Raw genomic sequence first — 72,089 nt, 5'->3', positions numbered from 1 at the left:
TGTTTGGTAGCAAATTTAGAAATTGAATTATAATTTGAACAATGGTTTGATATTATATATTTATAAATCATAAAGCTAGTTGTAGTTATCCACTAATATTTAGTTGACAATAAACTATTATGAATTTATTTTTAATATGATTTATGTTTTAAAAAATTATATAATTATTATTTTGTAATGTTATATAAATTATAATACATTACATCATACATATTATATTTTTAAAATTTGAATTAAATTTATAACCAAACATATTGTGTATATAAATTTTTTTTCTTTATTTAATATAATTTTGCATTAAATTTTAAATTTAAAATCTAGATACAATTAAAACATAAAAATGTTGTTTTCAGAATTTGCACTATTTGGATCAAAGAATCCAAAAACAGTTTTCAAAAACGAAATTCGAGTTGTCTGTCAAACACATATTTGGTGAATTCAGTGAATCTGGATTGATTTTTGCCCTAAATACTACTTCTATAGAAAAACAGAATCTGGATTCTCTACCAAGCAGACCCTTAATTTTTCAATTAAACTTATAAATTGTTATAAGTGAATGAACTTTTATTTGGGTTATATGTGAAAATTGCCAATGCATAAATTTATGTGTGTGTAAACTTCTACAAATATTGATTTAACAAAATTGATGATTATAATTTGAACCAAAAATTTTCTAATGAATCTTAATTGAGAGTTTAAATTGATTTGCTTATATAGTTTAGAAATTTAATTGATAAAATTACAACTCTTAGATGATGTTTGCCCAAATAAAACATAATAGATGGTTTAAATTGATACACTTATAAAAGTTCAAGGTTTAAACTAACACAACTATTAGTTTAAGGTCTAAATTGATACAACTTCTAAAGTTCAGAGTTTAAATTGATACAACCCAAAAGTTCATAAGTATAAATTGATATTTGCCCTAAATACTACTTCTATAGAAAAACAAACATAAATTTCAAAAATAAAAAACGAAAGACGAAAGTGTTATGAAACAAGACGTAAGCTGTCTACTATTCTAATCTATATCTCATACTTATTATAATTCAGTAGTTTTGTTTAGTTTTTAAAATTTAAAAAGTTTTGTTGGTTTTCTTAACATGAATTTTAATTACGATCACTTCAACATGTTTGATAATGATTTTCATCTTTCTTAAGTAAAAGAGTTGAATTCTTATTTAAACTTAAAAAATAAAAATAAATTCTTAAAAGTTATTTTTTTAGTTACAAATATTTTTAAAAGCAATGGTCGAAAGTATATAACAAAGTCGTGGATTTAAAAGTGAAATGAGTGTTAATTGGCTGACCTTTTAAAAATTAAAAAAAAAAAATCAAATGATTACTAAATGAACCTTCAAAATTAAAGCTTAATAAAACCGATGAGAGACACAACCATGACATGAAAAATAAATAAGGAAGCATAAGGCATAATACTTTGATGGGTTTATAACATATTCTCTTACATGGCACATCAAATTATTTCATCAGGTTGCCTTTATTTCCCCTCTTTAATTTTTACCTATAGGCTACCTTTAATAAGCACTTGCTTAATAGGATAACAAACATGTGCCAAAATCATACAATCACCCCTGTGCAATTCTAAAAGTAAAATATTCCTTATTACCTTTTTTGAATGGCTTGTCAAATTAAATAAATAAATAAAATAAAATAAAAAATCATCCACTTGTTTTGAATGGAATATCAATGCCTTATACTCCAACCTCATGTTAAAATGAAAAGATGACATTACGATCGTCACAAGACTTTATATAACAGGAATATTCACTTTACACGGTATGTATTCTAATAATTAATCTAGATAAACCTCAACTTAAACATAATTCAATTAATTAAGATATTATATGATGTAATGAGATAGATATTCATGCCAAATCTATCTCGAAAGAGAGAACTCTCCATAGAAACAAGTTCTATATTAAAAAGATCATCAAAAGAATTTAGAAATATTGTCGTTTTTTTTTTTCCGTATGTCGAGTTTTCAAAACTCAAAGGAAGTCGAGTGTTCAAAACTTGACAAGGGTAAGTCGAGTGTTGAACACTCGACTTTTTTATTCTCTTTCATTTTATTATTTTAATATTCGACCTCCCTTTTTCTTTTTATTATTTATTATATTCGATCTCCTTTTGTTATTATTTTCAACTACCATTTTCGTAATTCTTAATAATAATATATTACCTTCAATCCTTAACTTAACTGTAAGAAATATCATAAAAATTAATATCACATTCACGTTTTCTTCCATAATTTAAAAATATTAAAATATAAATTAAAACATTCATATTAATACAACTATTATCTCATTCATTTAAAAATAATTAAAAAAATCAATGTATCCCACAAGGTGGACGTCGTCGATTTCGAACTTGATGTTGCTCTGGTTCCTCTTGATGTTGCTCTGGTACTTCTGCAGGCGCTTCATAGTATAAATATTCATTATGCTCTCTACGGTCGCGGCCATATCCATGCACGTATGAAGATGATGCACTAGCCCAATCATAATATCCTGAACCAAATGTTGACATCATCATCATCGGACTAACATAATCAGTTTGGCTCTGCGCCTGCATCATAGGGGGTAATTCTTCCACATTGTGGGCAACCTCATAAAACTCATCTTCTTCTTCTCGAACAGGTCCCCTACATCTAGGAACTGGGGAAGGAACAATAGGTATATCGTACATATAATATATCTCCTCCATATAACTCTCGTTGTTACTACATATAGCAAGAACCTAGTTGAGATCATTTGCAATATCATGGAATCTACTGTTGTTCATGTTGGGGATGGTGCCCTAAACTCTCGTGTCTTATAGTTTGTAAGCACAGTTTTGAACAAACGCTTGTGATGTATAATATATGATATTTTTTTCACTTTTGTCTATGAACATTTGATGTTTTATTTACTTTACCACAAACCAATAAACTAAGATCTCTAGTTGTCGTTTGTAACTTAAGCATGTATGTGAAGACATACAGGTGGATCATGTCTTAAGTGATAACTAAAATGGTTTGTAGTATATGGATATATGAGGGAAACCTTATCCTGGTAACGCTACAGATGTGGCCCACTTTGTAGAATAGTTACAAGTGTTGTGACTTGCTACAAATGGTCTGATCCTGATCATTCATGTGGGGACATGCAAGTAGGAACGTCCTATACAAAGAGTTTGTATAAGATCGGACCACGAAGTGTTATAGTCTCGTTATATAACGTCGTTTACGATAGAGACTTCACTTCACTAGGATGACCATAGTTAACATGACCTCAATCCTGAGTGAGTTGGGAACTCCTGCCTTTGAGGGCGATCCTTTGATTTGCATGGGTGCGAGTGGCCAGATCGCTGACTCAAACCTACTACTTTGGGGATTCGTTTGATTTGGGAGCTGGGAACTCAGCTACACAAGATGAAATTCACTCCTTCCCCGAAGTAGGGGGTAAGTAGATAGATTGCTCCCTTAAGGGTTGATTCCGAGGCTTGAACAATGTGCCACCACACACCTTCTCATGGCTCGAGAGGTGTCCACTCATAGTAAGACTATGTTACATTGTTCATTAAAGGAATCAGTGGTACTTAAGGAGTTAGATGTAACTACAGGGGAAAAACGGTAAATTGGCCCAGCTGTACTAACAAGCATCTGTGAAAGGTTATCGTACTGTTGATTGGTTATATCCGATGGACACAGAAATATATCTGTGGTATGAAGAGTACAGCTGTCGGTCTTAAGTGAAATGTCTGGCAGTTAACGGATGGTGGATCTCATGGCTAAAGAGTTTAGTCAGCTATTCACATACCGTTGGAGCTTCGAGCCATAGGTTCATAAGGTCCCCTTGGTAGCTCAATGGATTCAAGTTGAGAATCAGTTTTTGGGTCAGTTTGAAGTGTTCAAATTGACAAGAGGGAGCTCAATTATATATGATATGATTGACATTATGCATGAGATACATTATTTGGAGCAAAATGATATAAATATGATTTATATCTAGTGGAGGAGAAATGACTATGGTTCATATGTTGCATTTGATGTGATATTAAACCATGGGTTATGAATATAATATGATTATATTTATTATTTATGGACAATTATAGGATAATTGTGCCAGCATTTTCTCCGTAACCGTGTGATAGTGGGAGGTTAGATTCAATTTTCATAACTGAAGAATAAAATGAAAATCATTTTCATTTTGCAAAAAGATCAGTCTACTTAGAATTCTTAGCAAAATACCTCAAATAGTTCATTTACTAATGGAACTTTCATAAAAAAAGACAGCATTGCTAGCGAGATAATCATCATGAGTGAATTGATCCTCATGAGTGAGATCTTCCTCATGAGCAAGATCCTCATGAGTGAGATCAAGCTTTTCCTAGCAAACTTTCATTCTAGCGATACTCACCTTACCAGCGAGATTCAGCCCAATTTTGCTCACGTATAGTGTATACTGCCTATCGCATAGCAACCGAGAGCCTATACAATAGCTCAAAGTTTCTACACGATCATATACACGCGTACATTCTTCTAAACGATCACATAGGATTTGCTAAACGATCGCGCGCTCAAGCGTTTACTAAACGATCGTCTATACGATCGTGGCCTATTTACTAAACGATCATGTACCACTTCCTAAATGATCAAGCATCGTCTATACGATAGACATCAGTCTTCTCCCACTTGCTTGGTCATGGTATACGATCTTCTCTTCCTCCTTCACTCTGCCAAATCCAACAGAGCCCACACCTCCTGGATTCTCACACCGAGAATACCGAAGGTTTTAAATGGTGGTGTCCTCCCCGTTATTGTGTTCGTGGAGTTCGTTCGTGGGTAGATGACCAAGTTTTGGTGGACGATTACTTGGACATTCTCAGCGAGAGCGAGAGGAGGAGTCCTTGAAGAGTACGAGATTTTCTGTGAAGAAGGGTTTTTCAACTGGTACGTTACTTGTTCTCTTGTTATTTAAGTTTCAAAGCATGCCGGTAATTTGTTGAATATTGCATATCTATTCTATTTGATTGCGAATGTGTGAATTTTGTCACAATGAGTTTGGAACAATCTCACTTCCGCTCAGAGGTACTCTTTGATAAGAGTTCCTTCAATTGGTATCAGAGTCAGGTTCTGATATTCCAAATTCATTGATGCAAAGAATAACATTTACTTTCTCGGTGGGTAAAAGCATGTTAGCTCTCTGTTTAAGCGTTAAATAGTTTGTGGATGTGGGATTAATGGAGTTTCTAGGATGAAGACTCTGGTTGTTTAAATTCTTTTACAGTTAAAGTTAATTGTAAGGGCCCTTTCGTTTTTTGGCATATTAACTTGCTATCGAGTCTGTAATTTCAAAGTTGTTTGAGTCTGTGAGTCGTTCGTGAAGAAGCTTCAAGGCAAGAGTTGCTATTCTTCAAGGATGAAGACGACCAAACATTGATCGGGTCATGTAAACGATGAGGTAAACGATCCTAGAGTATGGGATACTCGAAAGCAGGTTGACGCGCGCGCACTAGATGATCATGTAGCTCAGCAAGCTTCATCGCTTAGTTACTGACTACACAATCGCGGAGTAATTCGTTTATTTATCACTTGTAAAGTGATCATCTAGACGATCGGGCTTCGCAGCTACGTTGTCGTCTAAACGATCATTTAGAACTCATGTGTTTTTTGTCTTGTGCACTAAACGATCGGGTACCTCAAGCTTCATCGCATAGTTATTGGTACTCAATCGTATCTAAACGATCGTATACCTGGCCGCGTTTACTAAACGATGGGAGCTTCGCCCGGCGGTTTAAGACCCAATTCGCTTGTGAACTGGTTTGCTCGATGTTAATAGATAGAGTTTTTATTTCCGGTTTTGAGGTGATTCATCCCGGTCCATTAATCTTTGTGAATGTACATAGGATGTATGTTTATTTATATGTCATATGGTATGTCATATAGAAGAAATCCCACCTTAGGTTATGCTTTGGTCATGCATCATCTCTTTATTATAAGTGTTATGATTAAGAGAAGCATGATTTAAATTATGTAAGATCATGCTCATGCATCATATAATATAAGAGTTATATTTATGCATGCATAAAATATTGACATGCATCATCTTTATATTATAAGTGTTATAGTATAAGGGTGTATGGAGCATGTTTGCTTGGTCCATTACTTGTATATAAAAGTTATGTATAGTAATGAACAGACATTGCATGAAGCATGACACATAGGTTAAATTTACAAGTATTATAAATACCTAGTTGTGTGGCAATGTGGTTTTAGTTGTTTCTTTTATAAAGGTTATAAGGAAATTAGAACTAAAATCTATAAGAAAGACATGCATGCCAACTTAGGTTTGAATCATGGTTTTAAAAATGTTTTAAAATTTGGTGGCGATAGACCCTAGATCACGATTCTAATGAGATTAGCAACCTTAGGCTTTAATCTTTTAATCAGTTTAATAGGATTAAATTGACTAGTAAAAGATTAAAGCGTAGCAAATCTATCTATAAGGGAACTTTTGTCTAAGGCAGGTTCTGTCTAGGCTGGGATATTTAAGGTGGCGGAAATGGAATACCCCTACCTGGAAACCTACTTGGAAAGGTGAATTAGATAGATTTGATGCATGCATGCAAGGTTAAGGACAGCCCATTAAAGAGTTTAATGTGACTACTTGAACTTGTTTAATTTCAAAGACAATAGTTGTTTTTAGCGGATTAAACTGACTTAGATTAAAATCAGTAGCTAGATGGTCTAAGTTAATGAACCCCTAGGTAGAACATTCATGAGGTTACTTGGGGCCATCTAATGCTTCATTTAAAACCTCTCGCTTTTCTCCCTTTTATTTGTCCACAGTGAAATTAATCCTCGGCCTCGTGGCACCCTGGGAGTGTTCCCTTAAAGGATGGTGTTTGGGTAGGTCAATATCAAGGTGGATGGAGAGAATGTTCATATTAAGTGGGAGCGGGACGTGCGACAACATATCTCACGGTCTCTCTCATTAGGTTGAATAAAGTTTTTGTGCATCGCCTTGAGGCACCTTGGGAGTGTCCCTTTATAAGATGGCAGTTTTACACATTTCTTTATTTGATCTTCTGTATAGGATAAGGTTACTTAGTATCTTGTCATAATATGCTTTTTCCCTACGGTGGGCACATTAGGGCGAGACTCTGTGGTCGAAAACGAGGGGTTACACTTAGGCAAAATTGTTAACAGTTAATAGTTCTTGACCGAACGAATGGTGGTTGTTAGGTACAGTTCCAAGAGTTGGTTCTGCCTAATGGTTGAGAGTATCTCATCCCAGTGAAGGGCCATCTATCACCCCATCAGTGACGTTTGTCCTGCCTCGCTGGGGCATCATTGCGAAATAGAAGTCTTATCACTTAGGGTACTTGGTAACTATTTTTCTAAAACTAAAAATGGTGTTAAAATGTGGTTTAGCAAAGACTTATAAAAGTTTGTTTGTTTTTCAGCAACAATTTTAAAATGGCTACAGCTACAATTATTCTACTTAGCGCTAACAAACTAACTAGCAAAAATTATGCTAGTTGGAAACATATGATCACAAATATACTTATCATCGAGGATCTCATGTTCGTTCTTATGAAGGAGCACCCTCCTATTCCACCTCTTAACGTCGCTCGAAATGTTCAAGAGGCTTATGAGCGCTGGACACGGGTGAACGAGAAGGCCCGAGCCTATAACTTAGCCAATCTTAACGACGTGTTGGCCAAGAAGAATGAGCCCATGGTCTCAGTGCATAAGATCATGGAGTCCCTGCAGGGGATGTTCGGACAACCGTCTGGACAGCTCAAGCATGAGGCTCTTAAACACATCTTCAACTCCAAAATGGAGGAAGACACTTATATTCGTGAACACATGCTTAACATGATAGTCAACTTCAATGTGGCGGAGATGAATGAGTTTAGGAGCGATGAGGGCAATAGGTTAGCATTACCCTGCATTCATTGCCAGAAAGCTTCCTACACTTTGTTAGCAATGTGATTCTTAACAAAGTGGATTATACCCTTACAACTCTCCTCAACGAGTTGTAGACATATCAACCCTTACTGAAAAGTAAGGAGAGGAGGGGAGGGGAGGCAAATTTTGCCTCCTCTTCAACGCAGTTCCATCGAGATTCGACTTTTGGGACTAAGTCTGCACCTTCTACTTCTAACACTGGAAAGTGGAAGAAGAAGAAGGGTGGTAAGAGGAAGGGGAAAGCGCGTATTAACCCACCACCTATCATCAGCGGAATAGGCGTCTAGTACCGGTTGACAAGGGAAGATGACGATGCGAGTAGGCACTGGACACGTCGTCTCAATTGTGGCAGTGGGAGGAGTCTAGTTGACTTTACAAAAGAAATTTCTTATTTTACAAGATGTATTTGTAGTTCCTGAGCTGAAAATGAACTTAATTTCTGTAAAGTGTTTGTTGCAGTGTAAATATACTCTTGATTTTAATGTGGATAAAGTGTTTATTCATAAAGATGGAGTTGAGATCTGTATAGCAAAACTGAAAAATAACTTGTATGTGCTAAGGTCGTTCGCATTAAATTCTCTCCATAACATAGAGATGTTTAAATAAAAAATATAATGGCGGCCAAAGTTAAATAAAAAACATCAAATAGTATAAAAGAAATATAAAAAAGTCATTAAATTAGTAACCTTTTTTTATTAAAAACAAACAAAATACTAAACTTTTTAACTAAAAAAACAATAACAAAAAAAAACACTAAAAGATAGAATATCATATAAAAAACGAAAAATAAACAAGGTTACTTCTTTTTCTATTAAAAAATAAATAAACAAAAAATGTAGAGGAAACTAGAATTAGAAAAAAAAAAAAAAAAAGACATATTGTACGAGACAACAATAAACTCTAAAAACCCTTTAACATTAATATTATTTAAAATGCAAAAGAAAATATTAACATGGTAGATCTAACATAATATAAATAAATAAATAAACTACTAACATTATTATATCAATATTAGTGAATTCAGACTATTAAAAAAACTATTATTGAATTGAGACTAACATGGTAGATCTAAAATATTAACATGGTAGACTAACATTAACATGGTAGACTAACATAAATATGATAACTAATATTAAAAAAATTATTAACATCAATATATAAGGAATTAAAATGATATATTTAGCATAAACAAATATTAAAAACAAAAAACTAGTAATAAATAAAAGTAGTTCAACTCACAAATTCAATAGTAGTTCTTTTTTCCCTTCAAAGTGACAATCTTCACTTTTTTTTTTTTTTTTTTTTTTTTTTTTTTTTTTTTGTTATTTGTTATCCGGCTAGTATAAAATAATATTAGAACCTATAACTTATAGTTTTAATAAAAGAATAGTAATATAGTTGATCGAACATACACCTCTTTTTGAATCTTTGTTTCTCGAACAGCAATAAAAACTATAAAAATAATAATAATAATATAAGAACATAAACAAAATTTATAATCATTCTTAAAAAGTAGAAATTTAGTAGAGTGAATTAAACCTATATAGTTTGTGATCATATAAAGGTGAAGTATGGGGACAAAGGATCTAAACTTGTGATGCATAAGGCCGAAGGCAAGAGATAATAGAAGAAGAGAACGACAACAAGAAATGCGAAGGGAAAGAGACCACGAAGAACGACAGAAAGGAAGCAAAAAACTTGTGATCTGAAAAAATGGGTAGAGAAGAGTTTTAAAACCCATAGGTCGAGTGTTCAAAACTCGACCCACGGATGAAGCTACCAGATTCAATCAAGGTTGGCATGCGGCAAGGCATGGGAAATGTTCGATCACCGCTGGCATGCGGCAGGCGCTGACATGCGGTAAAGCATGGGAAACCGACACCAACAGGAACGAAGTGACAAGGCGATGGTTTTCGAGGGTTGAAATCTCGACCCGTGTAGGTTGAGTTTTGAACCCTCAAAAAATTTAAATATTTATTTAGGTCACGAAGAGGGTGTCGATGGTTGAAACTCGACCTATGTAGGTTGAGTTTTGAACTCTTGACGAGGTTTTTTTATTTTTTTCCCACCTCGGAATTTTAAAACTACCATAGATTTCTAAATACTTTTCAAACTACCCTATTTTACTACTTTTCCAAATTACAATATTTAAATAAAAGTTCCAGACTACCTTGGTTCCCACAATTAAAATATCACTAGTTGAATATTAATTTACTAAACATCGTAACTAGATTTTTCTAATTTAAAAGCCAAAATTTATCAAACATTATTTTAATTTCTTATATAGTTGCCAATAATTATTTTAAAAGCTACAAAAATCCCAAACTGGACCAGTGTACAAATAAGGGTAAAAAACCGATATAGAAGCCAAAAGCCTATAAAACTCTAATAGGATATGAAGGAGTATACCATTGTGGATTAGGGTAATTATTTACATCATAAAAGGTGAAATTGTTGCAAATACTAGTTAACTACATGATCAACCGTGTTTATCATAAACTATTATGAGTTCAAGCTTGAGGATGAAGAGGATGAACATTTTCTTTGTTCTATTCATCTAGAAGGATGCCTTTCTAACAACTATTCATCTGCAAAGATCTCATCCAAATGGAGAAGTAAACCTGAAGACCGTGCATCCTCTAAAAAGAGTCCCATGTAAGGTAGGTTTTTATTTTAATAAAAAAGAAAAAAAATAAAGACATTAAATGATATTTTTTATTGTAAGGTCCACAAACTCCTAAGTCAAAAAGTTAACCAACTCCAATTCCTTGTACTACACATGGGTTAAAAGGTATATAGTTACCTTCTTTTGGAGTGAATTAGCTAGCTCTCTAGATTTTTTTTTTCACCAAAAGTAAAAAATTGATTCCTATTTAGAGATGTCCACATGGCGGGACAGGGTTGGGATGTCATTCCCCATCCCTGTCCCCGCTCCCCACTGCATTCCTCATCCCGTGAAATTCCTCATGGGGATTCCTCGCGGGAAATTTTTCTCCGTTACTTTTTTTTGTTTTTGGTAAAAAATTAATTAATTTAAATCACTAATGTGATCAAGTTTTAGTTAAATAATTAACTTTATAACTAAATTGTTTATTAGGTTAATTTTACCTGACAATTTGAATTTAAAGATAAATTACTCAAAAAAATTTTGCCTCAAAAAGCTAATTAATTTCTTATAATAGAAAGAAATAAATAAATAAAAATCAAATTATTCACATATATAATCTAAATTTAAAACAAATTCATTATCTTTCCCAATAAATAATCAAATTTGAAATTTAAATGTAATATTTATATAATAATAATAATAACATAACATTAGATAAGTATACTAAATAAATATGTAGAAACTAATCGGGATAGAGATGAGGAATGGGATGTGGACGAATTCCCCGTCTCCGTCCACGTTTAGCTCATAGGAAATTTTTTTCCCTCATTTCCTGTCTAATTGAGAAATCTCAGTCCCGTTCAGGTTGGGACCCACGGGTCCCCATCTCCATAGGAAAATTGGACATATCTATTCCTATTTCTACCAATTTCATTTTTTTCTCAGCTTTTGTGCGTACCATTTTTTCAATTAACCATCAAATTCCTAACAGAGAGTCGGCTAGTTTTCGTTTCCACGTTCATTAGCACATTGAAAAAGAAAAAGGAAAAAAACAACGTCATTCGCGTGTGTGTGTACTCTACAAAAATTAATAATAATTATAAAAGCGCGTGCTACACAGATGCAATCCAGACCCACCGATTACGCTCTCACCAACCGCCATTGATTCCCTCACACGATCACTCAAAACTCGACTCTCTGCTACAAAATTTCTTCATCCTTCACACCATCAAACCAGATTTCATTTCGGTTCCTTCACACAGAATGTCGTCGGTGCTGAAGCTCGCCTCATCGCAGGACGACCGAGAAGGAGGAGGAGGAGGAGGAGGAATCGAGATTCCGGAGAAGAGTATTCTTCTTCCTCGTGAAGCGTTTCTCTCTGCAGCCGTCTCTTTGAAGAATCAGGTTTTGGTTCCTTCTATTTCATTTTCTCTCTTTTGTGGAAACGGTGTAGATTAGAACACTTTTTGTCTTTTTTGCTCTGTGTGATTGAAATTTGTTAGGTTGTGGATGTTACTTGGAACCGGAGACGTAACGAGGAGATTGGCGTTGATCCGACGGTGTACAGCGGCCTCCTTGGGACGGCGGTAACCTGCCTGAGATCGTACAAGGCCACCGGGAACCACCAGGACTTGTTGTTGTGCTCTGATATCGTCGACAAATGTACGGTTGCAGCACGTGCCTCTCACAGGTGATCACGTGACCTTACTTTCCCTTTCTCCATCTATTGATATGATTTTTAGGTTTGTTGTTGTGTTGTTGTGTCTATTAATTAAATTGTCACTTTTCCAATCATTAAACTAAAACGTGAAGTTGATTAAAAAAAGAAAAGAAGAGGATGAAGATAGAAGTTTATGGATTAAAATTTGATTTTAAAACAATTATGAAACCAAAAAGGAAGAAAAATCCATTTTTTGAAAAGTAGTCCATTTTTTAGCGTTTGAGGCTCAAATTCTCTATTTTATTTGTTATGGAATTCGAAACAACCACTCCACTCCTTGTTTGGTCTAAAGAATGCAGATCCACAACTAAAGGTGCATTAATTTTATGTCTTATCAACTTTTAGTAAAAAAAACATTAATTTTATGTCTTATACAACTATAGAGAGTTCATAACTCTATTCCTTATTTCATACTCTATGATCTAACCATTATGGATTGACCTCAGTATAGGATTTAATATTCTTCGAATTTCAGTGAGGTGGGTTGTCACATGAGATTAATTGAATTACGTGTAAGGACATTCACGAATATTAAAAAAAGAAAAATTCTATGATCTTAAAAAGATGTTTGGATCAAGGAATTGAGAAATAGATAATTGTTAATTTCATATTTATTAACTTCTCACAAAGTGAGAAAGGAATTCAAAGATCCCCAAACCTTATAACTAAAGCTGTTAATGATTTGTGGGAAGATGATTTTTTTAACCTTTTAAAAGTTTTGTTTTTTTAGAAAAATAGAGGTAGGAGAATTTAAAGGGTAAACTTTACTTTACATTTGCCAAATACATACTATATGCCCGTCATTAATGTTCCCTCATTTGTCATTTGGAATGAAATATAGTCCATAGGGCAGAATTTGGCTGCAAGTCAGTGTGTAGGTTTTTGCACTTCATACACGTTGGCCAACCACGAAGTGCTACGTGTCAGCACACCTTGGCCAATCACAAAGCGCCACGTGTCAATGCATTATCTTTTTGTTTTTCCATTTTAAGCGATGACACGTCGGGCTTTGGGGCTTGGCTGAAAAAGCAATTAACAGTAAGTTCTGCGATAAAGTAAAATAATTTTTCTTTAGATTCTCTCCGTTTGAAATACTAATAACAAATAAAAATGTTCCAAATAATTATTTTAAAAAATAAAATAACAAAAAAACTCAGATATTCTCTCAAGATTAGCAATGGAATATTGTGATTAAATATAAACAAAAGTTGAATATTTCCACAAAGCTTCTGGACCAGAAGGCCGGTAGTAAAGGGGTTTTCGTGATTAAAATAATAATACAATAAAATAAAGCAAAAAAATCGATGCCACAAATATCGTAGTTTTCAGAAATAATTTCTACAAAAAGACAAACTTCAAATATCTCTTGACTGAGGCTACTGAAATTGTATTTCGTCTCTATTTTAAATTATCTGCTCGTAAAATCCTCTTGGGAAAAGTAGATGTCGTTTGGTTGAAGGATTCTTTGTATGGAAATTAATATATAAATTTTGTTCCATAGTTTTTAACTCTTCGTTTGAGAGTAGAATAATTCTCATTTCCCGTAGACGACAAGGTTTTCTCTTTTTCTCCTCTCCATTTGCTTTTCATTTTATTATGTAATTTTATTTGGAATATGTTTAATTAATTAATATTATTTTAACAAAATTAATATAAATTTCTATTCTTACAAAAACTATTAAAATATTTACTTAACTTACTTTTATAATAAAAATTTATTAAACAAATATAATTATTTTTTTACATAAATTATTAATTAATTAGTTAACAATATCTGATTATATTTTTCATGCACAACCAAACATAGTATTTCGAGACATCCTATTCGTATTCTATTCTCACACATCTTTTATTCTAATCATCTATAAAATTTTAAATCAAACCGTTACAAAGTTTAAAAAGTAACTATATTTTTTTTTGTCAAAATAAAATTTATTATCAAATATCCACGTCCATTTTTAGGTTAAAAGGTGATCTATTTTGTCCTATGATGAATGAGTGAGATGCAATCTTCTTTTAAAACATGATATTATATAAGTTGATGCAATTCTTATGAATTTATTTTTATAATCATATTTTCTTAACAAAATAATGAAAATGATAATATTAACTAGTCATTAAACTTTCTATTTTGAGTATAACAAGTCTCCAGGCTTTAAATTTTTTTGCTCTAAACTTTCATTTTTATATCTAATATGTCTTTAGTATATTCAAATTTTTAAAAAATTAATTGATAATTGGTGTATTATATTTACAATTGGATTTTATGTATAATAAAGTCCTAACATTTCAATTTTATATTAATAGATACATTGATTTATAGAAATATGTTGAATAGATCAAGGACCTATAAATACAAAATTAAAAAATTTTAGAGATCTATGGAACCCAAAATTGAAAGTTTAAAAATCGTTTGAAAGTTAATGAATTAAGGGATTCAACTTGTAATTTAATCTATTTTTTTATATGAATAATTGTCAACATCAAATCTCAAGGGAAAAAAAAGTCTATTTTCCACGCGATGATTTTCCATGAAGATATTATCTTCCTGACATCTGACAGAGATGTTACGGTCTTGGCAGCACATTTGTGTAGATGGGTAATCAGAAACATTTTTTGCAAAAATAAATAAATAAATAAAAGAAAAGAGAATTTGGAATAATAGTTAATAGTTAGAATGTGAAACAATTAAATATTTTGTTTATTTGTTAAATAAATAAAAGAATATATCCTTTTTTGCATTTTTAATTTTTGGAAAGAATGTGAAGCATATAGTTGTTGGAAGAGTTTAATGTGAAATAATTAAATATTTTGTTACATTGATTTGGACAGGCACTTGACATTTCTGTGTGGTAGAGGAGGAGTTTATGCTATTGGCGCCGTAGTATCTCATTACATGGGGGACCCTCAAAAACTTGACTTCTTCTTCAATCTTTTTCTCCAGGTCTCCTCTCCTCTTTTGCCGGTTTAAATCATAAAGTTACATTTTTTGGTAATCAGGCTTTGGTTTGGTTGCATTTGCATCATTACTTTCTAAACTTCACCTTTGAACTTTTTGGTCTCAATTAGTTTTTCTAGTTAACTTTCGTTTATACAAGGTTGACTAATTTTTTTTTTAATTATTTTTAGGCTGATATGGGTTTATATTTTTTTTAATTACAATAGGGTCGGGGATTCGAACCACGGACTTTGTGGTCATTAATTGAGTTATGCTCTCTTTGATTGATATAGAAATGTTTATTTCCCTTATTAGTTGGGTCAAACTAAGATGTAATAATGTGAATCAATTGAGCTATTTTAAAGCCATAACATGAACTTAGTAAAATCCTAAAATTTAGCACTATTAAGCCGCATCTCACTAGATATTGCCATTGCGTTAATTGGTGAATGTTAGTTGGACACTTGAAAATTTTTGGTTTGGTTTGGTTTGGGGAATTATTTCAGTTTGGTCGGTTTTAGTCTTGACCCTGGACAAGATCATTTAAAAAACCTCACAAGTGCCACCTATTAACTTTGTTGTACTGAACCATTACAAATCAGTGGAGGAGTAATTTATCATTCTTGACAAGTTGACAAATTTGGGGTAGGAAATAGGTTCCAGCTTGTAGACAAAGTTTCTTCATAAGTTACGTGTTACAAATTTCTTGATCAGTTCTCTAAACTTTAACTTTAAGAACCTAAGAAGGCTGAACAAGAAAATGAGCCGATCAGAGAATGCAAATTAAAATTCCAGACAGACAAGGGGGTCTAAAAGGGTTTGAACTCTAAAGATAAAAGCTAAAATCTTGAGATACTACCGAGAATTTGATTAAAACAAAGAAATGCTTGACAATTATTATTATTATTATTATTATTATTAATTTTAAAAAGCCTAAACATGAAATGGCAATCCAGTGGATTCTCAGTTTCTTATTTACTGTTTATGATTTTTCAGAAATAAAGTGTTCTCTTTGTTTACCATTTTTGGTGGTTTGCATATATGAATATATCAATAGTAAAGATGAAGAAGACATAATTATTTTCTTGATTATTTCATGTGAAACTTTGAAATACAAGAAAGAAGTGTGTAGCTCAATGGATGTTTATAACTAGAAGGGGAAAAGGAAACAAAAATGCCCCAAGCATTTTTCTTGTGGTGTGTGAAAAAGCTATGAGTGTCCTAAATGTTTTATAACCTTTTGTAATAGGCGGCACAAGAGAAAGCACTCCCTATTGGACCTGAAGAAGGAGGTTTTGGAATGTCATATGATCTCATGTATGGGCGAGCTGGGTTCTTATGGGCTGCCTTATTCATTAATAAGCATCTTGGAGAGCAGAGGTTACCCCATGATCTTCTCATGTCTGTAGTTGATGCTGTTTTAGCGGGTGGCAGGGCAGGCGCATCCGACAACCCGGACTGCCCTCTGATGTACAGATGGCATGGGACAAGATATTATGGTGCAGCCAATGGCCTCGCCGGTATCTTGCAAGTACTTCTGCATTTCCCACTTTCAAAAGAGGATGCTGATGATGTTAAGGGGACGTTGAGATATTTGATGAGCAAAAGGTTTCCACACAGCGGTAACTATCCCTCAAGTGAAGGGAACGCAAGGGACAAATTAGTCCAGTGGTCTCATGGGGCAACTGGCATGGGCATTACCCTCTGCAAGGCTTCACAGGTTTGGTCCATTTTTTCATGTTTAACTTCTTATATTTGGCTCAATTCTCATCCATCGACTTCAGTATAGTTATTCTATTAGGCATGAGGTTTATTAGTACCTTTCTGTGGGTGAGGCAGGTTTCTTAGTCTTGTTTATGCAGTGGAATACATATAAATATTGTATAAAACTAGAAAGAAATTGTGCTATTAAGGCCCCATTCGGTAACTATTTTGTTTTTTTGTTTTTGGTTTTTGAAAATCAAATCTATTTTCTCTCAATTTCTTACCACCTTTCTTAAGGGCAAGAGTTGAATTCCTAGCCAAATTTAAAAAACAAAGACAAGTTTTCAAAAACTATGTTTTTTTTTTTTTTTTTTTAAATTTGGCTTGATTTTTGAAAATATTGATAAAAGTAGATAACAAAGCAAGAAACTTAAGTAAGGAAAGAGTGTTTATTAGCTTTTTCTAAAAAACTAAAGACCAATAACGAAATGGTTACCAAACTGGATCTAAAAAAGTTCGGCTTTCATATTTGACAAGTTTTGATGTGTGTTGTTAAACATAGACCATTATGATTAAGGTCAATCTAGTCGTGTCAGCTTCGCTGGGAAAGGGTTGGATTAATTTAATACCTTCAATCTAGGCTCCTTATTTTTCTATCATGAACTGTATTGTAAAGATTTATGTTCCTGAACTACACAAAGAGGTTACTGAAGTTCAGATTTTCTCAAATTTCAGGTTTTCCACGAAGACAGGGAGTTCAGGGATGCTGCAATTGAAGCAGGGGAAGTAGTATGGAAAAATGGATTGGTCAAGGAAGTTGGACTTGCTGACGGTGTCACTGGCAATGCATACGCCTTCCTTTCCCTTTATCGCCTTACCGGAGAGACTGTCTACGAAGAAAGAGCCAGAGCGTTTGGAACCTACTTGTATCATAGTGCTAGCAAGCTTGTTGCTGCCCGAAACCAGGTTGAAGGTGACCGTCTTTACTCTCTTTTCCATGGGCTTGCTGGAACTGCTTGCCTTTGGTTCGATCTGCTTGAACCTGAGAAGTCAAGATTCCCAGGTTATGAATTCTAGTTTAAGCTGAACTCATACGCGTAAGGTAAGCAAAAGCATCCCCCTTCGAGTATAAAATTGTGTATATTATGTCACTGATGTCTTTAATGTTTTGGTGTGGTGGACTAGACAGTTTTAAGCATAAAATGTCTTACCAAGAGCAACAAAGTTAATAACCAATTTTACAATGTGTAAGATGTGTTATGGCAACACACCAATTGAAGTTGTAGAATTGAGTTTTCAAGTGTGAAAACAATTCAAGCCAGGGTTGTTGATTTCTTCGCCTCAAAGTTTGGAATGTCTTTTTAAGTGCATGATTCTTTTACTCAATTGTCAATATTGTAGTGATTGTGAAACAAATGGTTTTAGCATTTGTTGAAATGCCTTGAATATGTTATTTGGCACTTCAAATGACTAAGCACTGAAGTCTCATTCTTGGTGCTTCTGCAATCTATATTATCTAATATTTCCCTATTTATAAAATTGCTTTCCATTAACTCGTGGGTGTAGCTAATGTTTGTGAACTAGAGCTAATGTTTGTGACTATGTAAATCTTTGTGTTGTTTATTGTTTAGGTTTTATTTCTTTATTTGTCAATTTCATAATAGTGTGATAGGCCCCCAATCATTAAGAGGTATGAGAGGAAACAAAATAAGAGAGGAGAATCAAATGAAAATATGGGAAAGGAATCAAATGTAAATGGAGAATCAAATGTAAATGGGTGAGGGAGAGGGAATAAAGTTAGTTAGAGGTTGTATGATCTTGTGGGCCCAAAGAAAATCCAATTAGTTACAAATTAGATTATTTTAAGAAATGAGGGGGGTGAGGTAAGGATATCTTGGCTGTATTTTGTGAATGCTTAGTGAGCTCGTGTAAAGGGGGGGAAGTCTCGACTTCCTTGGTAATTTGGCCAAAAGAGTAAATATATAACTCGAGTTCTATCATTTTGGTATCCGAGCCATCGTTTCTTGGGGAATGGTGAAGAAAATGGAAAACTTCCAAACCCTCAAACCACTTGAGCAACTTGATGAGGAAGAATATCACCATAAACCTCGCGTTCATCTCTTCGTTTGACCTCGCTTGCAGTGGAGAGGTCTTAAGGGTTTTGGTCATGTGATGAGGAGGATTGCGAAAGGGCAGGGGCTAAGACGGGTTATAATGGGCATCATCTAGTTTCATGGCACAATCCTTCCGCGATAGGTTCACCACCTTCTCTAAGATTGACTTGATTTCTCTGTTAGAATCCTCTGTTTGCCCATTTGTTTGAGGGTGATACGCGGTGGCAAACTTATGGTGGACATTATATTTGATCAACTGTTTACTAACAATGCGATTCACAAAGTGGGTCCCTTCGTCGCTTATTATGGCACGTGGAGTGCCAAAACGAGTAAAAATGTTTTTCTGTAAGAACTTAGAGATTGTTGCCGCATCATTTGCAACGCATGAAACAACTTTAATCCATTTGGATACATAGTCGACAGCCAATAAAATGTATTTATGACCATTTGACGATGGAAATGGTCCCATGAAATCTATTCCTCAGACGTCAAATAGCTCCACCTCCATAATGATGTTCATTGGCATTGCATTTTTTCTGAAATGCTTCCAATGCGTTGGCACTTATCGCATTTCATGGAATATTCTCGTGCGTCTTTAAACAGAATGGGTCAGTAATACCCACATTGCAAAACTTTTGCTGTCGTGCACTGTCCGCCAAAATGCCCTCTATAAGGTGATTCATGACATTGAAACAATATGCGATAGAAAGCAGTTTCTGGAACACAAAGTCTCAATATCTAGTCTAGTCTCCTTTTGTAGAGATTTGGATCGTCCCAGTAGTAAAATTTGCATTCATGTATGAGCCTTTTCTTTTGATGGGATGTATAGTTTTCAGGAAATTGTTTGCAGACCAAGAGGTTGACAATATCCGCATACCAGGGTAAAAGTTCTTCAATCTTAAGCAGCTGCTCATCAGGAAATAAGGCCTTCACCACTGGTTGGATGCGATCCACTTCTGGATTTTCTAATCGCGATAGATGGTCAACGATTTTGTTCTCTGTTTCCTTTCGGTCGATTATTTCCATATCAAATTCTTGGAGTAAGAGAATCCATCGGATTAGTCTAGGTTTCGCATCTTTTTTTGTCATCAAATATCTTATCGCGGAGTGGTCTTTGTGGACTATCACTTTTGACCCCAACAAATAGGGTCTAAATTTTTCAATAGCAAAAATCACTGCTAAAAGTTCCTTCTCGGTAGTAGTGTAATTTTCTTGCATGGAGTTTAGCGTCCTACTAGTATATGTGATGGGGTGTAAAATTGTCTTTACTTTTTGTGCCAAGACTGCCCCCATCGCATACCCACTGGCGTCGCACATCAGTTCGAATGGCCTCGCCCAATCAGGTGCGATCAGAATTGGTGCTGTAGATAAAACATCTTTTAGTGTTTTGAATGTAGTGAGCCAATGTGAATCAAAATCAAAGGGTCTATCAGCTTCGAACAACGTATTCAAAGGTCGAGCAATTTTGGAAAAGTCATTCACAAACCTTCTGTTAAACCCCACGTGCCCTAGGAAACTCCTCAAAGCTTTCACATTCGTTGAAGGTGGAAGTTTTTCTATAGCTTCAATCTTTGTTTTGTCCACCTCTAACCCATTCCTTGAAACCTTGCGCCCTAGAACAACTCTTTCCTCGACCATAAAGTGACACTTTTCCCAGTTCAACACCATATTAGTTTCTTCACATCTTTTCAGTATTTTCTCCAGGTTTTGCAGATAGATTTCATATGTTTGTCCATAGACTGAGAAGTCATCCATAAAGATTTCAGCCGAGTCTTCAAGGTACTCGAAGAAGATCGACATCATACACCTTTGAAACGTACTGGGTGCATTGCACAATCCAATAGGCATGCGACAAAAGGCAAATGTTCCATATGGATATGTGAACGTGGTCTTTTCTTGATCTTCAGGTGAGATCATAATTTGGTTATAGCGTGCGTACCCATCAAGGAAGCAAAAATAATCATTCCTTGCTAATCTGTTGAGCATTTGATCAATGAAGGATAGGAGGAAATGATTTTTCTTTGTCGCCGCATTGAGTTTCCTGTAATCCATACAAATCCGCCAACCCGTGACAGTCCTCATAGGGATCAATTCGTTGTTTACGTTAGGAACCACTGTCATCCCACCCTTTTTGAGAACGCATTGCACGAGGCTGACCTAAGTGCTATCTGCGATGGGGTAGATAATGCCGACATCTAACCATTTGATGATTTCTTTTTTGACAACCTCTTTCTTCGCAGGGTTCAGTCTGTGTTGAGGTTCTATTGAGCCCTTCTAGTTTTCTTCAAACCGGATTTGATGCATGCAATACATTGGGCTAATACCTTTGATGTCTATGACGTCCATCTGATCGCTCTAATATATTTTTTTATAACACTGATCAGTGTGGTTTCTTTTTCTTCAGGTAATGCAGAGGATATGATGACTGGTAAGGTTTCATTCTGGTCGAAAAATACATACTTCAAGTAGGTTGGTAGAGTTTTTAGTTCTAGTGTGGTGGTTGCTCTAAAGAGGGCTTCTGTGCTTTTCTTTCTTCATCCAAATTCAGTATTTCATCATTCTTCAACATCTCTGTTATCGCATGACAAGTCTCAATGGATGCTATAGCATCCTCTCTTTCTTCATTCTCTTCCTCGGATTCCCAATTTCCAACGCAAGTTTGTTCATCATCGGAATCAGATAAGCCTTCCTCATCTGGGAACTCCATTGCCTTGATAATATTGAACCTGAGCTTCTTTCCGTTGACGCTCATTGTGATTTCTCCCTTATGCACATCTATTTGAGCACGACCAGTAGACAAGAATGGTCGTCCCAATATGATTGGAACATCTTTATGTGCCTCATAATCTAAGATAATGAAGTTTGCAGGTAGGATGAATCTATCTATTGTTACCAAGACATGCTTTAATTTCCCTTCAGGGTGCACCAATGATCTATCGACAAGTTGAAGAGTCACCGTTGTGTGTGTTAGCTGTCCCACATCCAATCTTTTGAAAATTGAAAGGGGCATTAAGTTTATGCTTGCCCCGAGATCGCATAATGCTTGGCCAATATAGATTCCTCCTATTGAGCAGGGTATTTCTCTTATACACATCTAGATGTGTATAAGAGACAGTCATTGTGATTTCTCCCTTATGCACATCTATTTGAGCACGACCAGTAGACAAGAATGGTCGTCCCAATATGATTGGAACATCTTTATCCGCCTCATAATCTAAGATAATGAAGTTTGCAGGTAGGATGAATCTGTCTATTATTACCAAGACATCCTTTAATTTTTCTTCCGGGTGCACCAAGGATCTACCGGCGAGTTGAAGAGTCACTGTTGTGGGTGTTAACCTGTCTCTTATACACATCTAGATGTGTATAAGAGACAGGAATAACACTTCATCACATCGCTTATCGTGTATTTATATGAAAAAACCCTGGCGGTCCCTCTCTCTGAGCCACAAGTTGACTGCTTTGCTGTTGATTGTTCTTCCAAAAAAATTGGGGTGATTTCGCCACCTCTGGTTGTAAATGTTTGAATAAGGATTGTTTTTGACAAAGTAAATTGATTGAGGATTTCGTGGGCATTCCTCAAAAGAATGTGGTTCTTCACATAAGACACAGCTGGTGGTTGTTTGCTCTATCGCATTCACTTACCCATTTCGAGCTCCTGAATTGTTTATTGTGATGGCTTACAGCAAGTTTATCATCACATTCATCTGATTTTGTAATGATGAGATGGTACCATTACTTGAATTACCTTCTCTAGGCTTCGTTCTTTGATCGCTTTTTTGCCAATCTTCATGGTTTTTTGAGATGTGATCAAGAATATTTTTTGCTTCATCATATGTTTTTTCCAGAAGATCTCCTGCTGCTACCACATTGACAGCTGTCTGCGATGCGGAGTTAAGTCCATGATAGAAAATCTCCATTTGGAGGCAACCAGGTAATCCATTGTGTGGGCAGTCACGTACTAGCCTCTTGAATCTCGCTCATGCGTCACTGAGCGATTTATCTTCTTATTGTTCAAAATTGGTGATCAATCTCCTCTCTTTGACATTTTCTGTGGGAGGGAAATACTTTTTCATAAATTTCTCCACAACTTGTTCCCATGACGTTATCTCTCCTAGTTCGAGAGAATATGCCTATTTTTTTGCTTTATCGCATAGTGAAAATGGAAATAACGTGAGTCGAATCTCTTCTGGGGAAATATTAGGGAACACAAAAGTGTTGCAGATTTCAATGAAGCTTCGTAGATGGGCGTGCGGATCTTCACCACGCTGTCCTCCGAGCTGTCCCGCTGTTTGTATCATTTGTAACATTACTGGCTTCATCTCAAACCTTGATCCATCCAATGCTGGTCTCATGATTCCTGAGGAGAAATCATACAGATTTGGTGACGCATAGTCCTAGATGGGTCTATTGCGATCATTTGCTAGTAGGATGGGATTTGCCAGCATGTTGTTTTCATTTGCTACTCGTTCTTCAGGTTGTTCAGCCATTCTACGAGCTCTTCCTTGCCATCTACGTCTGTTTCTCTGCCTTCTACGAAGGGTTTTTTCAATCTCTAGGTCGTACTCGAGCTCAGGAGTATTTCCTTCGCTCATAGGACACTTGCTTCTTCCTTCACAAGTGGAATGGCAATACTCCAAAGGTCAAAAGCTGCAAAGATCAAAGAGGTTTGATGTTAGCACAATCTATACCGTAATCCTCAGCAATGGCACCAAAAACTTGATGTGGTGATTTATTATGCGATGAAAGGGTGTGTGGATGCGATGATTATGCAAGGTTTCCTAACAAAACCCAAGTATAAGCCTTCTTAAGGTCCTGGTAAGTCCAGGGTCGAACGTAAGGATTACTCAAACAGATATGCGATAGACTCTATCTTTGATCTTATCGCTATTTTAAGTTTAAGAAGTTGAATGGTGATTGACTTTGATTTCTTAAGGCGATGGAATTAAATGCAAAGCGATAGAATAGTGGTGTTGTAACAAATATGCAATAAAGGGTTGAGAAGAGGTTTTGCTAACATGTCTTAAGATATTATACAAGTCATGCGATCATGCTATACACAAATATTAAGCATTACATTTCTCAATGCATATGGACACATTTCCTATGTCTAGGATGCATGCGATGTGTAGGGAATGCAGCAGATAGAACTTATTTCTAAGTCTCCTCTACTCTTGCTTATGAGATCTAATCTGACTCTTTCAAGCCTAGATTCTATGTCTTTAGACTACTCTTTCAAGTACTCAAAGTGATGAATGAAGCATACATAGGACAAGATGATCGCATGAAGTGCATAACTTAAGTCATGCTAGCTAAATACCTCTCAACCCATTCACAAATTTAGTTACTCATGTATGGCGTGAAAAGAATGAACATAGATTGAAATGTAATTTCCATTCTTGAAAATAAAATGCTCAAGTAAAAAACAATAGATGATGTAAGTGTTAAGCCAGGTAAGTAGTGTCTTGCTTCCTCTGGCGTTTACACGGCTTTTAGCACTCCAATTCTTTTCTAATTTGTAAACTCTTGCTCTCACAAGGGTTAGGTGTGGGTTGGTGTCTCTCTTCCGTGTTGTTTCAGCATTCTCTCGACCTCTCGAAATTAATTCGCGCCTGGTTTGGTAGCATTGAATGGTATTTATAGACTTCAGAAAAAATTATAAAAAAAAAAAAAAAAACAGTTCTTCATCTCACTAATGATTGCATGGATGGGCAACATTAATTTCCATACTCTGTCGCGCCGTCTGATGGTCACCGGAGGTTCAATGGATTTGCAACAGTATGGTCTTCAACGGCCGCCAACTAAATTTATGATTTGACCGCTATCGGCTTCACGTCCCATCACGTTTTATCACATTAGGTCACCGCCTTTATGTAAGGTCATCATGCGTTCGTCTTTGAAGTACTATTGGATCGCCAACTCAGGAGATCGCGCTATCGCCTTGTTCCTACACATAAATACAAGATTAACTCAGTTTAATTGTTTTTATGCGATGAGAGTTAGTGATCGCGATTTTGCTTTTAGTTTGGTGCGTTCAATCGTAATATTGCCTATTTACTATTGCCTTCTCTCATTGTTTTAATGGATTTGGTAGCCCAGAAAGCTTTTGAGGCTCCCATTAACTCAACAACTCAAGAAGGACGGTTTTAAGTGGAATGAAGAAGCCCAGAAAGCTTTTGAGGCTCTGAAGCAAGCAATGACACAACTCCTTGTTTTGGGGCTGACTGATTTCACTCGACCATTTGTAGTTGAGATGGACGCATCAGGGGTTGGCGTAAGAGCTATCTTAATGCAAGAAGGTCGCCCCTTGGCCTATTTCAGCCATGCCCTGCCACTAACACATTGTCTTAATGCTATTTATGAGCGTGAATTAGTTGCATTTGTCCTGGCTGTCCAAAAGTGGAGACCATATTTACTGGGCCGATGATTTACAGTATGCACCAATCAAAGGAGCCTTAAGTTCTTACTAGAACAACGAATCATTGTCGGCGAATACCAACAATGGGTAGCAAAACTAATCGGCAACTGACTTTGAGATTGAATACAAAAAGGGGTTAGCAAAACTAATCACCAATGGAACTGAGTTTGTTAAGTGTTGTGGATAGTATTAATCCATCTATCGTTAGCAGTTAGATTGATCAAGACGAAGAATTACGAGGCATCCGAGATAGTATTCAAGCCGGAAATCCTTACCCTTAAGACTACACTTTGAGAGGGGAACTTTTACTGTATAAACAGAGAGTGGTACTGCCTTCTTCATCCCCAACAATTCCATTATTGCTCAAAGAATTTCATAGCAGTCCAATAGGAGGCCATAATGGAATAGTCAAGATGTACCAGCATCTCAAGAAGGAATTTTTCAGGAAGGGAATGAAAACTCAGGTGTATGCATTTGTTGGTGATTGTTCCGTTTGCCAACAAGCCAAATACTTGTCCTTAACCCCAACAGGATTGTTGCATCCTTTGCCTATACCGGAACTAATTTGGAACGACATCAGCATGGATTTCATTGATGGATTGCCAAAATTTGAAGGGCACAACTCTATCTTGGTGGTGGTTGACCGTTTATCAAAATACGCCCACTTTATCTCCCTTCGTCATCCTTACACAGCAATCATGGTAGCAGGGATATTCCTTCGGGAAGTTGTAAGGCTACATGGGGTGCCCCAGAGCATCGTGTCCGACAGAGATAAAATATTCACAAGCCTTTTCTGGGAAGAACTATTCAAATTGATGGGTACCCAATTGAAACGGAGCACATCATATCATCCACAAACCGACGGTCAGACAAAAGTTGTCAATCGAGGATTAGAAGCATATCTACGTTGCTTTGCCATGGAAACACCAACTAAATGGTCCAAATGGTTGGCATGGGCAGGATACAACTACAACACCTTTTATCATACCGCTATCAAGAAATCCCCTTATGAAGTAGTGTATGGCCAACTTGTTCCTCCCATTAGTCTCATATGAAGTCAGGACCACTATGGTGGGGGAAGTGGACATCCTATTAAAAGATGGATATGGGATGCTAAAAAACCTTAAGGGTACGCTGGAAGCAACACGACAACGAATGAAGTCTCTTGCGGATGCTAAAAGAAGAGAGGTGAATTTTGAAATATCAGATTGGGTTTATGTTAAACTCAAATCATATCGCCAAAGCTCTCTGCTTATTCATAAGCACCCGAAACTCACTCCTCGCTTCATTGGCCCTTTCCAAATCCTTCAAAAAATTGGCCCAGTGGCATATAAACTTGATCTTCTCACACATATCAACATCCACCCAGTGTTTCATGTGTTTCAACTTTGGAAGGCAGTCGGCACGTTGTTTCCAAGGATAACCACTCCTCCGATATGGCAGAACGAGGGTCAATTAAACCCTCATTCGGTTGCTATTTTAGGTATACGGAAAGTTGGTACAACAGTCGTATTGCCAACCGATTTTGAAGTCCCTATTTAATGGGATGGCATGACTCCGAAAGATGCAACTTGGTAGAATGACGTGCAAATCAAAGAACAATTTCCAATTTTTCACTTTGAGGACAAGATGGTCTTTTGGGGGGGTGGGTAGTGATAAGCCCCCAATCATTAAGAGGTATGAGAGGAAACAAAATAAGAGAGGAAAATCAAATGAAAATATGGGAAAGGAATCAAATGTAAATGGAGAATCAAATGTATCAAATGTAAAGGGAGAGGGAATAAAGTTAGTTAGAGGCTGTATGATCTTGTGGGCCCAAAGAAAATCCGCTTAGTTACAAATTAGATTATTTAAAGAAATAAGGGGATGAGCTAAGGATATCTTGGTTGTATTTTGTGAGTGCTAAGTGAGCTTGTGTAAAGGGAGAAGTCTAGACTTCCTTGACAATTTGACCAAAAGAGTAAATATATAACCCGAGTTCTATCATAGTGTCAATACAGACATTGGAGGTTCGTATTTTGATTAGAAAATGGAAACATTTCAGATGTGAATTGTCATGAACAAATGCAGCCATCTACTCCAGGTAAACGTATTTTGGCTTTACCAAATTCAATTTATTGACGCTGGTGGAATGACCGACTATTGAGCTGAGAAATTTTCCAAAAAGGAGGAAGCCAAACAAGACTTCAAAATAAGTAAAGCAAAGGTTGGAATAAATGGTTGCGAAGGTGTTTGACATGTCTTTTTAAAGAGCATTTACATGGCTATAACTATGTACTCTTTTTCCTCCAAATTTTGTTGTGTATGAGTATTTGGATAGAATTTATAGAGTATTTTAAACCGATCTGATACTTCAAACTTGTGATAATCAAAAGTAATTTGAAAAAGTTTAGAAGCAAATAAAAGCTCTTGACAAAAATGATTTTGGATATTTAGAAGAGAACTATAAGTCATTGAATAAACTTTATAGAGTTGAACATGGAAGTATAGTGTAGTGGATACAGACAATAATTACCATCTTAGAGATGTCATGGGTCGATCTTCCATAACGTAAAGAAAAAAACATTCTCTTTTATTAAAGTCTTGTTTAGTGTTATGTTCTTAGTTTTTGAAATTTACGTTTGTTTTCTCCTAAATTTCATCTTATGATTATTACATTCTTCTGAAGAAACATTTGAACTTTTTAGAAAGTTTTAAGGAAAAGAAACAATTTAAAGTTATGCCTGATTTTCTAAAACATGAGTGGAAACTAGATAACAAAAGAAAAGGAGGGGAAAGGTATAAATAGTGTTTAGAAGCTTGAGTTTGAAAAAAAAAACTAAAAATCAATTGGCTATGAAAGGAAAGTTAAATAAACGATTTGGAAGGTATAGTATAAATTAATGGGATAGTATATGGAATTAGAAACTGTAGAAAGCAGCTAAATGAAATAGACTCATTTGATTGAAGAAAAAAGACAGCTTTAGACACAAAAAAAAAAAAAAAAAAAAAAAAAAAAAAAAAAAAAAAAAAAAACCCATAAATACACAATGTAAGCTAGTCGTATGAATTTACAGTTTTACAAAAAAATAAAAAAAAATTGAAAACTGCATTTAAAAAGGGAAAAAAAAAAAAAAAAAAAAAAAAAAAAAAGGTTTCATTCAGGTGATTGTTCCTTCTTCTGTTGAAAGCTCCTCCTCCTCATCAAAAGGTCCCCAAATCTCCTAATCAATGCTTTCTTCTTCCTTGAATTCCTATCTCCTTCAAAGTCATCCAAATTCCCTTCTTCCAACTGATCGAGATCCTCACCTTCATAATTCATCATCTCCCCATCTTCACTAAACTGAGACAACGATGGCTTCCTCTCGTGCAGCCTCGCGGAACCAGGGGAATCCACATTCTCGTCGAAAATGGACCCTTTAAGCGTCTCCTCCATTTCAGGCTCTTCCTCTTCTTCTGCTTCTTCCTCCACCTCCTTCTTCTGTGGTGTGATTCTCAACTCCAAGAAACTGAAACTGAATGCCTTCCCTAGCCTTTTCCCAAATGTATCTTCCTTCTCTGCTGGAGCTGGACTCGGACTCGGACTCGGACTCGGATGCTGATTCGGACTAGGACTCAATGGCGGTTTTGATTTCGTAATCTCCACTTGCTGCTGCTCCTTGCCTTCTTCTTTGCTCTTGCTCTCCTCTTTGCTCTTGCTTTCCTCTTTACTGTTGTTTTCTTCTCTCTTTTTTGCTTCTTCTAGCAATTGCTTTAGCTCCTTAATCTCCTCTAAAGCTGAAGCTTGGCTCACTTTGAGACTCTCATTCTCGCTGCTTACAAAATCCAATGCATTTTCCTTCTCGGCTAAACAATCTTTCAGCTGTGAATTCTCTTCAATTGCAATCCCTGCAGCTTCCTTAGCAACAGTAGCTTCATTTAAGGCTTGTTTTAGAATGTCTCTCAATTTCTTTATCTCTTCTTTCGATGTCATGTTCTTGAGCTCTGCTAGCCTCAGTGCATCCATTAAACGCCGATTCTCTTGCTGAGCGTTGTATCTATCATCTTCAGCTCTTCTTATGCAATCAACTAAACTTGTTTCTCTTCCACTCCATGCTACCAAAGATTCCTCTGCTTCTAATCTCAGCCTATCCACTGTGCTTTTGTATAAATCTGCCTCTCTTCTTGCTTCTTGTAACAGAGTTTTGTATTTTTCTTCTGTGTTTTTTAATGTTGTTTTCAAATTCTCTGTTTCTTCTTTTGTTTGCTTTAATTCCTCTTCACTCATGCTGTATTTTCCTTTCAAATGATTGGCCTCTGTTGCTACTTCTTTTAATGCCATTGCTAGATCGTCCATTGCTTTCTTGTTGTTTTCTTCTGCCTCTGTGGTTAATTTTAGCTCGTTTTTAAGTAGACCCAGTTGGCGTTTTGTTGATTCAAGCTCGGATTTTAGGCTGTCGAACTCGTGGTTTCTTGGAATGTTGTAATTGTAATCGGTGTTGGAAGAATATTTCTGGAGTTTTTCTTGAAGGGATTTGATTTCTAGCTTTGATTCTTCAAGAGAAATCTTTGTTTGTTCGAGATGTTTTGTTTGTGCTAATAACAAATCCTTTGTTTTCTCTTCTGATTCTTTGGAAATTTGGTACTTTTTCTCGAGTTCTTCAATTCTTGTTTGTGATTCAGAGCGTTTTAAAACAGAGAGCTCCTCTGTTTTCTCTGGCAATTGAAGAAGCTCCAATTCCTCGGCCATTTCCATGGCGGACTCTATTTTTATCTTCGCAGATTCCAATTCAGAAGTAAGTTTTGTATTGGTCTCATCCGCCATCTTCTTCACCTCTTTAAGATTTTGAAGCTCTGTTGAATCTTCTTTTTCTTCTTCCTCTGCCACATTGAATTTCTCATCTGTCTTCTCCATTTGTTGATGCATTTCATAAACTCTGATCAAATCCTCTGCTTATTAAAAGAAGGAAAAAAAAACACACACACACACACAAAACACAAAACAAAAACCCACCCCCAAAAAACAAAAAGAAAACAGAACCCAGTTACTCTACAAATCAAAATCTTCTTTTAATATAATCAGAAGAATCAAAATCGAAGAACAGGTCAAAAAACAGGGGGGAAAGAGAAAGGGAAACTTACAGAATCGGAGTAGCTGAAAGAACACGCAATTCCATTCAAAGAGAAACAGCTTAAAAAAAGCAAGAGAAAATTTGTATTGTGTTTGTTGTTTATAATTTATTTATTTTGGAAAATTTTGAGTGAAATTGAGAGAAGAAGATGAATTGAGAGAGAGATAGAGAGAGAAGAGAGAGAAGAAAGGTTCGGAAATGAAGGTAAAATCCGAAGATGGCGGATGTTCCAGTAAACCAACCAGTGGGCTTCAATCTTTGTCGATTGCTCAAATAAAAAATAAATATGTTAATTAGCCATTGGATTTGACGTTGTCAATTTACCTTTTTATAATATTTTTTTTTATTGATTTTGGCAGAGTTTAATATGTCATCTTTATCAAAATATCGAGATCTTAATTTTATAAATGCGGATGAAAATATCGATAAAATGTCGATGATGATAAATATTTCTAGAAACATTATAAAAATAATAATAATAAATTTGATTTATGATTTTTAAATAAGTTGATGTGTCATTTATTTATATCATATTTACATTCGTGACTTTTTCTTCTTTTTTCTTTTTTGATCTTTTTACTATATGATAAAATAATGGTTCTATTATTGTGGTTGATATTGAACCCATGAACATATAAAAATATCGATGTGTCGATGAAAATTTAATAGTATGACTATAATTGTATGAGAACTTTCGATATTATTTCTCCCTTGTTTTTCATGAAGCAAATGTTTAAGAATTGTGTGGGATTTGTGAATCCTGAGGTTTCGTTTGGTTTTCGGTTTGTGAAAATTAAACCTATAAACACGTATCCATCTCTAAATTTTTTGCTTCCTTATCTATGTTCTATCAATATTTTTAAAAATTAACCCAAATTTTGAAAAACTAAAAGAATAGTTTTAAGAAACTTTTGTTTTGGAAGTTTGGTTAAACATTAAATTTCTTTTTACTTAAAAAGGATGAAAATACATTTTCAAATATGGAAAAGCATTCAAATCTTCCAATGGAAGAGAGTTTAGCTCAGTAAAACAAGATACTAATTATCATTTCAAATATAAATTGTTGGATCTTCGTTCCTATGATTATTACATATACAGAAAATCAAAAACAATCTTCCATATCTTATTATTCATTTTCATATACTCAACCAATAAATTTAAGAAATTTAAAGTCCCATATAAAAAAAATGTCGGATTTTTTAGAAATATTTATCTATAAAAAAAATCTAAATGGAGCCTCTTATAATCCATTAGTAAAACATTTAAAATATTCTTTAATAAATTTAAATGTATAATAATATCTTGAAACGAAATAATGCTAGAATGGTGGTATTTCTAAAATCTATTATACATTTCATGTATCAGCTTTCTTCCAACCCTAAAATTAAATAAAAGAAAAAATAGAGATATTATTTTGATCCATATACATATATTTAGGAAGTTATTCTAATTTTAATAGAAATCCTCCCAAATTAAAAAACACTTTTAGGGGGAAAAAATCAACAATAGCTTAGCTAGTAGTTATATATAAATGTTAGATTTATTGAAAATACTAAAATTAAAATTGAACATTAAAAAATATATAAAATAAAATTGAACAATTTTAAAATAAATAAATAAATATATATATATATATATATTTGGTTGAATAAGAGAATTGCTCCCCATTTTGGGTGGAGGCAGCCGACAGAGAGGGGTGGTTGGACGGCAACAAAATTAACTGCCTTATAACTAATTTTCAATTTATTTTTATTCTTTTTTTGAACCAATATATTATATTGGTGGGATTTGGGGTAGTGCATATATTATAAAATTAAGGAAAATTCATAATTTTAATTTTGAACTAAAATTTGTCCATTCTATTTGTGTATAATTTCAACTTATTTACATATGTCAAATTGAATACTCCTCAATATTTTATAATCCTATTTTAAGGTGTTGTTAGGCAATTATTTCGTTTTTTATTTTAAATTTTTTAAAATCAAACATATTTCTTCTCAATTTCTTTATAAAATAACATAATTTTTCTTACGATGTCAAATATTTGGAAGTAAATAAGCAAATATTAGAAATAAATTCAACAAATTAAGTTAGGAATATTATTTTTTAAATTATATAGTACCATCTATAAAATATTAACTCGAAATAAATCACTGTTGATTAAAAGATAAAGTCTACCTCCATTTTCAAAAATACCTTTAAACTTGCAAAAGGATTATACTAACAATAAAGACTATCTTTTAAGGTTATAAATACTAATGCAATTTTTAAAATAAAATATTAACTGTTTTGTCAACAAGAGCGTAACTCAACTGACATAATGTTCATACTATTAATTTTTTTATTCTTATAGAAAGAATAAGGGTATTTCTTAACATTTTTAAATTTAAGGATATTTATTGAAACTTTTGAAAGTTTAGAGATAACAATTGGGCCAAAAATAAATAGTAATCAACTTTTAAATCAATCTATCAGTGATAGTAAATGAATTATAAGCCAACCCGAAGATAGTTCACACTGATTAAGACACATACTATCGACAAAGAGCTCAAAAATAAATAAAGAGAACATCAAAATCTTAATTACAAATTCAAGTTTAATTTTTTTTAAAAAAAAAAAGCAAAAAAAAAAAGTTTTAAGTTGGGCTGCGAAGAATGATATTATTAAATTTGGAGAAAATGACTTTTTATTTATATATTCAAATAAGAGGAAGAACTCTTCAAGGCTGCAATAAGGAATTTTCTTCTTTCAAAAGAACCATCTGATGACCAAACGTTTATTCGGTTTATCAATTTCCAATTTCTTAATTTGTTGATTTTTTTTTATTTATTATTATTATTATTATTTTTATTTTTTTATTTTTTTTTTTTTTTTTTTTTAGTAATAACTAGAAGCTTGTATTATTCTATAGTGACATTTAGAGTTTGTTTATAAGTTAATTATTTAAATAATATAGATGCACATACTAATAAAAAAAAAAAAAAGTTATAAATATAGACCTATTCTTCTCGACTATTTGACACGGCATAACCATTTAAACTTTATATTTTTCTTCAATCGGAACATAATTAAATTGATTAAGATACGTATATACTTTTTATAAGAGAATAAAAGTAATGTTTTTTACCTTCAAATATTATGCTTTGACTCAATATAGGAATGCCCATATATATTTCTTCCATAAAGATGTCCAAGTGCATAGAAAGAATAGAAAATGACTTTGGAAAACTATTCTAAAATTTAAAATGAATCCATTTTTGTGTTTACTCTAATTGTTGACATATTTCCTTATTTTGTGGATATTTTGTTTCTTATAATTGCTTTGGTAACAAATAACTATTGGAACGATAATTGATAACTCTGTATTATATACTGTAATATGTATGATATTCAAACATATAAATATTTCCAAAAAAAGAAGATGATTAAATGTCTATATATATATATATATATGTATATGATTAAGTTTAGTTTATAAACTTTTAAACTTGTATCTATTTGATAGGTAATTTCTAAACTTTCAAAAGTATATAATAGATTTTGTTTAATAAATTTCTTAACTTTAGATATAATCTAATAAGTTCTTAAACTTTCAATTTTAAATTTAATAAATTAATTTTTTAAAAAAGATTTCATTCATACATGATCTAGTAGATATAAATTAAAATTTAGGACACGATACACATTTGGTCCCTACGATTTGAAGTTGATATCTATTTGGTTCCTAAAGTTTTAAAAGCTATACTTTAGTCATTGATGTTTCAACAATAATTGTAAGGATTGTTTGGTTAGAAGGTTTTCTGCATAGAACTTGGTAGGTTTGTTTCACAGTAACCATTTGCCTGAAAATGAGTTATTCTCAAATATTCTCATAAAGTTTTCTATTCACTATCAAAATTATGGATTTTTCTTTTCCCTTCTTCATTATTTCTATTTATATTATATACAATTTCACTTTAAATATAGTTAATTAGTTAAGTAATTAATATTAATTTAATAAATATAATTAAAATATTTATTTAACTTATTTTTATATAAATTTTTATTAAATTAATACAATTTTTTTACATAAATTAATAATGCATGAGTCAATAATATCTTAAACATATTTACTTAGTAAACAGGGATTAATTTACAATTTTTTTACAATAAATTAATAATGCATGAGTCAATAATATCTTAAACATATTTACTTAGTAAACAGGGATTAATTAAATTTAATTAGTACAAAAATTCTATTTCTATAATGATAATTTATTATTTTTTTATTTTTTTAATAATCGAGTAATTATTATTGAGATTAATTTTAATTGATAATTTGTTATGAACATGTAATCATTATTGATTAGTTAATTATTTATTGTTATTAAATTTTTATTATTTCATTCATTATTGGTATATCATATATTTTTTAAAAAAATTAGTATTCTCTATTAATAAATCATATTTTATTTTTTACTTGTTATAAAATATTTTTTTTTATATTATTAAATTAAAAATTAAAATTACTAATATTTAATTAATTAATTATAAAAATGATTAAGTATTAAAATATAATTACCATGACATTCATTAAATATATTAATTATTTAATTTTTAATTATAAATATTTTTTTATGAATATATTGAATGTTGTTTATTAGCTAAAAGATTTTCATGCTCACTTTCATAAATTAAATACAAACCTAATTATTATTCATAAAATTTTAATAGCATTCTCATGCACAACCAAATATAAAATCTTATTTTTAGATATTCTATAAAACCTTAAACCAAACAATCCCTAATTTATAAAACCTTAAACCAATCAACCCCTAAATAATTCCTAATTAATTTGACAGCTAGTAGATTAATTAAAAGATCATGTGGATATTGATGTGACAAATCTTAAATGTGGTGAAAAATTCTATTGATTTTTTGCTACAATTTTAGGTTATGTGAGCTTTTTCGTTTTCTGTTTTACTCTTTCATATCTTTCTCTCTATTCCCTTCACTCCCTCAATTTTGCTTTCCCTGAAATGGGGTAGAGGGATGGCACAAAAAATGAAATCAAAACAAAACCCACCACCATTGCTGCCTTTCCTTATACCCTTCTTAATTGCTCAACCACATCCTCTCCTTGAAAACCTGTTTATCAGAAGCCTACATGGGTCTGGTGTATGACCACACTTGTCACTCTGTAACTTCCAGAAGAGATTTCTTTACCACAAATGTCAATGGCTAATAATCCTACACGTCCTTTACTGTGCTAAAAGCTCCTTTGTCCTCACTATGTTCCTCGGAGAACCTTACATTGTGATGGCAAGTTTCTTTCGATGGAAAATTCATAACACTAAGCAATAAATCCATTAACCTAATTTCAGCACACTTCCTCCTATCCATGCTCGGTGAGTTCACCTTCACACGACCAACATGGAAAAATCTAAAAACACTCGCTTGTAAACTTTCTTTACCTTGCAAAAGTGTACATATAAAAACACAGAACTACAACAAACCCATGATTGTACCACTCAAAACACTCCATCCAAACACAGACTACAGCCCCAAATAATCTTCCCTATCTAACATAAACTTGTTAACTCCCATACCAACATTTTGGGTGTTTGAATAAAAAAAAAGGTAGGGAGCAAAAAACATAACATACAATATTGATTCAAAGTTCACTAACCTCCTGACGAACAATTGAAATTTGCCCAAAAACTTGGCGCAACAGTTGCATCTTATACAAGAAACACCCATGCAGCCAACACATCAACAAAAATAATTGATGGAAATAATTCATGGAATTACAAATCTGAACTAGAAATTAGATGTGATAGGTTATCCAACAAATAGTTTGGCTGCATACCCCAAAAACACAATCCAATGAAATACAGAATTAAGCTCCTCCATCATTTAAAAAGAACAAAAACAAAATCATCCACAACTAAACATTAACATGCACAAGCAAAGCATTATGCCTTTTTACCATATTCACTACAAGTTTTTCTAGTATAACTATCTACCAACGTTGCTAAAAACAAAAATAAGAACCGCCCTTCATCCATCACCATTATCATCAATTAGGTCTTTGATCACATCCTTGCAGCCAATACCATCCACCAAACAACAATACATCATCTTCTAAGCACGTTCACCTCGGATTCTCCGAGCCAACTGGATATCTTTTGGCATTATGGTAACACGCTTTGCATGAATGGCACAGAGATTGGTGTCCTCGAACAACCCAACGAGGTAGGCCTCGGCTGCCTCTTGCAATGCCAGAACAGCATGGCTCTGGAAACGCAGATCAGTCTGCAGACAAAGCAATTTACCACACCTTCAATTATACATCAAACACAGCTATAACATAAAGCAGGGAATGGAAGATATTGCAACATACCTTAAAGTCCTGGGCAATTTCACGGACCAACCTCTGGAAGGGCAACTTCCTGATCAAAAGCTCAGTACTCTTCTGATACTTACGAATTTCACTGCATTAATAAAAGAAAAATAAAGGAATTTAAAAGTTAGTTTTGTTTTGCAACAATTAAACAATAGCCCATCTACTAGAGGGGAAAACCAAGAAGCTAAACCACGCGAACTCACCGAAGAGCAACAGTACCAGGACGGTATCTGTGGGGCTTCTTCACCCCTCCTGTGGTTGGGGCGGACTTACGAGCAGCCTACATAATACAATATACAAAAGATGAATAAAAACCTCATGAAAAACAAATCAATTAATCCCCGACATCTCCCACAAGAAACGTGAACAAACCTTCGTGGCCAGCTGCTTCCTTGGAGCCTTACCTCCGGTGGACTTACGAGCAGTTTGCTTGGTACGAGCCATCTGCAGAAAATTAAACCCTAATTCCAAATTATTCACAACTAAACAGCATCCAACAAAAATTTTCATTATGGAAATCCTAATAAATGACCTACATGAGATTACGGAAAACCGAATAGCTCTACCACAAAAATGAACCTATCTGATTGATAAACAATTCTATTTCCTAATCAAATGTCCTCGTAAACTTGAGAGCAAACAACAGAAAACCGTAAAGCATTCTAAGTTGAGAAAGTATGCAAACCCTGCAACCCAGGGAGAGTGGAAAAGTTATAATATCTCGTAAAACGTAAATCTGGAAACAAGATTGAAAGCGGAGAACGACGACAAGGAGATGAATCATAGACGAAAATTGGAAGGACATGAAACAAATCCACTACTCAAAAGAGAATTGAAAGACAAATAGGAAACCCTAGAGCCATATTTCACAATAAGAAAAGTAAAAGAAGAAGAATTAAAGACAAACCTGATGTCGCTTCGGTGCTTCGTCTTCTCTCTCGAACAGATCCCTCTCTCCGTTAAAGAAGCCAAAAAGTTCAACGACAAGTGCAGTTAGGGCATATTTATAGCGTCGTAAATGAAGAAAGAATCTGAGGATCGGACGGTTCTGAGAGCATATCCGTGTGTTTTTTAGGTGTACGAATCTAACGGTAAATGAGGGCTTGAGTTGTGTTTTCTCGAGTAGAGTGAACGGCCACGATGTGATGTTGAAAGAGTAGACGAGGATCCTGAGGATACAATACTCGTTTCCTATTGGTTGGAATTGCGATAAATCTGTGGCAATTTTTGTTTGTAAATTTGTAATGGGCGTTGGGGGAATTAGAGAGAAGGAAACCGTGAAACGTGAGTTGAGATTTTTACCCTTTTTTCAGGGCTCTTTACATTTTGAATCTGTCAACCTAAAGTTACGCAGTTGTTTTTTCTTTGTTTTTCTTTTTCTTTATTTCCCAATTGGAGGATAAAAATAGACCTATCAAATCGTGCCATGTAGGATTTATCCAGTTCTGGGGGCTGCAATTTCCATTTTTTTTCTTTAAAAAGACTTCCAAAAAATTCATTTATTCTTATCTTTATTTTCTTTTTCAATACCACAAATGTGTACAATTTAACATTGACATGAAGGGTCTACCCAATATTTATAATTTATCTAAGAAAATCGATTGACTTCATTGACATTTTCATATATTGAGAAGTTTGACATTTTAAAATCTGGTTAAATCATGCGTGGATTGATAAATTATTTTGTTCTTTAAATTAAAGTTTTATTTCAACCTATAATTTTTTTTTCTTTTAAGTAAAAAAAGTTAGATAAATTTAAACATACACCTCTTAGTTTAATCTCGAAATTATATCCTTAAACGTTTGATGTAGTATCAATTAACACTCTAATTATTGTACTAATTTGAATAAACTTTCATAATTATGTAAGGCTTAAAAATTTATGAATTAAACTTTGAAACTTTTCATAAGGGAATCCATTTGAAATCTCAATTAGGATTATCTAAAAATCATCCATTTTGTTAGTCCCACGTTTGAAGAAGTAGTATATCCATGTATAAGAATTAATGCATTGACCTCAAGATCAAAAATCCAATTCTTTCCCACATATTGTAAAAAAAACTATTAAAATAGCGATCTCGGCTTTGATTCATGTTGAACACTATGGCATATTCTTCTAGAGAAATGGAAGGCCATTTAGATTGACTTATTAAGTGTTTATAAATACTTTTTTTCTGCACTTATAAATATTTATTTAATCATTTAAAAAGTCAATCCAAACACATCCCGAAAGTCCTTACTAGAAACCAAATAAGCAGAATTTGTAGCACTCATGAGTTAAACAATTCTAGCAAGCAAACAAGTAAGAGAAGAACAACTTCAAGATCTTAGAAAGGCTTCCTCATAATAATTGATCATTCAATATCGAACAAACTCAACTTCTCAAGATTTGCCACCTTTGTATAAGAGTCCTAGAAAACGATTATACATTCCCGATTTGCCGGCATTTCTAAGTAAATTGAAAGATGCCGATTTCGCGGGGCTTGGGAGAGGGATGAGTTTCATTTCTCTGCTTCAATTTCCATTTTTCCCTTTTCCCTTTTTTTCTTTTTACAGAGAAATGAAAAGTAAAAAGCAAAAAGAAAGAAAAAAAGAATCTTCAAGACTCTTTAAAGAAACCTACAATAAATTATCACACTCTCAGCTAACTAAACAGTAAACCCACCTTGAAACTTAAGAAGCCAATAGGTTGCACATAAACATTAAAATGGAAGGCAACCACCATCACACTACTACCAGTGTTTCATAAGTTTAGCTTCAAAACGAACACCAATTTGTGATCCTAACTGTAACTCTCTAGTGCCCAATGGTGTTATGTTTTGATTGTGGACTGACCTTGAGAAGGCAGACTTTAAACACAAATCCAGGCAGGCGGGCAGGTGGGCTTTCACAATATCTAGCTCGTGATTACACTGCGTGGAAGTTAAATAAGTCGGCAACATTAAGGTGTTTTGCAAGACGGCGAATTGCTGAGCTGACAACTCCAGAATTTGAAGAGAGAGAGTCGGGAAGACAAGGCAGGCAAACAGGAAGGTCGTCGTCTTCTTTTGTGTTGAAGAATGATAGCACAGATCGGTAGAATATAAATCTGCAGATTATGGAACAAAAGAAAGAGAATTGTTTATTACATTAACATGGCTAGAGCATAAGCTTAAATATATATAAGTAACAGAAGCAACGGGAAAATACCTGAGAATAAGACGCCGTAAAAAATGATCAGACAAAACTTGGGCCCAGACGATATTTAAGCTAGCTGATGTACAAAGAATTATTTCCCAATCGGAAAATGCAGAGGAGATTATGGTCTCAGCATCATTGTAAACATCCTATAAATGGGAACAAGTTGTGGATTAAACGGAAGTCCGAACATATTTTAAGAGAGTTTTGACTCTTATAATTAACTTACTATATCCAAATTGGCCGAGGGGAGGCCAACCAATTCGCAAAATGCCGGCAGAGGGGCAGTCAAGAAAAAAGTAAATTGACTTCCCGATTGAGTTGTATCAACATTTAAGGGATTCTTGAATGCAGGCCTCAATGGTGAAAGAAGTATGGCGGCAGTTTCTCCTCTCTCTGCCCCATGTAGAACCTGAAAATGAAATACATCTCCACGTGAGCAGTCAGATTTGACTTGAGACCAACAATGTGACTGAGTATTGCACTTTATATGAAAGAACATTCAACGAGGTCAATTCTATGATAGTCCTGTGAGACTTAAGGTTGATCGAATAGAATTTCATGGCATACCCAAAATGCATCATATATAAATTGACAAATTGAAATGACTACCTGTTGAAGGAGTGTATAGATTAAGACCACATTAAATTCAATCGACCAGACGGGTCCATCAACAAGAAACTGTCACTAAGATATGCGAACTAGCTTTTTTGTCTAAATGAAAACTTCCATAGTGAAAGTGCAACAATAAAGCGGCATGCAATATTCTGCCTCAAACGCCTGTTTTGTACGAGGAAAACAAATCAATCAAATGCATTGATGGTCATATCTATCTCGTCTCATGCTCAAAACCGTGATAATCACATATGATGATGATGATGATGATACCGACAAAAAATGAGAAATGTCCACCTATCAAGAGGGAATTTAATTTCCAATATAGCAGTGTTAAGCAAACCATCATGACCTGGCAACACTTGTAAAAGTTTTGACAAACCTGCCTTGAATGCATGGCTGTTGTTACTGTCAACTATCAAGAAAACTGGTCTACGTGTAAAAGGTATTATATCACCAGGGTATAAAACGTTTGGACCTGAAAATCAAAGAAAAAAATGATGTCCAAGTCATCAATGAAATTGGAAACAACAAAGAGTTGGAATGATTAAGTATCCACATTATTCAATAGCAAAGACCATTGAGAGAGAGTATGAGAGGATTCTGTACCTCCATTACCCCTATGCCCAAACCACAAATACTCATCATAAAGGTCACTCGATCCTGGCTTCTCACTCTTACAAGATTCGGGTAGAGCATTACAATTTTCTCGTGAATTCTGGACTTTATTTTTCAAGGATTTTCTTGATTCCCCATAACTCGCCATTTGATTGACACTGTTTTGACAGCATTTCCCTGCGCCAGTTATCATTGAATGTTAATGAACAATAGTATAAATGAGAATGGAAAAATAAGATCACATTCATTTGACTATGAAGGTCATCAACCTGCTGCAGACAGATAAATCAGCATGATACTATCTGGAAGGAGCTCTTCACAAATTGTGGCCATGACCTGCTCATGAGCCAAGAAGCTCAATAGTAAGTTCTTATTATATAAAAGATAACAAAAAGAAAATGACAGGTAAAGCAACTACACTCAAAGAAATTACACTCCACCTGTCAAACATGATAAGGAGCAGGCATTCTCAGCATAAAAACCTTGTCAGATTCAGAAATGGCCTATTGATAACTTAAATAACTAATAATGTTATGATCTGGAATCAAAAAGTTTCTTTTGCAATTCTTTAAAAGATAGGTAGTGGGTATCAATATTTTTATATATTTGTGAGTGTCCAGGCTAACTTACTCTTATCTCAACTATTCTCATGAAATAATCGTTTCATCCTATTACATTTGATTGTCAAGGTAACTTGTAGGATATTAAATCTTAAGTAGGTGATTACCATAGGTTGAACCAATTCTTTCTAAGCCCTTTATTATTCACACGGCCCTTATTGACCACAAGGTCAACCCAGGGTGGGTTAAATAGTGAGTATCAATTATTTGATAGTCATTGATGAGTATGATCAGTATACGGTAGCGTGTGTTAGTCTGTGGGCAGTTGTAGGAGGTAGATGAGTTTATTAGAGGGAAATATTGATTACCATTGGTTTTAGAGAAGTGAAGTAGGCAAATATTTGGGAATAAGACTTTTGAGGAGAATAGTCATTAAATTAATTTTGAGTAATTAAAGACGTATTTCGGAGTGATTTTGGATATGATAAAAATAACTTAAACTCTTTCAAAATCACTCCCAAACATGCACAAAGATGTAACGAGTATAAATACCCACTGAAGTCACAATGGCCACACTTATCGTTGAATGTCGTCTAAGCTCGTAGATCATCACCTAGAGGCCAAGCTAATACCCAAGTGGCGGATGGTGATAGGCATTGGAGTTTATGATGAAGGTTTTCATTGGCAGGTGAGTAGCTACGGAGAAGAACTGGGGCTGAAAGCACTTTCTATGACTTTATAAGACTATAAGAGGTAATAATTGTTAACTATAACTCCAATAATTGAGGACGGGAAACAAGAGGAGAAACATGAGCTGAGACACTGTGCTTGAATACCTTCCAAAAGTGATGACAAGAGAGGTAGAGTGTCACTGAACGAACTGTTGATATTTCCCCTTGCAGGCTGCAGCACAACCATCATCCAAGCAGAATTTTGTGGCAAATAAATGGTGATTTCTCTCTCTGATGCTGGATAGCTGAAGTCACAACAGACATCATGAGGAGATTTAACACATCTCAACTTTGTATTCTTCATGCTTGGACAGCGGGCAGCGATAGGAAGTTATTGACCACTAGGCCAATCCATAGTGGTTGGTACTTGGTAGTTTTAGGGTTTGTTAGAGGGAATTGTCAATTGCCAGCCAAAGCCATACACGGGAAGAACAGTGACTAGATAGGTAAAAATATTTGGAAACAGAATTACGGGAGAAAGATCCCTCTCTAGATGCTATCAACCTTTGTATTCTCCTTTGCTTTAGTAGTATACATCAGTTCCATTATTGATCACAAGTGAAGCTAATAAAAGCTAATAAGTGCAAACAGAATCAAATCATAACTTCAGGGCATTCTATCACTCACATGTAACAAGCTATAAGGCATAACTCGTAACCAATTCAGATGAGTAATAAGGCAATTTCTGGAGATCAGGACATCCAAAGAAATAAAATGCCAAAATTGCCCAAGTTAAAAAAAAAAAAAAAAAAGATCAACAACACTCACTAAAAGAGGGAGAAAAGGCTACAAATTGAATAAATTAAAAACTTTGCTATGCAACTGAAGCAGAAAGAATTTCATGAATAAGTTAAAACTTACAGCTATCAAATGAGTCACAGAAGGTCGATAGAGGATAGCTTTCTTTGGATTTGGAGGTAAAGATGAATCGGTAGTATCAGTAGCTAAGTTAATATCAATGATTCCAGATGCCCCAGAATGATCAATGGCAGCTCCATTTTCATTTGGTTCAACTGGATGCTTTTGGTAGAAGAAACCAGGCTCCCATTCAAAACATTGCAGCATTCTATAAGTGTCCAAAGTAATTTCCGCAAATTTAACCTGAAAGTAATAGTACATGTAGTCAGTCAAATTTATTGTCATTCTTCTCATTCACGAGTCATCGCAATAGATGGAAAATTTTTTGATAATTAATTCACCTCATTTCGATGGTAGCTAGTCAGAACAGCATCTCGAAATTTAAGAACCCTCTTTGCATGGAAACGTGCCACAAATGGAAGGGATGATGGATGGGAATCAAATGCAGCAGAATAACGTAAAGGTCTGACATTTGTCGAGGCTGTTGCTACATTCATGAAGCAGAAAATTTCTTGTACAACTAGCCTCCACTCTTTAAAGTCAGTAGCCTAGAAGCAATAGTTAAAATGCCTCAGTTATGCAAGTGAAAAGCTGTATTAATATACTCTTAATACTTTTCTAGCAAATAATATATCTATTCTTTCAAACAAGATAAAGTAAAACAAAAGAGAGTGCTAATTATGGGACCAAGAAGGGGCATTAAAATCATTCTCATTCTTCAAAGATTACACTTGAAACTCTGAAATATGAATGCAACCCATGTTTAAAACAGGAGATCCAGACAAATCTTAAATGCAGTAAATCAATTATGATTCTAATAATAATATGGATATCTCATATTGATATCAGGAGTCATAAAAATAAATCTCCCATGTAATGTATATTGCTAAGTTCAATTCCAAAGCCACCCATAAAGTGGCCAACGTAATTAAAGGTGAAAGGGAAAGAAAAAAAAAAAAAAAAAAAAAAAAAAACCCTTCACTGTTCGAATTTGTTGTGAGCGTGAGTAAATTTCTTTTCTTTTTTCTTTGTTTGTTTTCTATTTTTTTTTCTTTTTGCTTATTTCTTATTTCTTTTATTTTATTTTGTTGGGATAAGAAACAATGAGTAAATTTCTTAATACAACCCTTTCAGATATAAATTATCTCAGGACATAAAGTGACAAACATGTAAGTATGTCGCAAATGTTTATCTATTATGTTGGCTTGGGCAGCTAAGAAGAAACCAAACGAAGAGGAACATATAAGTTTGTTCTTAAATTCAACCCGAGATTTCAAATATCATGTAGAATTATGATAAAGAACGAAAAACAACCGAACAATCATAAGTCATAAAAGGTCTAGACAGCATTCAATCAGAAGCCAAACAGAGAAAAAATACTACGGATCGTGAAAAGAATTATATATATATATAACTTCAAAAATAAACAAGCCGTCAGGAAGGTCCATCAGCAAAATGGAAATATTAAACAGAATCCGAAAATTCAGTTATAATGATCGAGAAAATGGGAAATTACCCGAAAAGTGGCCTTGCTATCGTCGACCAGAGCCTTCAATCGTTCCGCTAGAACCTGAACAGTATCCGTACGATTCAAAAACAACGAAACCAGCAAGAACCTCGCGTAAAATCTCAGTTCCTTGAACCTCGCCCCCAGATCCTTCCTCGAATTCTTCGATCCCTCAAAATAGCTTCGATTAAGAATCGCTTCATAGAAGACATAGGCTTCAATCAAGAACCTAGCCTCGCTAGTTCTCATATAATGGCCAAAGTAAAGCTGACCAATCCGGCTAGCGATCTCGCCAATTTCCCAGCGGTTCAGTCCAGATTCAACAAGCTTCGCGCGGAATTCCTGCTGGTACTTCCAGAGACGCATATAAGCCTTGAAAACCTTATGAAAGTAGTGGTGGTTGTCCACACGCCCGTAGGCCGGGACGTCTTGGACCCTAGCGAACTTCCGGTTGGCGCTCTCCACCATAGCTCGGAAGCTCTTCGCTTCAGAGTCGTTGTCGGTCATTCCGGAAGTCTCAATTCCCAGACCGGCAGTGACAATCTCCGGCTCTCATCGAACAAAAACAGAACAATCAAACCAGCAAAGTTAACTATCAGAGGAAAAAGAGAGCTAAGAGTGCGCGCGCTCGAGTACGTCTACAAGCTTATACGATTCAGAAGAACACAGAGAGAGAGAGAGAGAGAGAGAGAAGGAGTTGGACTTTTTTGCTTAGGGACTCGTGTGGAGTTTTTGGTGTCTATGGTAGCAAATCAAACCACTTTTTCTCTTTCATCCTTCTTCTTCGAATCTCTCTTCGCTTTTACTTTGTCGTATGAAACTGAATTTGGATTTGAAATCCGGCAAAAAGGGGGTTGCAGAGGCGGCGAAGAGGGGCCGGAAATGGCAGGAATTTTGGCGGCTATGGCGGAGAAGGGAGAAAGATGAGAGAAGAAGTGGGAGGGAGAGGTGTGTTTTTTGCACTTGCCCACTATATTATGTCATCTCAAATCTCCGCCGTTGATTGATGCCATACAGGTTGTGATCCAACGGTCACTTACTGAACCGGACTTTTGGGCCTACTATTTCCCACGTCGCTGTTTTTTTGCTCAATGAGTCAATTTTATTACATGGGGTCACAATTTTTCTCTTTCTTCTTCTTCTTCTTCTTCTTCTTCTTCTTTTCCTTTGCTAAATATAACGGTTGCTATTTTTTTTTTAATTTATTCTCCAAATTTGATTTCTTTTTTGTTTGTATTCTTGTGTGTGTGGTTTCATCTCTCTAAAATGTAGAACATTTTTCTTACCAAAATCAACATAGTTCAATAAAGCATCTATAATAATTTTGTGGTTAGAGTTTCGTTCCCTCACTCCATTATCATAAAAAAATATATTTTTCTTATAATTGAAATGTAACATATTTTTAATATGGTACATTTTGTTGAAGTTAAATTACATATTTAGCTACTTTATAAAATTATAAATAAAAAAAAAACTTATCAATTTTATGTTAATATAATTGATAACTTGTAAAAATACAAGTAATTGTTCTCTCAAAATTGGAATACTTATGACTAAAATGATGTAAACACATTCATAACAAAGGAAAAACGCATGGAATTGCATATATGTGATAAATTCATGCAAAAGTATCCTTTAAGTAGAAATTGCATCACTAACTTTAATGCAAGTATGAAGATAATTTACTAAGTGTTGCAGACAAAGCCAATGTAAGGAGCATGCATCCAGTTAATCCAACGCATGATAGATACATTTGGCTCTGAAATTAACGTCAAATCACAACTTGCAAGCATGGGCAACTGATGAGCGGAGTCTAAACGAGGCAAAATTGTAGGCGGTTAACTCAAAGTATGGAATTTAATGCAGTCATATCACTAAGTGGCTGAGCCGATTGCCTATATAAGGAGAAGCTGCCTACAGAAGTGAGAGTTAGACACTTAGAAATTGTAGAGTTTAGAAAATCTGTAGATTCTTCATCTCTGCCGATTGCAAGAAAGAAAAAGGAGGAACGATTGCCATTTTCCACCATTGGTAACAAAGTGTTGCTAGAGAAAAACTCGAGAGAGATATCACCTTCATCCCTTCTACGTAGTTGTCAATAGAAAGCATAAAAACAAGCAAAAGGGAACAAGAGATTGAATCCTGCAGCTTAACTTTTCTCCCTTACTTAGCATTTTCATTTATTGTCTTACTTGATTGAATTGAGAATCTATGTAATAAAATTTCTTTAATTCAATATCCATTTCAACCATTTCCACATTTTCACCTGCCGAATTACTAAGTTGTTTGTGTGTGTGAAGTTTACTTGTTTGATACTTTCATAAAGTATATTGCTTGAGTCCACTTGATCAATCAATTGAAGTAAAAGCACTTAGTTACTCGAGAGAGTAAGTATTTGTGGAACTCATCAAACTAGGGCGTTGAGTAATTTTAGAGATAAAGTTATTCATGTCATCTGTCTATTCATTTTGACTAACACATGCATCTTAGAGATAAGATAAATGTGACATTTACATCAAGTGGTGTTGAGCATAAACTAGAGAATAGACTCTAAAAGCATCGAGCACATACACTTAGATTCTAGCAGGCATATTGACCATCTCCACCTTATTTTCACTGTGCTTACATAGGCTTGTTGTTATAACTAAGGAATCAATGCATACCATCTAACGTCAGATCCACTCATCCATGTACCATCTTCCTCTTTATTTAAACTCTTACTTACTCTTGCAAGCGAATTAAGTTAGTTTAGTGTACATAACCAACACATACATTTAATTAGTAAATCATTGCAAACAAATCAGTGTACACTTGTTAATTTTCAATTTTACATCACTATACAAAAATAATATTCAATAAAATTAATTAAATATTATAATTAAGTTTTCAACCATGTAAACATTTTGAAACCTAAGGGTAAAACTGTAAACATTCTAAATTTTAGGGATAAAAATGAAAATTATACTCAAAATTAAAGGCAAAAATGTAACATTTTGAAACTTACCCTCCAATTTAAGTCTACTAACGTTTATAGAGTGTTTGGGGTAAGGACCATATTAAAACTATAATAATCACCTCTTGCTAGAATACATATTATTTTGTAATCCCCAATTAGCTACGGTCAACTTTCAAAACCCTCATTTGCTACGATATTTACTATTTACTATAATCTTTACTATTATACATTCATCATTTTTTTTTTTATTATTTGTTGCAGCATTTGTTATTTTCTCCTCAAACTAACATAGTTTATACCTCAAATATATACTACTATAACCCAACTTAAATAATCTACACCTCAAACACAAACTATCATTATCCAACTATGATAATCTAAGACTATAATAATAACTCCTTACCCCAAACACTCTCTTAAGTTTTAAAACTTCTTCAACCAAAATTATTGAACGGAAGGAATATATTTATATTGCAAAAAACTTGCCCACTTTACATGAAGTAAACATACTACTTTTTCTAGTTTTATTATTTAAAAGTTGAAAATTCTAGTGATATAAAATGTACTATGAGGTTGATTTCTTCCTCCGTAGAAAATTTGAGTGAGCAAAATATACCTTCGATGAAAATTTAGAAAATATATAAATTTAAAATATTAAATTTCAAACAACGGATAAAGGTTTGAGTTTACAACCAATAAAATAATATTATACGTATTGGCTAGCTACTTCGTTAATAGGATATTTTAAATTTACATTTTAATAAATAATCATTACTAGCATCCTGGAACGATATATGACACGAAAAATATCCTTCAAAATCACATGATAACAAAATACTCAAGTGGCATATGACATAGTTTTAGCCAAATTTGACTAACTTTTAGGTCCCACTAGTTGAAATGATTTTCAAACTCATGATTGTGTGTGATTGCATAGTTTGGCCCTGATAGTAAGGTTACTTACGGAGTATTTTATATACTCAACCTTCCTTTAACATATTTTTCAGGTAAAGGCAAAGAACGTACCACGTGCATGACGAGGAGATCGAGATAGAACCATGTGAATAGTATTGTTTTGCTTTTGTGTTAAGTCCGGTAGTTTTGAGCATTGTGAGTGTTTTTAGTCATAACTTTTGAGTTACAGTTTTTAGATATTGTAAATCTTTTTCATTAAGGTTTCAAGGGAATTCCAAATAAATGTTTTTTCTTGTTTTGAATAAATTATTTTATCGAAGTTTACTATTTAGATAAATTTATTTTTAAGTTAGATGAGTTGAATAAATTATTTTCTTGACTTTTATTTATTTAAATAAAGTTGGGTCGTTACATGTATTATCAATCTCGAAGTCAAGATTCGATTTCCAAATCCATTTGAAAAAGATGAGTTAATTAAATTAGGCATGAAAAGTGAAATGAATTTGCAAAATAAAAGAAAAATGAGTCAACTTATTTACAAATATAGCAAAATGTCACTGTCTATCCGTGATAAACCGTAATAGACATCTATCACGGTTTATCAACATCTATCAGTGTCAATAATTGATGTCTTTCGTGGTCTATCACTGACAGAGAATAACATATTACTATACTTAAGAATATTTTCGATAATTTTATCATTTAAAATAATTACTCAAATAAATATTTATCACGATAATTTATATATATATATATATATTTATCAATGTTGTTTGTTTCTTAAACTGGCGGAATTTCGTCTAATTATTAGAAAATTCAGAAGAAAGTGGAGTATATTCTAAATCATAAATAATTATTTGAAAGTAAGAAATGGGGAGATAAATTATTAATTTGATGGGATTTCAGTAATAATATATTAAACAAGTCATATTACTATCATTCTTTCGTGCGGGAATGACTAATGAGTATGATTAAGAAATGGTTTGCATGAGATTAAGAAACCAAATTTTATGAGATATGTTTTTATACGCCTCTTATATTTTATTCGTTTTTTTATGTACAATTCATCTCATTTAAATATTTAATTCTCTGTACTAATTTTTTTTTAATCTAATATTGTATATGGAGTTCAGTCCAACTCATGGATCAAAAATTAGTTTGATTTCTTTAGTTCAATTAAGTTTTAGATCTACATGAGTGTCAAAAAAAAGGTAAATATTTTAGCATGGTTTGATATATATTTTTTTAATTATTATTTTAAAATAATTATACGTATGTTTTAACAAGTATTTTTTAAAAGAAAAATACTTAAGTGCAACCATACTGCACTTATCTATTATGCAAGCCCTAATAAAAAATTGTCATCTAATAATGTTTTTTTTTTTATTTTTATAAAAATTGATTTTTTTTGTGTGTGTGGAGATTAAAAAATTGACGAGTAGTAACTTCTTGCAAAATATACTACTTTTTTCAGTTCAACAATGTGTGGAGTGAAAAATTCGAGTCACAAATCTCTTGATCAATAACCCATACTTTACATAGCACTTGAGCTGCCCAAGGTAAATAAAATAAATCTACTGTAAAAGCTATTTCCTTCTGCTCTAATGCAATTTTGATTTTCTCAATTTTACTTTTATGTTTACTTTCAATAATATAATTTTCTTTCCTTTTGTTGACATGTACAAAAGTACTTCCGATCCTAATGTAATGCTATGATATAGAGATATGAAAAAAGTTTATCACTTTATTATATTTGGAGGATGGATATGCTTTTTGAGGGAAAATTGTTAGGAAAATACACTGTATATTGAAATTGTGTAACATTGGTAAACAAATTGCAGACTACAAACAATTACGATGTATATAAGATTACATACTCTGTATATAATATAATTACAGACCACAGAAAACAACAATAAGTTAGGTAAGAAGAATAAAAGATTTGATGGAAGTAGATGATCATATGAGTACCACCAACACAATAGTCAACGATCAAAACCTCAAATCTCAAGAACATCGAGGCACTACTATAAGAAAAAGGTACTATTCCGATGTTCTACAATAGAGTCAAGAAAAGGGTCGTTGGAGGAGACCGTATATTCTAACCATTTATATACTTGGTCGAGAGATGGACCTATTGTTGGAGAAAGCAATATTACTGATGTTAATAAAAAAATTTGTCGGCATTATAGGGTGATCTCTTGACACCACTTTTATAACCTCGTCGACAGTTCTATTTGAGTTTTTTCTTTTTTTCAATCATAGTTCCTGATGCTTTATAATGGATCGTCGAGAGATACGATTACTCCCGATCCTGTTGGATAGAAAGCGTAGAGAGTAGCCATTTAAAAAACCCATTCTTTCTACATCGAACTCTCTAGACCGTCAGAAAAGCCTGAACTCCTGATGCCTTTAAATGGCATTGAGAGAAGTCATTTTTACATCAAACCCTAGCTCTTTTGTCTTCACCATTTACGCACTCTCCCCTCTAGCTTTTTCTTCTTTGTGTTTCAATTTGCGCCCAACTTCTTCTATTGCCATTGTACCGTCGTTCTTAAGACTCATCGATCAATCTCTCGCCCCTGCCTTCAATCGCCACCCCTCTCAAAATTTTAGGCATGCAACCCCCTTTGATATTTATGGTTGTTCATAATTTGTTACTTTGGCGAAGGGATTAGTTAATTTTTATTTATATGTCTATATAGTTTAGACTTATGAGATTGAAATAAAAACTGTCACTAAACTTTTATAACCATCGATAATTTTAAATTTCATCTTTATTAGGTCATTTAGAATCGATACGCAAGTTAAAGATTATGCAAAGAAGTGACACGATGACTTGTAAATAACCCTTTTATCTTGTTATATTTAACGTATGAGCGATATTTTATGCAAACTTGTTAAACAATACTTGTTTTATAAAACTTGATATATACTCAAGTGTTTGTGGTAATATAAAGTTTGTGTATTATTCTTGTATCACAAGATTGACTATTTAGGTATCAAAGTTTGAAATTTCAAATTTAATTTCACTTAAAAAAAGAATTAGTTTTTTAGGCATACTGTCGATATTTATCTGTCATATTTCAAGTCTAAATAAAATATGTAGAAATAGATAACTAGATCAATTAATGTGATTAAAAGGACTGTGGATTCTTTGCAGCTGGCAGAGGTAGACATTCCTATGGTTAGGGGAGGAATTAATGCTACCAAAAAAGACAATCTTAATTATTTTGAGAATTGGGCCATTTTGCTGATTTGAATTTATTAAATGTAACTCAAATAATGAAAAGGTGGCTAGCCAACCACTACAAAATATTACAATTATTAAGTGTAAGTCAAGTTTTTGTATTCTTGTGAAAGGGTGAAAAGTCAAGTTTGGTAGATACTCGGGTAATTATTCTCAACTCAATTCAAGATAAAAAAAAAAAAAAAAAAAAAAAAAAAAAGAAAGAGAGAAAAATGAGATAATTTTTTAAATTTGAATGAGATGCCTAAAATGAAGAAACATGTTATTTATAAGTTAGTTGCAATATATATGATATGTGGGCTAGGTGTTTGATTTATGGAAAAATCCACTCAAACTCAAAGTTTGGAATAATTCCACTAAGAATATTAATTTCCAATTTTAATTATATTTAATTTAAAACTAAATTAAACATAATTTAAATTCAATTTTTGAAAAGTGATTTTCTTTTAAAATTGAAATTAATTTAATTAATTAAATAATAATAATTTAATATCAAATATTAAATTAATAAAATACCTAATTCAAACATGAATCTTATTCATGTAATCAATATTTAAATCACTATTTAAATATACTGAACTCTCCAAATACGTTTAATTTCAATAAATTTAAACGTTTAATTATATCAAATAAGATTATCCAAACCCTAAATTGAATTTGAACATTTCAAATTCACTCAATATTCTAATCTAAGGTTTAATCTTTTACGAGATAGTAGAGGGACTTTATGGACCTACAGATCATGAGCTCTAATGATTTGAGATTAACTAGCTAACTCTTTCAAATTAATCAATATTTGTTAACTACCAAGACATCCTACTATAGCTCGACAGTTGTACTCTCCTCACGGTAGATATATTTATATCCACTTGATTTAACTATGATCAGTAAGTCGATTCTTCACGGGTTATTCGTATTTACAATTAGGTTAAAAATATCATTTTACCCCAGTAAATACATCTTGTTCCTTAAGTCATCACTGATCCTCTATTGAACAATTGGTTTATAATCCAACTAATAAACCATGTCTCTCTTTATCATAAAAGGGCGGGATACCCCTTTGTTCAAGACCAGAAATCAGTACTTAAGAGAACAATCTATCTGCTAACCCTAAATTGGATAGGAGCGAATTCCATCTTGCAAGACTATGTCTCCAGCTATCTATCTAGTTTTATCCCTAAAATAGGAGGCTTATTGAGTAGTGTTGTTGAACCACTCTCACCTATGTAGATCAAAAGATAATCCTGAATAAACAAGAGTTCATAGTTAGCTTAGGATTAAGATCGAGTTACCTTAGGTCATCAATTTCAAATAGTCAGTTTTAACAATAAACGGTTGTTATAAAGAAAAGTGACTATATCGTGGTCCGATCTTATGCAAACGCCTTTTGCATAGGATGTCCCCACTCGCACGTCTCCACATGACGATTTCGGGATCACATTGTATCAATATATAAAGTGGGCCGCGTCCATAGTGTCCCCAGGATGAGGTACCTAATCTCATTCATATACTTATAGACCATTTTGGTTATATTCTAAAACTTAATCCTCCTTTATGTCTCTACATAAAGTTAAAGTATTCATATTATAATCATGAGTTTGTTTATTGGATTTTACAACAGTATGCAATTTCAACAACATTTTTATTGAATGAAATCTCAATAATACTTTTATTGCAAAATAGAATGTATTTCATATATTACGAACGGCAAGTTTTAGGACATTTCTAACACCTTCATCTCCTCGAATATCATGATCCATTTTCAAGGTACAAAGCATAACCATTAGAAACCATAAATATTGATATCATACACATTCTAGTGGTTTTGAAATTTATTTTTCACAAACCACAATATTCAGAGAAACATACTTTATCAAACCTTAGCTCTTAGTAAATCATGCTACCTTATAAATCTTGCTAAAAGATGGTATAATTTTAATAAATAAACTTAGGGTACTTATATGTAAAATTAATAAGAGAATTCTGATAGAAAACCATAAAATAGATCATGCAAGAGTTCCATTCAAACCATTATAACATACTATAGCTCCTTGTATACTTCTATATATATAAAACATTTGAAAGTAAGCTATTCACCGTCTTGATTAGCTCTCCTTGAACTATGAGCTACTCCAATCTTAATTTAACCTGAAATTAGGTCATAAGTTTCTTGGTCACTTCCTTGTATAATTACAACACCTTAACCCCCTTTGATACTTCATAATATTTAGCCAAGTTTAATTTAAATTTCCTTTGGCCCTTGGTCAAACCATGAAAATATCCATATTCCTTACACTACCAAAAAAAAAAAAAAAAAAAAAAAAAAGAAGAAGAAAGAAAGAAACCTATTGCAGTGGTTTATTTAGTCTATAACAACAATTTTTAATCGCTGCAACATTTTTAGTAGCAGTCTCATTAACCGCTGGCAAAACTAGTGTTGAAAGGACAATTGCAACATTTTTTTAAACCATTGGAATCAAAATTAAAACTACTGCTATATCCTCGTTTAACGCAACACTTTGTTGATGGAGTTAACTATTAACGAGCGGAAGCAATTTGGATCGTAAGTACTCTAATTAGGTTAAATTCATAGAAATAAGCATGCAATTTAACACAAAATAAAGTGATTAAGAGTATACAACCTTTGTAGCCTAAAATCCTTCTTGTTTTTTTTATCAATTCTTCTCATGAACAGTCGAACTGTTCGTAGACTACCATGAGAGTCTTTCCACTATTCTCTAGCCTTAGAACGGGATGATGGGATCCGATGAGTGACCAATTTGGAGAGAAATTGAACAAGGAGTTGAGAGAGAATGAGGGTTAGGTTTTTTTTTTCTCCAAAATCTCATGAATCTCCAATTTTGTCAAGAGATTTTTCATAGAACTATTCTATTTATAGGCAAAACATGCAAACCATGCCATTTTTGAGTCAAAGAAAAATTGACACTCAAAATTCCATTAACTCTTTAGTGGGAATTAGCGGGATTAGTGTCTGCAAGTGGAATCTACACCTATCAATAACAAATATTGAATTTTCCCACTAAAATGAATCTTGGAATATTCCACTAAGTTGGTCAAGAGGTCAAAGTTTGACTTTTTGTCTCTCAAAGCCAAAAGTAAACATTTTGACTTTTATCTTATTTTGATCTGGTCAACAATTTTGACTTTCAATCTAATTTTGACCTATTTAATTTAAAATTAATTTTAATTTAAACAATTACTTAAATAGTTTAATTAATTAAAATCACACTAATCTCGATCAATCCTAATTGACCGTTTTTTAGACCCTATTTAGAAAAAATCGATATTCAAATATTATTTAAATATCTTTTTCTCTCTCTATGTTTAATTCTTGATTAAACATTAGGTTAAATATATTAGATATATTCAACACTTTACTCCAAAAATCGAATTCGAAAACTGCGAACTCGTTCGTCACATTTTTCTAAGGACCTAGTGGACCTACAGATCTTATATGAGGTAGTAGGGGGACTTAATGGACCTACAGATCATGGGCTCCAACGATTCGAGATTAACCGACTAAACTCTTTAACCTAGTTAACCAATATTTGTTAACTACCGGGTCACTCCACTAAAGCTTAGTAGTTACACTCCCTTCACTGTAGATATATTTTTGTCAACTTGATATAACCATAATCTATAAGTCAACCCTTCACACGTTTGTTCGTAATAACAATTGGGTCAAAATCTGTTTTACCCCCGAGATTACATCTTGCTCCTTAAGTCCTACTAATCCTTTAATGAACAATTGGTTTGTGATCCAATCACCAAACCGAATCCCTCTCAGGCCAATGAGAAGGTGGGGTCTCTTGTTCAAGACCCAGAGTCAACACTTAAGAAAATAACCTCTCTATTACACCTAAAAAGGAACAACTCTATGTCCCCAACTATCTACCCGGTCATACCCCTAAAATGGGAGGGTTTATTGAGCTGGCGCTGGTGAGCCAACCCCCACTCATGCAAATCTAAGGATAATTCTGAATTAACATAAGTTCACAGTTAGCTCAGGATTAATGTCAAGTTACCTAGGTCATCACTTTGAAATAGTCAGTCTTAAATAGTAAACAATGTTATAAAGTAAGAGTGACTTATTTCTTGGTCCGGTCTTATATAAACTTGTGAGGATAAAAATGGAATTGTTATTATGTTGTGTTATGTATGTTTTGTATCGCTTATGCACACTACTGATGGATGAATGTAATGCAAGTTCAATGAACTTGTAACAGAAATTTTAGAATGTTCTTCTTTATCTAACTCTAACACATGACTTATGAATGAAATTAATGATGTGCTATACACTCAAGTGCTTTGTGATAAAGATATTATTGCGATACTACGTTCTAAGTATATGCGTTGATGATAATATGCTCCGTAGTATGCGATGATATAGTGCGTGTCACAAGTTTCCTTGCGCTGGAACCAAGTATAATTTCAATGCAAGTTTCTCAGAATGACCTGAGATCGAACACGGAGGTTGTTGTCGTTTAGATGCGATACTAATATGGTAAATGCGACCGGTTTTCATAAAGAATAAAGAATTTGGTTTGTGCGGAAATGTAAATTGCGTTGAAAGTAAAATGCGTTGATAAAATAAATTTCTAAATTACTATGATACAGGGTGAGGACTGGCTGTGAAGTTATACAAAAGAATCTAATGAATGCGATGGCAAGTCTTATGAATGAATCAGAAAGAGAATGAGTAGAGGGAAAGAACATCGCAAGTTTGTCAATCTCGTTAAGGACACAACTAAGGTTCTGCTTTCTCTTGGTGTACACCTTTCAGTGATCGGTCGCATTCCCATACGTCTATGGTGAAACAGAGATGAACGTAATGAACACAAGGTTGTTTCCATCTCTGGAAATACTTCTCGCTTTAGTTAACACATTCTTCCAACCTTCTCTCGATAGGCGGAATAACATCTTCACTTCTGCTCTCACAGGTGAAGATGTCGTCGAGCATGCTTTAGCTAAACTTAATCGATTACCTTAACACAGATTAACTCACTCGCTTAATTCTTCCTCTTTACCTAGGGGATTAAAAACACATAGTGGAGAAAATGGATGATAAATGTATGGAAAGGAACAGAGAGATGATAATGATGACGATAATAGCATTTAAATCTAAAGATAAGCGTTTGATATATGATTTGTGAATGAAGGATTAAAGAAGATGAACACAGTAGATGAACTGAAAGAATAGAAATAAATACGAAAAGAGTGTCAACGTCTTGACACAGATCCCGATCGGAGACTTGTGCTCCCTCTCAGGCTTGCTTTCTCAGTAGGAAATGACCTCTTGCATAGAGCTTCAGCTTCGGGAATCGGAAGAATTCCTTGCTCGGAGGCCCACTTTTTAGCTTTGTCTCGTCGTTCTCTCGGATTTTCTCTGTAAAGTCTCTTCAGACCAACTTCCTTTGCAATGAATTCGAGGAAGCTATTTATAGACAAGACCTTGGCTCTTTGAATTGGTGGTCCCACTGTATAATTCTGATAATTCTTGCTATGGCGTAGTGGAAATGTCTGCTCTGCTCCACGATCAATCTATCAGAATCGTACAACAGAAAGCTGTACACTTGTCATAATCGCCCGCGAATGCGTTGCTCTTCACATCTTCGATCGATCGCCGTATGGGGTGTTGTTATTTTGATTACCGCAAGCAGTTGAAATACGTTGGTCGCTAAAGTCCATGATTGATCGTCGCATGCGCCGTCATTGCGTTGATCATTTCTTTGTTCTTGATCGATTGGCGCATGCGATGTAGATGCATTGTACATTTTGTCCTTGAGCAATTAACGCATGCGGTGACCTATTTTCTGCAAAACAGAGACTGGAACATTCAATTTTGCCATCGCAATAGGGTTAGTGGATGTTTTCACGACATTTCATAATTTTCGTATTTCTCAACCAATTCTTATACTATCGACGCAACTTTCACTTCTGTTTGCCGCAATATCTAAATAAAACAACATAAATAACTTGTATTTCTACAAGTTATCAAAACTCTTTGCACAAGACGCCTCCACTCACATGTCTCCACATGAGCGATTCAGGATTACATCGTTTGTACTTAATACAAAGTGAGCCACATTCGATAGTGTCTCCAATATAAGGTATCCAGCCTTATCCATATACTATAGATCGTTTAAACTATCTATTCGAACTTGATCCACTTTTATGTCGATAATAAAGTCCAAGTATTCATGTAATAGGAGAATGCTCAAATAATATATCTAATATCATCTAAAAAAACACACAATAAACAAAATATTAGCATTTAACTGTTGAGATATTACATTACTTTACAGCTACAAACTAAAAATATTAAGCTATTATGAAAAAAATGTTAATCGACTTAATGGATTTGGATGCATCATTTCTTGGAGTATTATCTTCGTGATCCTAAAGATAAATAGTAATAAAGATTAATAATTTTGCTTAAGAAAAGATGAGATTCTAATATATTGAATAGATTATACCTTTAGCTTGCGAGGAACCATAAATTGCTTATCACCCTCAAGTGTGTTTTCAAATTTAACACATGTCAATGAAGAGTGTGCAAACTTGATCTTGTATGTCGTCAGTTATCTCCTGGCATATCATCTCTTTCATCCTATTTATCAACCAAAGATAAAAGCCACATTGAGTCTAGAGAATAACAATATAAATATGACATGAAGAACCAAAGACAATGCTAGAATTAACGTCATGAAAAACATTACCCAAAAGCATCCTTTATTTTTTTTCTTTTCTTTTTTTGGTACAATTGAGATAGGAAGATGCTAACCACAAACCTTTTAATTATAAAGATATATCATATACTAATTTAGTTGTACTCGTTTTATCGAGTAGTAATTGTTTCTAATCTTGTCGGAATCATTAAAATACTATTTAACAAATTTTCAGACCATTCATACTTTCGAGCACATTTTCTTTGTCCACTAAAGAAGGGTGATAAGAAAAATGGTAATCTTAAGAGAAATTTTTGCTTTTCAAAACTTATTTTTGGTATTTGAAGAAGGGTCCTCAAAAGCATTTCCTTGTCAAATTATCACACTGGTTTTATGGTGAAAAACGAGAGAAAGAAAGGGACAGTGGTTTTTGGGCTAGAAAAAAAAACATTATTCAAGAATATTGAAATCTAAAGGCGCTAGCAACTTCGTTAGTTGGTCTTAAACAACTCAACATACCATTAGTATACACTATTGAAATTTGCATATTTATCAATAATTTTATCTTTTTATCTTTTTCTATTTTCACATTTATTAAGTCATTTTCTATTTTGCACGTTTATCGAAAAATTTCATCTTTATAATGTTGCACTCCAAATACAAATTTTTTAATTACAACATATTAATTCCAGACTTCCTAACTCAATTGAGTGTCTCAAACATCCCAAAAGGTTTTGAGTAACTTACTTGGGATGATAAAGGAGGTTTTCACTGAAATTCTATCATATTTCTTAAAAGTAAGGTTGAATTTATAGGATTAATTACTTAAGTGGTGTACAAGCAAATTTAGTTAAACGATAATTGACTTGTATTTTTTCTTTAAAGTCAAATTTTTTTTCACTCTACCCCAATAATTGATGTACAAAAATTACTTGGATGTGGTTCTGGACAAATAAAAGAAGGTGTTTATATAATATTCAAAATTTGTAATTTTATAAGAGAATTCTTATCAATAACACCATACAATCATTTAAATGGTAATATTTTATCCGTTGATTATAAAGTGATGATTTGTCGCGAAGTAACACAAAAGAATACATCAATTGCATAAAATAAAAACTACCTTAACGAAGAAAAAGTGATGGAGAAATAGACAAAATACATTTTAGACCATTTTTGGTTACATAGTAAAAAAAAAAAATCAATTTTTTCTTTTAAAAAATATATTCACCACATGATAAACCTTAATTAGGTAAGTGGCTAGATTGCACAATGATAAGTGCAGTCTAACCATAGCTTAAGTTTTTTTTATTTTTTATTTTTTTTTATTTTTATATTGTTTGGAGACTTAAGTTAATTTACTATGAAACACATACACTTCATGTGAGACAAAAAATCCGTATCAGATACGTATCTGACACGCAATTTGACGTATCTATTTCTACCCGTACTTTTTTTCAAAAGAAAAAAGACAAGCAACCCATCTAATCTTTCCTAATCTAAAACTAGGCAACCTATTTAAAAAGCTCACTACTTGAGTCCAAAACTAAAAGGGAAAAAAAAAAATAACGAACCAAACCTAGACTAGAATCATCTAATCTTCATCTTCACATTTGAGTCCCCACAAAGTCCACCAAAATACAAACCATTTAGATATCTTCAATAATTTAATGAAGAAGTTCTTCGTTTATCTTCATACTTCTCCCTTTGATCTTCTTCTTCTTTGTAATATGAGTCACTTTTCTATTGCATTTTATTAACTATTATACTTCAACATCTTAGATGTTGCTTTTTTATATTGTATTTCAGTGTTTGTATTCTATTTTGTGCTATTATTATTAACTTGTATACTAAATTTCCTAGATTTTTTTAAAGAAAAAGAAAATGTATCTTCAACGTATCAAGTATCCTCGTTTTTTAAAAATATATATATTAAAAATATATATATAAAAAATAACACATCCTTAGACGTATATGTATCTTAGTTTTTTAGAAATTGACGAATTGTCGTATCCGATCGTATTTATATCGTGTAGCTGTATTGATATCTGTGCTTCATAATTAATTTGTAATTAACTTTTAATTTGAACTCAAGTATTCAAATAATAATGGAATAAACAACAAAAATGTAATAAAATAGTGGTGAGCTAGGATGGATGGTTCAAGACCATAAAGGACAAGCATTGAAATACGTAGAAAATCGAACAAATGTAAATCATGATAAATTAGAAAGGAAATAATATTATATCGGTTCGAATACCACCTCTTAGACTACCTGCTTTGATACTATGTTAAATCACTGATTGACATAAAACCCTAAATTGATAGGTAATGATAGATTTAATATTATATCATCTAACAAGAACAAAATGACTCACATTATTGCAACTTTAACATCCCGTCAAAATTGTTCTTTGATATGGAAATATGTGTTTTTTTCCAAATTGTATTCTTCAGTCATCTTAATAAAGAGGTTATGTACTTATGGAGTAGTTGGTTTGCGCTATTGTTATCCATTCTTTCCTAAATAAAAAAAGTAATAGATGAATTAAAGCAGGAAAAGTCGATCTTAACATGCATGCTGGTAAGCGTCACAACAATGTCGTTTTCGTGTTCTGTTATTTCCAATTATTTTTTCAAAGAACCAAATCAATCGATCATATTTTAAATCCATATTTATACAATAAATAATATACGAAGGCATCTTGGATATACAAAATAATGAAATGCAATCAAATATTACATTATGATATATATATAATATGGTATGGGTGGGTGATTATGGCATGTTGGGTTGACAGCAAATTTTAAATCTGGAAAAATTAATTTTCAAGGGTCAGCCACCAAACGTTGCGCTACACATTCTCCATTTTCTAATATTTATAATAAATAATAAATAAATAAACTAGTTGGTCGGCATATAGTACAGAACAGTTTGGTAGTTGTTGACGAGAATCTACAATAATTGAAAGAGAAAAAAAAAAAGGGAAAAAATGAACTGTTCATATTGGGGTAAAGTTGAATAATAAACGGTAGGGGTGTACACGGGTTGGACGTATTTTTTGGACCAACCTGAATTTTGGGATTGACTACCCGAGTAACCCGAATAGGGTACCCAATCCAGGGGTTGGGTTGAGTTGTCGCTGTTTTTGCTAGATTAAGAAACTTTACAACAACCAATCATTATAAAAACATTGATCAAAGATAAATATAAACGTAAAATAGTCTTTAAACATTAATTGGCATATCCATAATCCCTAGTCACAAACATATCCGTGAATCAAATTTCTAAAACATAAAGTACAATATATCTATATATGTGATACCACATATCCATGAATCCATAGTTACTAGTTAGCCACAAACATAAAGTACAACATTAATAGAATACAATACATAACCGCATAAGTGCTTAATCCTATAGAATTACATAACAGCAGCTGAAGATTAAACTATGAACCAAACTTCTAAATCCATAATTATTAGCATCTCGAGCATTCAGCTTAGTCCTGAAAATTTAAAAACATTCCAAGTTAGTTTAAATAAAATAAACCAACAATAAAAAATAAAAAGATATATCATATAAGTATTCAACTTATCATGAAAATTGTCAACCCATGGAGTTTCATTTTTGTATTGTGATGGAGGGCATGACATTATCTAGAAAAACAATATAAAGGTATATAATGCCATATAAAAATGCAAAGTAAATTGCAACAAATGAATAACAATTAAGTTGGAGGCACCACTTACCACTATCAATTTTTTCACAAATCTCTAATTCTTCAAGCTGTGGAGGAAGATCTAATAAGGATGTTTTGCCACGGATCCAATTTTGTGTATAAATCAAAGCTTCCACTGTTTTAAGTGATAATGAACTTCTAAAAGAACAAAAAATCCTCCCTCCTGTATTAAATGCTAATTCAGAAGCCACAGTAGACACTGGAACGACAAAAACATCTTGAGCAATTTTTTTATAAAACTCGGTATTTATAGCCCATTTAGTTTCCACCAACCCAGAACATCAAAATGATCACTTAGCTCTTCACAAAGGTCAGAAAAATATCGATCCACATCATTCCTCAATTCTAAAGTATGTTTTTCTTCTCTTCTTCTCTTGGATCATGATAATACAAGATCACTCGGGTCAGTCTCAACAATAATTTCCGAACTCAATAGTCTTGAACTATCACTTGATTCAACTTGTTCATAAACACAACTTTGGACACTCAAATCATCACCAAAGCCATCAACTTATGATTTGTAAAAATTATACAAATGCATCAAATAAACTTCAATCCTATCAGCAAGAGCTTTAGCCATAGCATCATCATAAACACTTTCAAAGCAAAAGCATACATAATCCAATTTGTAACGTGGATCAAGCACCACAGCTAGAAATATAAGCTTTTTAATTTTGTCTAATGAACCCCAATATTTGTCATACTTTTCCTTCATATTTACAGCCATAGTACGCAAAATAGAGTTATGTTCTTTTCTCTAACAAATTAATATCCCACATCTCATGAAAGTAAGAATTTGTAGTCACATATAAAGAACCACTTATCTTCATAGTGACATCATAGAATACCTTCAAAAACATGATAAACACTTAGAATAATTCAACTCCTTTTCCTCTAATATTTGAAAAACTTTATCAAATTTGAGTACATGCTCAAACATAAGATAAGTAGAGTTCTATCTTGTTGCCACGTCCAAACAAACAAGAGCTTTACATTCTATTTTCTCTTGCTCCACACAAGCATTAAACTTTGTCAATCTCTTAGGAAAGGATCTTACATACCTTACAACATTACATACACTAATGATGGAATCATGCATTTCTTTCAAATCATAATTCACAATCAAGTTAATTATGTGAACACAACATCTCATGTGTAACGATTCACCTTCCAAGACTAGGGTTTTCCAAATTCTAAGTCTTTTCTTAATATACGAAATAGTCTCATCGTTTGAACTTGCATTATCAACAGTCATGGAAAAGACTTTATCAATCTTTCATTCCAACAAACAATGCTCAATAACCTTGCCAATCGTCTCACCCTTATGGTTAGCAACTTGACAAAAGTTCAAATTTTTTTTTATGCAAAACCCATTATGAATCAATGAAGTGTGCAGTGAGTACCATGTAGTTAACATTTTGCAATGAAGTCCATGTATCAATTGTAAGACTGACCCTTTGAGAATTGCTAACTAAAAATGATTTGAACTTCTTTTTTGCCTCAAGATAAAGTTGATAGATGTCTCTAGCAATTGTTACTCTTGAAGGCGGGTCAAACTTAGGACAAGACACATTGCAAAAATGTCTAAAACCCTTATTCTCTATAAATTTGAATGACAATTCATCAACAATTAACATCTTAGCGCACGCTTCTCTACATGCTTGTTGATTAAAAAATGTAGTCACAAAATTACTACCACATTTTTCATCATTAGAAGGTTGAAGAGTCAAAATACTTTGTCCTTTTTCTTCCTCCTTATATGGATACTTCTTACACTGATTTTTTAAGTATTCCATAATGTGCTAGTCCCACAAGGAGTAGTATCACAACAATACTCTTTACCACAATAATTGCACATGCACCTAGTACTATTTTTTTCAAACTTTGTGAAGTGATCCCATACAATGGAGGTTGTCTTAGTAGATCTAGGCTTCTTCTTAATAGATAATGGTGGTTTACTTGAATTACCAATTTCAATTGTGTTAGCAACAACATGAGGAAGAGCAGGACTAGGGCTAGGGCTAGGGCTAGGACTAGGACTTGTTTGGTTAAGATGTCCACTACTACTATACATAATCTATAAAAATTGAGAAATTATAGTCAAAGACTCAAAACAGAACAATCACCAAACAAAAAAAATAAAAATCTAAGACTATTTATAATTAGACATTCAATAAACAAAGCAAATAGACAAATTAAACTATATATATTCAATACACAAAACAAGTAGAAAAATCTAAAACAACCACCAACACAAGTACTAAAAAAATCCACCAACACAAGTACTAAAATATCCACCAACAGTCCAACAAAAAAATAAACAAAGCACAAAAATACATTTTTAAACCTTGAAATTTGTCACTGGAAATCTGAAATTTAGGCGATGGTCTTGGAGATGGAGAACTGAAGATTTGAAACTAAAAAAATTGGCAAAGCTTAGAGATGAATCCCTAACTAATTAGAGTTAAAAAAAATGGAGACAGAGACATGAGGACGGACAGTCGGACACGGAGACTCAGAGAGTCGAGACGACCAGAGATGAAAAATCAGACATAGAGAGTCGAGACGACAGAGATGGAGAGGTATGGTGGCGACAAAATGGCAGTAGCAGAGGTTGACTTATTGAGGGGCTAACTGTTGAGGACTAAAAAGGAGATTGGAGTTTGGATTGGAGGTCTTGCTTGAAGGTGAATGAGATTTAAAGGAGAAGTGGAGAAGATTGAACTTTGAAGAAGAAGAAACCTATATATATATATATAATATTTTATTAATTCCACTAATATTTTATTAATATTAAATAATATATATTTTTAATATTAATATTAGTAATTCGGGTTGGGTTGGGTCAACCCGAATTTTTCAAAATCTCNTAATATTAATATTAGAAAGTCGGGTTGGATTGATTCAATCTGAATTTTTCAAAATCCCAATCTGAGATCCAACTGAACTCAAAAAATACAAAAAAAAAAAAACTCCAACCCAACCCAAATTTTAACTAACCCGTTGTTCGGGTTGTCAGGTCATTTGAACACCCCTGTATTTTTTCAAAAATGACCAAAACTATTTTAGTTAGAAAAAATGATCAAACCACTAAATCTATTTGTTGCACTTGATGGGATTGAAAATAAAAAACCAAAAAGAAAAACGATTGGGCTTTCCAGATAGAAAGTCTGGCTCGAAAGTCAACACCACTTGCTTGATTTGAGCTGAAAACAAATCTATGTGCTAAAAGCACAATCCTCGTGAAAGAAAATCTTCACCATACACGTTGACAACTCAGATTAACTTTGAGCACTTAGAGAAATCAGAGAACTTTAATGACTAACACTTATTTTCTTTCTTGCAGATGAAATTGAGAAAGAAAAGAGAAAGGACAAAACGAAATGCTGCCAAAATTCCTCCAAGACTGATGAAGAGTTGTAGACTACGAACAAGAAAGTAAAGAAGATGAATGGAAGAAGAAGGAACACCAAAGATTTACGTGGTTCGGCCAAAAGAAAGCCTACATCCACGGAGAGAAGTTGAATATTGTTGATTGGGGAGCTACAAGAGTTATACAAGATAAGTCTCTGTCTAGCTATCCATCTCTCAATGTAATTTTTCTCTCTTGATGTACAAGTATGATTACAAAAGTATTTATAGATAGCCTTGTATAACTAATTTAACAACCTTTGAAGTTGTTTTTTTTGCTGCTTGTAATAACACTATTACTTTTTAAAATCTAAAAATGGATAGATTTATCCTCCAATCGAATCCCTACAATTATGGTATATTTCAAAAATAAATCTAATAAACTAAAAACAAATATTTAATAAAATCTAAACTACCAAACCAAAAATATAGAAAAACACATCTAAATTCATAGAATAGTTAACAAACTCAAAAATGTTTTTCGAAAAAAAAATACTAGAAAACATCTATTATGAGGATGAGAAGCAACAAGCTAAGTGGCTATTAATTCTCCACAAACCTTTCGAATCACATCATATACATTATCTTTCCTTTTAAAAAACAAATATTTGATATTAAATAATAATGTTTTAACGTCAGACGTCGTGTAAATACAATGTACTAAAAAATGAAGTCATACAAATATCTTGAACTTAATCGTTAAAATCTTTGTTGACTCATGGAAATACAATATACTCAAAAAAGGGTTGGGGTAAACATCTTTGGAAAACTTTAAAAACCCGAGACTTATCTTTCAACCAATAACTTTTATAGGTAACCTCTAATTATGAATATTCATTAAGTTTTACACTTGAACTCTAAGTAAAATGTGAAACCTAGAATTAACAAAAAAAAAAAAAAAAAAAAGTCTTTCTGATGTCAAATACTAGAAACAACTTCAATCTTCGTTCATACGAATCTATGCAAATATCTTGTACTTGCTAGAATTTTTGTCATTTATCACACAACTTATATTAAAGGTAACTTAAATCCCACATAAATCCTTTGGATTAATATCTAAAAACTTCATGAAAATGAAAGTATTATGCACTTAAAAATGGCAATTGAAGCACACAAAAACAATTTCATCAACTACCTTGTATTCTTAATCCATCTTCCATGTGTTGGATTGAATTCTAGCATGTGTTGTTGGTCTTACTTGCTATCTTGATTTGCTTCCCCTTCAAAATAAGAAATCTAAATTAGAGGAACTCTCAGTCTGATGTTTAAAATTAAAATAATATAACAAAATATAATATTAAGATTTAAAACAGAAACGAGTTAGATTTGGGACACATCGACTTACATCTTCCGTAAAATAAGTTGGGTGGTTATGTTGTTGAAAAATGGCAAATTTGGAAACATGGTCAAAATATGAAATCATGCTCACGTCATTTTTTGTCATAAATCAATAATTTTTTCTTGGGTTATTTTTCAGTTTCGACACCAATTTTTGGCCATACACCACCATTTTCCACTAGAATTGAGTATTATAGTTCATTCCATGTTTGGACGCTAATTATAATAGTTTGTGTTTCAAAATTATTATAGTCTCTAATTGATTATAATATTACTGTTTCAAATTTCTATTTGTTATAGTTTTACCATTTCCTACTCATATTCTCTCTCTCTTTTTATTATAGTTTTATTATTTCCTATCTTGACTAAAATAATTTGTACCATAAACACAAACTATTATAACTTAAACTAAAATAGTTTGCACTAATTGGAATCAAACTTGAAATATTAACACTTAAGGCTATAAGTGCCTATCAATGATAGACTTTTATAAATAGTTATCAACTTTGAGAGGAAACTATCAACTTTCAAAGATATGAATATTTAAAGCTATAAGTGATAGAAATCTATTAGTGAGAAGTCTATAAGTGACTATCATTGACGTCTACCTAAGTCATACTACCAATATCATTAATATCGTTCATTTAATTGATATATACATAAGTGATATATAAATATCACTAATAACTTCTATCAATGGCTATCATCGATAGCTTTATCTTTTAGCAGTGATTATCAATGAAGACTTTCATAAAATGGAACTGACTTTTTATATCATTGATATCATCGATATATGGATATCACCTAATTTCTATCACCGATATTACTGTTCTTACTTATATTGTGATTATCGGTGATAGCTTATATCATTAATAACATGCCATCAGAGATAATTCCTGTCATTCCTTTGTACCAATAACATATTGTCATTGATGGCTTTTATCACTGATAATATGCTATTAGTGATAACTTCTAGGCATCTCACTTACACTTTAGTTCAAGATTCAACTTAATTAATTAATTAAATTCACTAAGTTGGCTATCAATGATAGACTTCTATAAGTGGCTATTAACTATGAAAGAAAATCATCAAAGATTAAGCTATCAATGATAGAAAATATTAGTGACTACGACTGATAGGCTTTCATTAGTTACTATCAATTTTGAAAGAATTACACGCAAAACCATGAATGACTATTATTGAGAAACTTTTACCATGATTATCAATAATAGACTTTTATCACTAATAAACTTCTATCGTTGATATCTACCTAAGTTTGATATAACTAATACATGAATATGACTAATATCTATCTAAGTTCTATCACTAATATTACTGATAAAATATTACCAATATACAAATATACAAATATTCCGATTTATATCCTTCATTTTGGGTCATCTATGCCATTTTTTCAAGTTTATTAATGATACATTTCATACTCTAAAGTACTAAAAAAAGGAAAAAAAAAAACTATTGGCCTGTTTGATAACGTTATCCTTTCTCATTTTTTGAGAAATAAACTTATTTAATAACTATTCTTGTTTCTTATTTCAAACTTTTAAGAAACGTTTCTAAAAATGGTGTGAATTTGAGGACTAAAAAAAGTAGTTTCTTTCAAATCTGTTTTTAATTGCTATTTATATTTATTGTTGCATTATAATAATTAAACTTAATGGTTGGCATGTTGGTGTTCCCTAATGAATTAGGCACTTTCAAATCTTGGGTTTGAAACTTAACCTTATAATTCTTTTCTTAATTTTTCTAGTGGGAAATGTGAAGATGAGGGAGAGATCAATAAGACAAGGGGCAAAATTGGAAATTAGAAAAATTTAAAAAGTTGATTGGTCAACACTTCCATAGTTGCAAATATTTTAAAGATGTGCTATATTTTTTACATTTTCCCCTTATTTTGCTATCTATTACAAATATCCTTAAAAATTAGAAAAAGAAGAAAAATCGGAGACCGGAATGAAAATAAAAAAACTGGAGAATAGAAAATAAAATAAAATAAAAATTGGAGAAAGGAAAGAAAATAAAAAAACTGGAGAAAAGGAAAGAAAATTAGAAGAAAAAAAGGAAGAAGAAGGCATGAACAAAACAAGGGAGGACAAAATTGGAAATTAGAAGAAATCCAAAAGTTTATTGGTCAACCCTTCTATATTTGTAAATATTTTAAAGAGGTGCTATATTTTTTTTATAATTTTTCTCTTATTTTGTTATCTATTACGAATATCCAATTTCTTAGTACATGGTACACGAGTTTGTTAATAGGCTTTCTAGCCCAGAAGAATATACGATCCAAATGCAAATTGATCCAAAAGAGTTGCGGTGTCTGGTAATTATTATGCCACATAGCTAAAATGCAACATGTGGAAGAAATTCTTTTTTAACTCATTTTTTCTTTCATTTTGCAGAAAGCACTGAAAAGAAAGAATTTCTTCATGTCTCTCTCACAATAGGGGTGTTCAAAAAACCCGATAACCAGACCCATATAAAGTACTTAAGAATTTCTTTATGGAAGCACTTAAGAAATCAATGTAAAAAGTACTCATATAAAGAAGAAGAAAAAGAACAAACCACCCTAACTCTCGTACCTTCAAATGATGGAAAAGAAATCAATGCTAGTAATTTTTTGACAACATTGTTTAGCCAACAAGCGTGTAGACTAGCATGCGCTAAGATGATAATTATCAATGAGTTGTCATTCAAATTTATTGAAATAGAGGGTTTTAGACACTTTTGTAGTGTTTCGTGTCCTAAGTTTGATGTTCCATCGAGAGTCACAATCGCTAGAGATGTATATCAACTTTATCTTGAGGAGGAAAAAAAGTTGAAATCATTTTTAGTTAAAAATTCTCAAAGAGTTTGTCTTACTACCGACATGAACTTCGCTACAAAATGTGAACTACATGGTCATCACTGCACATTTTATTGATTCTGAATGGGTTTTGCATAAGAAGATTTTGAGTTTTTGTCAAGTTGCTAATCATAAGGGGAGACTATTAGGAAGATGATTGAGAGTTGTTTGTTGGAATGGGGATTGAATATTTTTTCCATCACCGTTGATAATGCAAGTTCTAATGATGTGGCTATTTCTTATGTTAAGAGAAGACTTAAAAGTTGAAAATCGGTTGTTTTAGATGGAGAACTATTACACATGAGGTGTTGTGCCCACATTATTAATCTTATTGTGAATGATGGACTGAAAGATATGCATGATTCTATTGCCAGTGTTTGTAATGCTGTGAGATATGTTCGATCATCACCTAAGAGAATGGAAAAATTTAAAGCTTTATTGAAACAAGAAAAAATTCAGTGTAAGGCTCTTGTTTGTTTAGATGTGGCAACTAGGTGGAATTCTACTTATTTAATACTTGAACATGCAATTAAATTTGAGAAAACTTTTAGAACTTTAGAGGAGGAGAAAGAGAACTCAAATTTTATGATTACTTTGAGGAAGATGACTGTGGAAATAAAAGATTGAGAACCCCAAGTACATCGGATTGGTTGACTGTAGGTGTGTTTATTAAGTTTTTAAAAAGGTTTTATGAAACCACCACAACGATAAGTGGATCTTCATATGTGACTTTTAATATTGGTTATAAAGAAATTAATAAAATTCAGTTTGCTTTAAACAATGGAGCAACAATACCAACTCTGTTCTAAGTATGATGGCTATGAATATGAAGATATAGTTTGATAAGTATTGGGGTTCGCTTGAAAAAATGAATAAATTGATGTTTGTGGCTATGGTGATTGATCCTCGGTACAAGTTAAAGTACTTGAATTATTATCTTTCCAATGTTTATGACGTGGTTAAGGATATGGTTGAGAGTGTGAAATTATACTTGTATCGTCTATATGACTTTTACAAATCACATAATACTTCGCCTTGAGATAGTCATAGTACCAATGATTCTCAACAATCAAAGACTGTCACTATAAATAAAGATGATCATGGGATGGACGAAGAAATAGATGGTCCGTGGATAACTTTTAAGAGATTGAGAGAAGAAGAAAGTTCATTGGAAGTGGAGAATGATTTGACTTTTTATTTGTCTGAAAGGTTATAGAAGATAAAGATGATTTTGAGATATTGTACCGGTGGAAAATGAATGGCTACAAATATCTCATTTTATCAAAAATTATTCGAGATGTTTTGCCAGTTCCGATATCTACAGTCGCATCTGAATTTGCGTTTAGTACAGAAGGGAGGATTCTTGATTCCTTTCGAATTTCTTTAACTCCAAAAACAGTGGAGGCCTTGATATGTACACAAAATTGGATCCGTGGTAGCTCAGTATTACTAGATCTCCATTCACAACTTGAAGAGTTAGAGACTTGTGAAAATATTGAGTCAGGTAATTAAATGAATTTTTTTTGTACATATCTAAACTTTTTATTGTACATATCTAACATGTATTATAATCAAATAATTAATATATTTAATTTTGCATGATTTTTTTTGTAGAAAGTCCATCATATTCTGTCCTTTTGAAATAAGGAATTGGATTTGGAGCATAATGATGATTTTAATGGTAAGTTTTACTACCATAAGATCAAATATTATTATTACCTATAAATGATTCTCTTGATTTAATGTATTTGTAACTTTTTTAAGTATTGAGAATGAGAAGTGAAAATACCAAAGATGAAGAAGAAAACTCACTCAAGTCATTCGTCATGTCTCATGGTGCATTGGTGCTCTTGAATGTTATTATTGAACTTGGAGCTTTTGAATGTCATTATTGAACTTGGAATTTTA

The 72,089-nt window shown here is 33.0% G+C and overlaps 4 protein-coding genes across 8 annotated transcripts; 1 reads left to right on the top strand and 3 right to left on the bottom strand.

The window, feature by feature from the left end:
• The first annotated feature begins 11,551 nt into the window (after window positions 1-11,551).
• On the top strand, window positions 11,552-18,326 carry LOC120069897 (lanC-like protein GCL1). The gene is made up of 5 exons (XM_039021737.1): window positions 11,552-11,987; window positions 12,086-12,273; window positions 15,136-15,247; window positions 16,491-16,961; window positions 17,681-18,326. The coding sequence occupies exons 1-5, from the start codon at window positions 11,847-11,849 to the stop codon at window positions 18,020-18,022; spliced, it is 1,254 nt and encodes a 417-aa protein (XP_038877665.1). The 5' UTR covers window positions 11,552-11,846; the 3' UTR covers window positions 18,023-18,326.
• Window positions 18,327-28,510: 10,184 nt separating this feature from the next.
• On the bottom strand, window positions 28,511-30,888 carry LOC120070578 (WEB family protein At5g16730, chloroplastic). Of its 2 annotated transcripts, none has more exons than XM_039022375.1 (2): window positions 30,578-30,888; window positions 28,511-30,372 (listed from the first exon to the last, which is right to left on the bottom strand). In XM_039022375.1, the coding sequence occupies exons 1-2, from the start codon at window positions 30,610-30,612 to the stop codon at window positions 28,614-28,616; spliced, it is 1,794 nt and encodes a 597-aa protein (XP_038878303.1). In that variant the 5' UTR covers window positions 30,613-30,888; the 3' UTR covers window positions 28,511-28,613. The 2 variants fall into 2 exon arrangements, with proteins under 2 accessions (XP_038878303.1, XP_038878314.1); XM_039022386.1 differs by having other exon boundaries at window positions 28,512-30,385; window positions 30,578-30,886.
• Window positions 30,889-36,331: 5,443 nt separating this feature from the next.
• Window positions 36,332-37,948, bottom strand: LOC120069735 (histone H3.3). Of its 3 annotated transcripts, none has more exons than XM_039021535.1 (5): window positions 37,860-37,948; window positions 37,325-37,396; window positions 37,156-37,232; window positions 36,950-37,040; window positions 36,332-36,861 (listed from the first exon to the last, which is right to left on the bottom strand). In XM_039021535.1, exons 2-5 carry the CDS (start codon window positions 37,394-37,396, stop codon window positions 36,691-36,693), a joined length of 411 nt encoding a protein of 136 aa, XP_038877463.1. In that variant the 5' UTR covers window positions 37,860-37,948; the 3' UTR covers window positions 36,332-36,690. The 3 variants fall into 3 exon arrangements, with proteins under 3 accessions (XP_038877463.1, XP_038877467.1, XP_038877458.1); XM_039021539.1 differs by having other exon boundaries at window positions 37,325-37,413; window positions 37,860-37,929; XM_039021530.1 differs by lacking the exon at window positions 37,860-37,948 and adding an exon at window positions 37,638-37,765.
• Window positions 37,949-39,267: 1,319 nt separating this feature from the next.
• Window positions 39,268-46,077, bottom strand: LOC120069723 (protein SCAI). Of its 2 annotated transcripts, XM_039021515.1 has the most exons (9): window positions 45,028-46,048; window positions 43,853-44,059; window positions 43,515-43,754; window positions 41,632-41,698; window positions 41,354-41,539; window positions 41,131-41,222; window positions 40,359-40,541; window positions 40,142-40,278; window positions 39,268-40,040 (listed from the first exon to the last, which is right to left on the bottom strand). In XM_039021515.1, exons 1-9 carry the CDS (start codon window positions 45,523-45,525, stop codon window positions 39,860-39,862), a joined length of 1,791 nt encoding a protein of 596 aa, XP_038877443.1. In that variant the 5' UTR covers window positions 45,526-46,048; the 3' UTR covers window positions 39,268-39,859. The 2 variants fall into 2 exon arrangements, 1 of the variants encoding a protein (XP_038877443.1); XR_005479651.1 differs by lacking the exon at window positions 39,268-40,040 and having other exon boundaries at window positions 41,127-41,222; window positions 45,028-46,077.
• Window positions 46,078-72,089: the final 26,012 nt, after the last annotated feature.

Source organism: Benincasa hispida, chromosome 1 (genome assembly GCF_009727055.1).
Source record: "Benincasa hispida cultivar B227 chromosome 1, ASM972705v1, whole genome shotgun sequence".
Taxonomy (NCBI): domain Eukaryota; kingdom Viridiplantae; phylum Streptophyta; class Magnoliopsida; order Cucurbitales; family Cucurbitaceae; genus Benincasa; species Benincasa hispida.
The sequence above is the reverse complement of the archived record's forward strand: the minus strand, read 5'-3'. Positions and strand labels throughout refer to the sequence as shown.

Bases quoted from the DNA above. Each gene is read 5' to 3' on its own strand.
- LOC120070578 (XM_039022375.1), bottom strand. From the start codon at position 30,612: ATGGAATTGCGTGTTCTTTCAGCTACTCCGATTCT. The intron at 30,373-30,577 runs GTAAGTTTCCCT...GGATTTGATCAG, and splicing joins CTTTCAGCTACTCCGATTCT to AGTTTATGAAATGCATCAAC.
- LOC120069897 (XM_039021737.1), top strand. From the start codon at position 11,847: ATGTCGTCGGTGCTGAAGCTCGCCTCATCGCAGGACGACCGAGAAGGA. The intron at 11,988-12,085 runs GTTTTGGTTCCT...GAAATTTGTTAG, and splicing joins CCGTCTCTTTGAAGAATCAG to GTTGTGGATGTTACTTGGAA. The intron at 15,248-16,490 runs GTCTCCTCTCCT...CTTTTGTAATAG, and splicing joins TCTTCAATCTTTTTCTCCAG to GCGGCACAAGAGAAAGCACT.
- LOC120069723 (XM_039021515.1), bottom strand. From the start codon at position 45,525: ATGACCGACAACGACTCTGAAGCGAAGAGCTTCCGAGCTATGGTGGAG. The intron at 40,542-41,130 runs GCAGGTTTGTCA...TTTCATTTTCAG, and splicing joins ACAACAGCCATGCATTCAAG to GTTCTACATGGGGCAGAGAG. The intron at 40,279-40,358 runs GTAAGTTAATTA...TCCCATTTATAG, and splicing joins CCTCGGCCAATTTGGATATA to GATGTTTACAATGATGCTGA.
- LOC120069735 (XM_039021530.1), bottom strand. From the start codon at position 37,757: ATGTCCTTCCAATTTTCGTCTATGATTCATCTCCTTGTCGTCGTTCTC. The intron at 37,397-37,637 runs GTTTGCATACTT...AATTTTCTGCAG, and splicing joins CACTCTCCCTGGGTTGCAGG to ATGGCTCGTACCAAGCAAAC. The intron at 37,041-37,155 runs GTGAGTTCGCGT...TTATTAATGCAG, and splicing joins CCTGGTACTGTTGCTCTTCG to TGAAATTCGTAAGTATCAGA.